Source organism: Pituophis catenifer, unplaced genomic scaffold, assembly GCF_029215685.1.
Source record: "Pituophis catenifer annectens isolate HBS135680 unplaced genomic scaffold, rPitCat1.0.hap2 SCAF_2, whole genome shotgun sequence".
Lineage (NCBI taxonomy): Eukaryota > Metazoa > Chordata > Lepidosauria > Squamata > Colubridae > Pituophis > Pituophis catenifer.
This window is the reverse complement of record NW_027256882.1, coordinates 213,866,215-213,927,162: the sequence shown is the minus strand read 5'-3', so window position 1 is coordinate 213,927,162 and position 60,948 is coordinate 213,866,215. Positions and strand designations below refer to the sequence as shown.

Sequence of the window (60,948 nt, the reverse complement as noted above, 5' to 3'; positions counted from 1 at the left end):
CAGGATCTCAGTGGCTGTTCAGAAGACAGCTGAGTACTGGCCAATGTCTTTTAGAACTAACATTTAAAACAAGGGGAGATTGTAATGGGTTGTATTCCTTAAGTTCAAATGCCAATACCTTTGGTACATCAACTCCTCTAAAAAGAAACAGATGTCACAAAATATAAACATCCACATATGGACAGTAATCAATCTTAGTCCCTGCCAGTGATATTTTGTTTGCTATATAAGACTAGAACAAGACAAAATATTTCTTATGCTGTTCGTATCATGCTGTTTTTAAGGGCTAAGGACTATAAGTAGTGGCCTTATAGCCCAATGTATTTAGTTCGGTACCAAAACACACAATAATATTTGCACAGGGATGCAGCAAAAGTCATTTATAGTCCAAGTGTTATGCCACTTCAGACTTTTGCAAAAACAAGGCCTTCTTTGTACACACTGCTGCCTACCCCGTTCCTAGCAAAGTATTTCTAAAATGTCTATATCAGCTTGTTGATGAAATAATTCTTTAGTGCAAAAAACATCTGAAAAAAAGTCCCTCTTTCAGAATAAAGTGCAGACTTTACTAAAAGGAAAATACAGTCCAATTCAAAGTCCAGAATGATGGATGGGGATCGTCAGGCAATTTCAACTTCATCCTTGAAATATATAAATAGAAGCTTTTTCAGACTTTGGGGGATTTTTACCTAGGCAATAGTTACATTTAAATCAGAATAGCCATAATCTTGCAGACATTTCGTTAAGCAAGCTTTATCAGCCAAGATCTCTGGATTCTGGCTTGTTAGCATGTTAATTTTGCCACTAGAAAATATGAAACAAATGGCAGAGTAACAGGCTGAATGCAAATCTTAATTTTATCAAGCTACACAAAGTTGTGGTGCATCTTGGTATGGATTGCAAAATCCAAATGTCCTTCTGTTCTGCTGGAATGTTTCAATTCTTTAGGTGTTCCACACAAGGCAAGTAGGGAACTTGATTAAGAGAGAGTTGTGTTAACTTTCTCATCAAAATCCTTTTTTAAAACACACTAGGTGATTAGGCATATGCTTTAGTCACATGTGGAAAATATTAGAAGGACACAAACAATCCCAGTAAGCTTGTGGAAAAGATTTTAGAAATAGCAAACTTGAAATATTCAAGAATTGTATTGTTCAAGAACTAGGTTGAAGCCCCCTTGGCTTGAAAGAAGAACATTGTTCTCTGGAATCCTAACCTCACTAATGTATTTCATTGCACTGCCATTTAAAATGGATATTCACAGCAACCTATTGAGGGAAAAGAGCTAACCTTAGCTTTGCAGTACAGTGTTCTGGGTTATTTTATAAGCTAATTTATCGCGCACACTTTTGCACATAAGCCACTTTATCAGCTGCCCACAGAGTCTCAAGAATACCTGCATAATAAAGCGATCAATCTTTAAAAGGCCATAATGTTCTGCTACCCTTGCTACAAGATAGCAGGACAACTGCAAACACTACTGCACACCTACGACGTTTTATGATTCATAGGTCCTGCAGGTTATACTTCCAAATTCTGAAGTTTTGGTTGCTGGAAATACCTACACAGCTTTTCTTAAGTACTGACGCTACTGTAAATATATTTTAGACTATAACATTCTATAGGAGAAACTACATCCCTCATCATCAGAAGGTAAATTCATCCTTTCATATGATAGAAACCTGGTCTTTGGCTTTTGACTCTAAAATATTTGCCTCATGCGTAACAATTCTTTATTAATTCCTATAACAGTACCTAAAAAGGCACCATAGCCTATCCTTATACACCTGGATACAGCCAACTATCATTTTACAGAAGGCTACTAGATTAGGGCTTCAGAACATTACAAACCTTATCTTGAGGGTGTTTTGCATTGTCTAAAGGCCAGCTGAAAATGCTGTAGCATCTAAACCAGCATTCCTCAATTCAGATCACCTACTTGGAATGTTTGACTGGATTCCCATCTCCCAAACTAGCATGTCGTTGCACCCAAGAGAATGAGTATTGCTGGACCAAGTATAAACTATAATTCAGTAATATTTCCACTTCTTTATTTCCTTTAAAACTTTCAGCTTGCCTCATATATAAAATGTTTCTGGTGGGCTCAGAAATGCTTTAGGAAATGTTAAGTGGAAAAACTTCCCGCATCCCATATGCATGGTAGGAATGCAATACATCAAGGGTGTCAAACTGGTGGCCCGCGGGCCGGATACCTCACATGCAGGCCACACTCACTCCAGCTCCATGAAGGGGAGGAACGTCATGTGACAGCAACGTGATGCTGCACGTTTGACACCTGTGCAATACATAGTAAAAGCTGTAAAATGTTTGCTCTTGCATCGTGTGGCAACAATCCACAGGCATATACTGTTCAAATTCAACCCTATCAATAATATGCTGGTATTAACACAGAAGTGATAGCAAAATGGATTCCAGAATGTTGTATTGAATCAATTTGATGGCCCATGGGCCAGTTTAGTTCCCTAATGCTGTTAAAATTTGGGTTGTCCAGAGTATTATAAAACCACCCAGTACTCAGCTTCTGAAAAATGTTAAAAATAACAAGTGAGGAAGATTCAATAAGCAGATTCAGATTCAGTAATCACTACCATTTCCAAATTCTGCTTTTTTTTATATTTACTATTACATGACAAGAGATGTGAGGTGCTAATGCTCATATAGCTAGCAACCACTGAGATATCTGACGATGCTTGCTTGGATATTTTATACTGGAAAGTATTTCTGTATATTCAAAGTTCCTGGGTAAAGACATGAGGTCGAAGTAAATCAGAGAAACAGATGCTGGTCACAGAAAAGCCACACGAGATGTTCATCCAATGCAGCAGCCAAGCTGGATTTCAGATCTGAAGACTGAAATTCCTTGCAAATCAACATCTCACATAACACAAGGTGCATTTCATCAACAACCCTTAATTCCAGTTCTAACAGTTGTTGCTTCTGGTTATGCTGGGGCCCTGACAGTCAAAAACGTGCAAAGTGTATAGTGTTCTCCACCTGTTTGGTTCACTAATGAAGTCATGATCTCTCTCTAACCAACCAGTTATTATAGTACTATTGAAGGGACTAAAGACCTTCTCCAGGAGATCTTTCTCTAGTGAACCAAGTGATTCCTTGGATGAGATGATTCTTCCTGTCACTTTGCTCCAATGTAATGAGACTTTTTCACCAATACCAGGCAGTGGGATAGCTTGAAACAGAGGGCAGCACCCAATTTTGAGAGAGAAAGATTCCTTTTGCAAGTGATGATTATCCATATGAGAGCTCTTCACTAAAGAAAGGACCCTTAGAAAGTGAAGGATCTCCTTATGCTGATTTAGGTTAGTCCTTTGCTGCAGGTGATGGTGTCCCAAATCTTCTTCCGGGGCCATATAGGTAAAAGAGAAAGGCATCATTTCCCTGTCCTCAAAGCTCTGCATTGTAGTAATCCAAAGCAAATGGTGGAATGTTTTCTGGTTGCAACATAAGACATGATTTAATGAATCTCAATATGAACCTGCGAGAAAATAAAAACACAGGTAAGTAAACTTTTATCATTAAAATCATAAAATTAATTCTGATAGCTTTATCTGTAACTGAACTGACCAGTTAACCATTTTAAGGGATCTGTTTAGATTACAGAAACTTTGACGTGGGATAGGACGATAAAGTGTAATTTGCAATAATGAAAATAAGCAGGAATCACCCCTGGGATCTCATGTTGCCTATCTGAGGAATCAAATACGTTTGTTATTACTTTGAACTGTGGATAGATTAAACTAACATTTGATGAAAGAATCCAAGGCCATAAAATATTATTTAATCTGCATTTGATTCAACAAATGCAATCATGATTTTTATAATCCTGTTTCAGCACAGTATGGTTTAAATATTTTTTAATTAACTTTTTTGTTTGTTGATGTTTTCCTATCTGTATATTATTTTGATACTATTCATGATTAAGGGCATTCCCATTTTAGAGAAAAAAGTAAAATATACATTTTGGTTATAATCAATTTGCAAATGTATAGATAATACAGTATGCAGATTTAAAGTAAACCCAAATCATTATCTCATAGAACTGCTTTAAGCAAATAAAAACCCATCAACTACACGAGAACACCACCATAGCCCCCTTTTTAAATTTTACGGCTCAATAAAACAAGACACTCCAATTGATCTAACCCAGGGGTAAGCAACCTGCGGCTCTGGAGCCGCATGTGGCTCTTTCACCCCTCTGCTGCGGCTCCCTGTCACTCAAAATATGCATCACAGCTGCCAATGTGCGACACCCGCTGGCACACGATTTATTGAGCTTTTCAACCCCTGGTAGGCCAACCATGGATAAATCCAAGAAAAGTTTCAGAAGAAAACAGAACATTTAATTCAACTACATATGCTAGTTTTGTGGCCGCTCAAGAAATAGGCACGGGAAGGGTTTTGTGGCTCCCGGTGTTTTCTGTGGGAAACGGGTCCAAATGGCTCTTTGAGTGTTTAAGGTTGCAGACCCCTGATCTAACCTATTCTGAAATCTGTTCAATTTTAGCTTACTCTGGTATGTAAACCAAGCTGCTTATTCAATGTGATTAAAACAAATCAGAATCTAAAGAAATACAGCAACATATACAAATAGTCCTTACTTCACTGGGTAACTCCATTGCTAAGCAATACTGTTGCAAGGCACATCACATGACTGTGCCAACTTACAATTATTCCAACAGTTCCAGTTGTTGCTTGGCAAATCCTATGCAGCTGCATTGTCCCATGGTCACATGACCTTTTGCAATCTCCTGCTGGCTTTTCCTTTGAAAGGAGGCTTGTCAGAAACTGGCAGTGAAGGTTGCTAATGGCAATCATGACTGCAGGATGTTGTGATGTTAATAGCAAGCCTTGCTGCCAATGTTTGAATCACAATAACATCATAGTGAAAACACTGTGACAGTTTCAAGTATGAGAACCTAGTGCGAGTACTCCTTGATCAGCATTGTCATAACTTTGGTCACTAAACAATGGTACATTAAGCGAGGACCGGCAGTACTAATAAACTGAAGCGTGAGCCTTATTTTATACAGAATATTCTACGGCATTAATAAGCATGCACTATTCAACTTTTTATAAAACAAGGTAACTGTACTTCAAAAACTTAATTTTCTCTCTTCTAGTACTCTTTATCTTTGATGCTACAATTAGAGTGTTGCAATTTAAAATCTTTTGCCCTTTGTTGAATGCTGCATTTGTCACTATCCAATAAACTAACTACCAGAATATTGTCTTCCAACAATTGCTTGTTTAGACTCCATAGGGATCTGTGGTGTCACACTTCAGAATTATTCTGGAACATCTTTTCTTAAACACATTAAATGAAATATTAAAAATATCCAGATTTAAGGGACTTGTTTTCAGACCAAAAAAATCGGTTACAATTTTCATCACAGGAAGAATACATTATGGAAAAATATATGAAGAAAAATCAATTTTAAGAAACTGAGTTCTATCTGCAGTGTAACAAGTTTCATATCTCCAAATAAAATATCACCTGTTGCCTTCAATTGTTAACAAATATGCAGAAAATAGTAGTGCAGCAACTTTGGGAAGATCAGTAAGATATACAGAACTGCCTTTTACCAACTGACAGTATATGACCATCTACTGTAGGGCAATCTACAGGAATCCATATGTTTATGAATTACAAGTACTTCTAGTACAGGGGTATCAAACTCGCGTCGTCACATTGTCATCACGTGATGCATCACAACTTTTCCCCTTTGCTAAAATGGGAGTGGGCATGGCCAGTGCATGATGCATCTGGCCTGTGGGCCAAGAGTTTGACACCCCTGTTCTAGAAGCATGGCCAAAGCATGTGTGTAATTATATAACATCTAAAGGCCACAGATTGCCTATTAAGCTAGAGTAACATTGTCTGCTGATTTGCTGGTTAATCAATCCTTTCATAGGATTACATCCGAGATATTTAGTATTCACAGCATTTAAATCCTGTTCTAAAAGATCATCTAAGGATCACCCAACTGGGAACAAATCAGTGTAACCTGGAAAGTTCAACCAAAATGTGTTTTGCACAAATGATAATTAAGAGTTCAGAAAATGTATTTATTGGGAAGGAGAGGAGAGTTCACTATTAACTCATCTATGTTATTAATTTTGGGTAAGCCACAGTTCAAATTCAAGAACAGAGATGAGTGACATTTGCTTTTCTCACTTTAAAATTGGCAATAGAAAACAAAACTGCATTATTCATATCCATTTACTCAATCCAATTTTCTAGAACTACACAATACAATTACTCATAAAACTAATTGGCCAGCCAAGGGTTGGCTGTTTTTTGGCTCAGTGTACTGGTGAACACAACTCCAAAGGCCTCAGAGAGGGAGGGCTCTTATTTTCCAAAAAAGCTTAATCTGAACCCCAATTTTGTCTTAAGATCTGTTCTTAGTCTTTGGACTAAACCAAGAAATTTATAAACCTAATTCTGAGAACTTAAATGAGTGTGTAACTGAGTGCATACATCTTTATTTATATTTACTACCTCAGCCAGTTTTTTTAAAAAAATTAAATTCATGTTTCTTCTGTTCTCAGTGTAGCCAATATGTTTCCCCCCATTTAGTTGTTTTTCCCTCACCACAACCACCTTATGAGGTACACTGGACTGAGAAAGAATACCTGGTTCACAGCTATCCAAAGAGTATTTGTGGCTGAGAATAGATTTAAACCCCCAGTCCTCCCCATTTGGAAATTAAAAGAGGGTTGTAATATATCCCTTTGTCACATCCTGCTTTTATATTACTGTTATTTCTCTGTGTGATAATTATAGAAAGAATACAACTTCTGGAGGCAAGTTGTTCCACTGATTGTTCTGTCAGGAAATTCCTTCTTAGTTCTAGGTTGCTTCTCTCCTTGATTAGTTTCCATCCATTGCTTCTTGTCCTGCCTTCTGGTGCTTTGGAGAATAGGTTGACACCCTCTTCTTTGTGGCAGCCTCTGAGATATTGGAACACTGCTATCATATCACCCCTACTCCTTTTTTTCATTAAACTAGATTTACCCAATTCCAGCAACTGTTCTTCATATGTTTTAGCCTCCAATCCCCTAATCATCTTTGTTGCTCTTCTCTGCACTCTTTCTAGAGTCTCAATAACTTTTTTACATCATGGCGACCAAAACTGAATGCAGTATTCCAAGTGTGGCCTTACCAAGGCATTATAAAGTGATATTAACACTTCACGTGATCTTGATTCTATCCCTTTGTTTATGCACCCTAGCATTATAGTCTTAAGTGCTTTGATTTGGTTGTTAGTCACTGAATCTCTAAGGTTGGGCAGAATACACGTTAATAATATTTTTTTTTTAAAAAAATCTAATTCCACTTCAGGATGTAGCAGGAAATTCTCCAAGGGAACTTACCTGTTGGTTTGGTACATCATGAAAATCTGCAATACAGAGTTAATTCAGAAAACCTTTGAGGTAGGTACAGGTAAGTATTACACGCAACATTTGCCACATTCTAATTTAGGCCAGGCCATTTTAACCCTCAGCAGCTACCATTCACATCGCATTCATGTTATCTTTGATGAGATTTATCCTTGGGTTTGTTTTTGGGTGGGCTTCGCCTGGTATGCAAGCTCCTTTCAATTGGTTAATAAATCAGTCCGCTGGATGAACTCACAAGGTAAGGTCAACTCAGTAAATCGAGTTAAAAAGGCAGCACAAACCCAGAAAGCAGGGTTATTTCAGTTAAAAGTCATGATTTCATGTCTCTATGGTTACCTTTGCTTGGGATAGGAGCCCAGGAATGTCTCAGCTTGCTGATAAACCCGTTTGGGCAAGGTTTAAAAATTTATAAAATTTATAAAAATAAAATTTAAAGCTGGCAGAGGCTGACCCATGTGGGGAGCCCTTATTCTTCTGGTGATGCTTTCTCTCCCCCCCTCCCCAAAGAAAAGCTCACCTGTAACCTGACGTTGAACATCATCGAAGCCACGAGGTACAGGTAAGGGAAATTGATGCGGAGCTTCCAAGCCAAGTCGAAGAAGATGAGGAGGGTCCGCGTCAGCCCTTTGCAAAAGATCCCGTAGGTGCGGGCGGTAGCCGACTGGGAAAGCCGAGTAGCCAAGGAGGACAGGAACACCGACGTCGCCGCCGCCGCCGCCATCGACGCCCTCCCCCCCCCTCTCTTACTCCGCATACACAGACGCGCACACCTGCCGAGCCAGGCCTCGTAGGCTCCGCCTTCTCCGCACGCACTCGCAGAGACCCGGATGTCCATGGAACGAAGCCGCGCGGCCGGACGGCTAATCAAGTCCCTAGCACTGTCGCTAACCATGACGTCAAGACGCAGAGCGTCACCTCGTCCAATCCAAGGCTTCCTATAATGATATCATCATCTCTTCCTCCCCCTCCCCCCCCCGGCTTTTCCACTCTGCTTAATAAGGAACTTTCCGCTTTGCTGGGATTGGGTGTTTTGTCTTTCAATCTTAGGGCGGGCTTAAAACCACCTTGTTTTGGTTTGTTGTTTTATATTCCATCTGTTTCTTTGCTCACCATGACAGACCATGACAGCCAAAACTTTTTTCCCCCAATGCCATCCTCTTGCAACAGGCAATTGACTAATCAAGGGAGTCCATGGAATGGTGACTGACTTCATAAATTGCATAATTTGTGTTGCAACATCATTACACGCATGACATTTCTCATGGCTTATATTAGATCTCTAAGACTGCAACTCTGATCTGGAACAAACACAGCTGGCAGCCATCGTCCTATTTATCTTGAATCAAAGTGAATGAACAACAGCAGCAATAATATAAACGAATTAAGGGACCAGTCAGCAGGTCTCTGTCACATTACTGCCTTCTGGAATGATGCATCCCCAGAGATTCAGATGGTTCTCTACCTATTCACACAATCAATTACTAACTTTATGCTGCTTTTGGGAATCATGCCAGGGTGTGTGTGTGTGTGTCCCCTTTATTTTTTGTGCACAACACTGGCTGCAAACAAGGGCAAGGGATTGTGGATGATTTGAGTTTGCCACCCTCTGGTCCTTTACTGTAGGTTGGGAGGGAGCAGAGTGGCCGTTTTTCATTGACGCTGATGGGACATCCCTTGCTATAGATCATTTTCTCAATCTTAGCAATCAGAATTTAACATCATTCAATAAACTTCGCATGTAGATTTTCATGCCCCAAATACATACAGGAATATGTATTTGTTTCCAACAATATGAGTTCCCATTTTTCATCATACCTTTCAGTAGGCACGTCAAGATTAGAGAGGGGCAAAATTCTCCACCCAATTCTAGATAATAGTAGGCATAGCATACAGTGTGAATCTTGGGACGATGGCTTCAGAATCCAAGTTATTTAATACAAAGCAGAATTGATTTGCAGAAGCTGGTCTTTCCTGAGGTTTTTATGCATATCATCATGTGAAAAAGTCTTATAGTGGACGACCTTCCTCCAACAGGTACTACATGTTTTTACAATGATACTAATAGATAATGCATGTATTTAACAAAGCATATATAACTGCAGCGGTAACTTTTGGTAATAAAGGTATGAACCAGTCTCCATTAGTGGAATTAATGATAAGATGTCCGTTATTATCTCTTATTGCAAGTATTATAAAAGGTATAGTATAGCAACTTTCTTGCTGTCATAAGATCCAGGTATCTGCATTCTCAAATAACCAGATGATTATGATTATTCTGTTTGCAATGGGTAGGATTGTGGTGATTTAAGAAACCGGACCTGAATTTTACAGCCTGGAAGACTTGTTAGAATTTTGCAATGTAAACAGTCCAGTTAGCCAGTTTTAACCAGCATGACACCTACCCTAAACTAAACACTGCTTCTTTTTAAATGGAACTCTTAAACTTTCTATTGTAAAATGTAAGCTTAGTTCCTTAGAAAACTGATTAACCAATAGTACAGTTAAATAGGGAAGCAGTTAACAAAAGAACTGTCTTGTCATTATGAATCATGGGTAATGGCTGTTTCATAGTGTAGCACGTGTCCTTGTTCCTTGCTACAAGAGAATACATCGGGTTCCTTGCTACCAGTTACTAAATATAAATCATATTAAAGGTGTCAATTTAATAAAATGTTACAATATCGACCTAAAACACATGCACAGACTAATTAAGGAAGACTGGTCTCCACTGGACCTTTTGGCCTGTACAGTAGATCAGCTCCAAGGAGTGTGATCTATAAGCAAAGCCTCAAGTGAGAATGCCTCAAAACCTGCAGGAGGTCATAAGTTCTTAGGCAGTTTGAACTATCAAAGCATGATTTGATTTTTTTTTTTTAAAAAAAAAAACAGACTAAAAATCTAGCAACCATGGCAAGATCAGAAAGGAATAGTAATGAAGTACAATTGAATTGAAAATAAGGAAAAAAGCAAATTATGAGGTAAGCAAATAGTAAAATTAAAAAAGAAGTGATAAAAAGCAGTGCTTAAATGGGCCACAATTTGAAGAATTTGGTGGAAAGCCAATTACTGCTATTTAATGGCCATGTTTCCAGGGGACTTCTAGCTAATCCATCTGGAGGAACATCTTGAGGGCTCCCTCAACATTTAAAGTTGATGGCACCATTTTAAAAGCCCAGGGGGCCCTTGTCCATTCACAGACCATACCATCCAAGTAGTATTTAGCTTCCAGCTGCCTGCAATTACTGCGAGTTCAATTCTCACCAGGCTCAAGGTTGACTCAGCCTTCTATCCTTTCTAAGGTAGGTAAAATGAGGACCCGATTTGTGGGGGCATAAGCTGACTTTGTATAAAATATACAAAAGTATGAAGGCTATTGCTTAACGCCTTGTAAGCCGCCCTGAGTCTCCGGAGAATGGCAGCATATAAATAAATAATAAAAAGTTATAATTATCACTGATTTATTAGCCTCTTCATTATCTTCTACACTACCTGGGTGTTTTTTCTCCCTATGCAAATGGAAGCACATCTCTGGAGCTACTCATTGACTTCATGGAATCCACCTGTGTCCAACGGGCATTTCTGGAAATGAAAGTAGTGCTGGATGCTTGGGCTTTGCCAGCTTTTGATTTTTTTGAAACCTAATATGCAAATACAGAGTTCTGGTCACTCTCTTGAGTAAAATCTCCAGAAGGTACACTTGTAGGATTTAAGCTATTTTTTCTTTTCTATATGAGGACTGCTTGGAGTATTTTGAACATTTTTCTCTATTTTACAGGATTTCCAGAAACAAATTCATCAAGGTGAATGAGCTGTTATTAGATATGTGTACCATATGTCTCTCCTACCTTTTTGACAATTCCAGATTTTTTTTTAAAGTGCTCTTGAAGCAAACAAGGCTAGTTACTTTGCCCAGTTGAGATAGCACCAAATGCATATATTTTCATTAAAGAAAACAAAGCTGGTTGATTTAGAGTTTATGAGAACCATAAATTGGGGGAACTTTGTCATTTATAGAAGGCAAACTGTTACATCACATTTGATTTGTTTATGGGATTTTTTATAAACCACATAAAGGGCTTTTTTTCCCCTTTATTTGGTGCATAGATTAAAATCATGAATCAGGATCAACACAATATTACAAACAATGTTATTAACCCATTTGAAAACTCATTTTATTTCACTGACACCACAAAACTCATCAAACAGTTGATTTTTAAATTTAAATCACATACACATAACTTGTTCTATAAATGTATTGGCTTTGACATTTCTAAGGCCTGTATTTTTGAATTCAATGTATGTGGCCAAAGTAAAAAGTTTAATTATGCAATACTGAAAACAAAAGTTTACATTAAACACTTGGAAATAAATTCACAGGTTCTCTCCAAACTAGCTGGGAAATCTTCCTCCCAACCCCCACACCATCCCAGATCAGACAAAAAGCATAACTGCATTTAAAAAAAAACCTCTTGCAGTATAAAATTGGGTTTCTCTCAAAATAGAAATATTTGAACCGCAGAAAAAACTGTATTTTTGGTTTTGTTGAGCTAGACTTACAGGTAGTTAAGCCTACACATACTACATTTTTGTCTGTGTTTGATATTTCAAAATAGCTTCATGATTTACTTGTCATCAGCTAATTTTGAGGAAACACTTTCCTCTTTAATACTATATGTGGAAAATATAACTTTTGCTGGAAATGTCAATGTTAGGCTGTTCCCAAATGTGTGTGATTCACTACAGATTCCTATATATATAATAAATCCAGCCCATTGTCCATGTTCACACCTTTCACTGACTATGATAACTCTTAACTAGTTTTCATTTAATTATGCCATCTGCTGGATTGTTTTCTTCCATACTAGCTGTGCCCACATCTGGTACTGTCAAGTGTTTGGATTGCAACTCCCAAAAATATGGTTCTTTTGATTAACTGTAATGCAACATTGTCTGAGGGACACCTCAGGATGACAGAGCTTAAATTTATCTTAGTTTAGATCTCTCAGATGAGATTCATCAGTTTTATCTCATTCTATGTAAGATAGGCAAAGCTCTGAACTATGGCTTGGTGAGTGGCTTGAACCCTGATTTTTGTTTTATTTGAAAATACATTTCCAGTTTCAAACACACATATTTCTCTGTCTCTTCAAATTACAGAAGTCAAACTGTGTTCTTTGCATCTTCTGAGTAAGGATTTAGAGTTTGGTCAATCTGTGATTAACACAGATCCGCTGGTTATTGCTTCATTTAACTGTAATCGCCCTATTCCTCCATCAAACAGAATGTGGTTCTGATCTCTATATTAGCTCCTCTTGTTTAATTTCTTCAAAATAATCTACTGAAACTATTATTAAGTTACTGTTAAGTCCCAGATAAGGAGAAGCAATCCCCAAGGTATTTAACTTAAAGGTTCTTGATATAGCAAAAAAACCAAACAAAACACAACCAAACATTAAAAAGACTGGATATATTGGTCTCCATGTTTTATAAAAACTACGTATAGAATAATAGTGGAAGCACCTTTGCTATAAATTTCTTTTGAACTCAACCCAGGGAAACTGATTCTGTGATATTACAGCAAAGAGCAGAAGGATTCTGTAACTTCAGAATTTGAAACAAAAAATGGATAGACATGAAGAAAGTAAAACATAACAAACAAGCAAAAAAGAACCAATTTAGACTAGCATCTATTTCAGAAGGCAGTATATTTATTCTTTGCTGCTGAGCACACGTGTGGCACTCAAGAAAAAATTTCCCTGACTTTAAGGTAGCTTATTTTGTATCTTAATTTAGGACACATCACTAAAACAAACCAATCCTGGATGCTAGAATTTGTAATTCGATATAAATTACCTTGAAGTCCTGGTTCAGATTCGTGCTAAAGTTGGTGTTAAATTCTTGTAAGAACATATCAATATTAAAAAAAAAAAAATCTTACAAATTCTTGTAAATCAATCACCAGCATCATTCAGTTATATTATTATTTGTAGCTAATACACTCAAATAATTTACCTACATTTATAAATCTTATTTATTATTATGTTCTAATATTGATTTTGGAACAGCTCAGGAAGAACAGATTGCATAGGGTCAGCAAAAATGTCGAGGCCTGAAAGAAGACATATAAACTCTAAATTCTAGAACCAATTCTAAAATTATAACATTAAATTAGAGAAAATGTACCACACAAATACACTATTGTTCCCCTTATCTTCTTATCTTCTTAAAGAAGATAAAACTTCATCAGTAAAAGCTCTTTAATGATTTAGTTATAGATATTTTTTGGCAGTTCATTGAAATCACCAATATTAATTTTGGAATATCCTATTGGACAATTTGCTATTTATTAAGTTGTGGAAGAATTTTTATCACATATTGAAAGAAATAAAACTAGAATTTCTAATTCCATTTTCATCCTAATAATCATTTTTGCTTAACAATATGTTTGTTTTTTAAATTAAGAGAAAAACAAAAAATGACTAGGAAGCAATGAGAAGCACTTACTGTGTATGTGTGTGTATTCCAATTATCTGTATGTACAATTCATAGACTACAGATCTCTCACAAGTGCATTGATTATGAATAATCTCCAAGAAAGTGTTTTACAGTTCCAATGTTTTAAAAACGATCTTAATTGTACATGTTTATACCAGCTCTGGATTTACACCATTTATAATCACACCAGTTCATCAATTTCTGGATAGGTACAAAAATTGTCAAAAAGAAAAGCAATTAAGTAAAAGACATATTAATTGAGGCACAGTGGTAGTTCAGTGTATTTACCAGGAAATGTGGAAAAACATAAAAAGACAGTCTAGAAAGCTGCATAGATATGATCACAATATGAAATACAAAGTCTAGTGGTTTTACTTGCTCTGTGTATTTGCACGTTGAACTTAGCACTTTGAAGAGCCCTGCAGTCACTCTAGTTTCAATAAGTCTAGGAAATGAATCTAAGTAAATGCTTTTTGGGTCAATAGATGGGACTTTTTATTTCTTGTACTACCTGGCCTTTTTCCATTACATGGAGGTTTTTCTCTTCCGGATTCTCCCTGAGCCATCTTCCTCTTGTTTTTGTGCACACAAATATATTTGGGCAGAGATGCAAATCACTCCTTTTTTCCAAATAAGAATACAAATTGTTTGGCCTGCACATCAATGGATTTTTGTCTCGGTCATCATTCACGCAAATGCAAAGATGGAACATGACTTTTTATATTGCGTGTGCCTGGAAAACAGATGTGTCCTTCGCATGAGCAGTCAGTTATGTTAGAACTCACTGTCAAAGGGACTGCTTTTATTAGTGATCCCAAGGATTTGGGCATTGTGGTTCTTGCTGCTAAGATGCAAACTGGTAACCTCATATGGCAGTCCATGTAGACAGCTGTAAAGAAAACCAATGAGATGCATATGGACAGTTGGAAGTGTTTCAAAAGCCACTATCTGGGTAAGCAGCCATGCCAGTTATAAATGGGAAAAAAACATTTTGTCCATTCAACTGGGTCATTAACTTCTTTCCTGCCTATATTCTAAAATAGATGTTTCAGGCCTTGGTCAAATACACATTCAACATTTTTAAGCGCCAAGTGACTTATTTCCTATCCCTATTTGAAGAAATGAAAAGGAACACGCTATCTCTAAGGCTTATCATATAGGCTGCCTGTGCAATAATACCATCACAGTTTAGTGACTTAAGGTCAGTATCAAAATGAAGGTTAGAAAGCACAACTGTAGTAAAGTTGTAAGAACAGGAAGTTGGGATTGATTTGGAACTCCTTCTCAATCACTCAGGGTCTATGCAAATAATAATTTTAAAAAAGCTTTTTTTTTTCTTCCTTTCTTCCTTTACAGGTTATCGACAATGTTCCAGGGGAGTACTTAGCAACGTGGTTAATGTACTTATTGGTGCCATGTGTGAATTGTGAAAGCAATAATCTTCTGTTTCTAACTTTCCTGCTGTTTAAGAATAAGAAGGCAAGCCCTGGCCTACACAGGACTGATATATCTTCTAGCTTTTCTTCAGTTAGCAGGATATTGCTTCTTCTTTTCTTTTCCTCTCCTCCATACAGCTACAGTTCTTCAGTGACACATCCGGGTTGTCATCTCTTTCTGGAAAGTAAAGGAAGGCATGAAAGATCAATAACCACCAATGTAGTAGACTATAAATCAACACACTCTTCTACTTTTCAAATTCCACAGCAGGCTTGTTTGTGTAAATTTCCAAAATTTTTACACCTGTTTATTCTCTCTAATGTTCAAGACCAATATGCATGGATGGCAATCATTTATTCTGGAAGATACCTCGCCTAAAAAGCTCTGGAAAATGCAAAATCCTCCTTCCATTTTGTCTAGAAGAACATATAAATACTTGGGAACGAGAAAATCTCTCCCCCACCCCACTTGTTTGTTTGCTTGTTTGAAGCCAATAGGCGAAGCTGATAGAAAGGGTAAACTGGAGGGAATTACAGACAGAACAGGAATTTCTGGATTTTGTTTGCCTTCCTGCTAAGTAGTTAACTGATATGTTCCATCAAAAGAAAAAGAAGTGCACACTAGAATAGGTGTGTTCATGTGTCTCTAGGGCAGGGTTCCCCAATCCCTAGCTCGCTACTGGGTCATGGCCGGTTGGAAACCAGCATGCAAAGCTTCATTTGTGTATGCGCAGGATTTAGACTGCACATGCAAAATCATTCCATACCCGCCATTGAAATCGCCAAAGCCACCACCTCTGGTCTGCAGAACCAAAAGATTGAGGATCCTGTTTTGGAGTATCTAAACTGAAACATTAGGATTACAGTGTAAGCCTTGATCCTTCAAGGCGGATTACAATTTATTTTTAGGATAATTGTGATTTGGAGGGAAGGTATCAGTAGGAGGAAGGGTTTAACCCCATCTTTTGGATTGCAATTTCTTTCCAAGCTGGTCTTCCCCTCCACCCCCATTCCCAGCAGATGGGCATTTTGAGACCTATTTTTTGTCAAGAGAAAAAAATTGGGGAATTTCAGAAGGGGGAAAAAATACAGATGGATGATTAAGACTGAATGTCTGTACATATAGTTACTTCTTCTATGCTATAGATTTTGCATACTGACATATGCAAAGATACAGCATAGAAGACCCTTTATTTTTGCCACAGAACGGCCTGCTAATGTATCACACATTTGAAAGCTTTGTTGTAATATGGTATATATCCATATGTATTCAGTTGTGTCATCACTCAAGTGCTTGGCCTTCAAATTAAATGTTTATCATAAAATCTGGCCCTTTTGATTTCTAACCCAATTTTACTTCATCCAAAATTAGGACTACCCTGTTTTCCCGAAAATAAGACATCCCCTGATAATAAGCCCAATCGGGCTTTTGAGCGCATGCGCTAAAATAAGCCTCCCCTCGAAAATAAGTCCTCCCCGAAAATATTTAAACGCAGAGCTGGAAATCAGGTAAGACGGCAAGAGGAGCCCCACCTTGCTCCACACGCCCCAAAATAATAAGACCTCCCCACAAATAAGGTCAAGTGCTTATTTTGGGGTTCAAAAAATATAAGACAGGGTCTTATTTTTGGGGAAACACTGTATATCTGAATGGCAAACATGGAAAAGAGGGAGAATGTAATAGTTTGAGCTACAGAGGCCAAAATGAAAAGATTGCGTAGGCTTGCAAATGTTTGCAATTCCAAAACCGAAGCAAATTTTTCCCCCTCCTTCTTTAAACAATTTAGTGCCTATAAAGGCACTAACAGCAGATTAATTTCTTGGCTATAGACACAAAGCTATTTATTAAGTGTGAAACAAGCCCGCCCACCCTTACATTTCAAGGTCTAGTACTGTACTGCAAAACGTCAACTTAATAGTTAGCCCATTTATTATGAAATCTACACTGCTGGCTTTTTCATAACAGTAAGTCTGAGCTTTTAACCATGCAGAGACATGAACAGATGGTTAAGTAAACATTAATGGAGAAATGCTAAATGTTTCACTTTAGTCAGATACTGCCTGGAAATTGAACTGAAGCTTATTTTTAATCCATGGAATGCTACAACTGAGGCTTCATGGAGAATTGAGGCAAGTCTCCATACAAACCGTAGGACAAGGTAGCTCCAACCCAGGGGTGAAATTCACTTACCTTCCCTACCGGTTCGCAAATGTGCGCATCATCCGTGCATGTTCAAAGCCTTCTGTGCATGCACAGAGACTGAAAATTGTTGCAAAAAAGGATCACGATGTCCGTGTGATGTCCAACCCCTTATACTCTTTGTTGAAAAGATAATCAACTTAGAATATATGTAGCAGAGTACAGAGTTGTAAATCTTTTTGCCATGGTCAAAAACATATAGCAGGAATGGGAAATATTATCTCTCGTGGCCAAAAGAGAAGGATGTTTGAAATTATAGTTTACCGACCATCTCTTTCAGTTACAAATCATACAGTAACAAATTCTCTGTCTATAAACCTTCTTCTAAAATCTTCAAAGCATTTGGAAGATATCCTATATCAACTGAAAGATAAAGAATTTGCTCATATCTATTTCAGAATTACTTTCACAATCATTACAGCTCTATCACTGTAGCGCTAAAGTGATTACGGTACTTGCCAGCCAACAAACGAAATTCTCAGGCCTAATTATTACAGACATTACGGCCAAGCTAAAATTTGAGTCAGGGACTTTCTCCCAATACAACTAATGTTCTTTAATTACAACACTATGTAGGCTGCCTTGGAGAACTGCTTAGTGATCCTGAAGATTATGTTTTCAATTTCACATACCATGTCATGGAAAGCCTTCTCCATGCCTTGGTTTTCCCTATAATCACAAAATATTTCATATCCTTTATTGTTAAGAGTTTTCATTCTAGCAATACATGATACGAAATATTTTAATGTAATTATGTAATGGCAACTCTAAGCCAATCAAATGTCACATATCTACAGTAAGTTTTGAAATATGGTAATTAGCATAAAAACTACAAAGAAAGAAACATACAATCTGATCTTCAACATCTTAATTCAACACCCGTGGCAAATTTTCTTCCTTTTGTTTTCTTTCATAGAAAATCACCCCCTGAAATGCTAGAGAATCTGCCTGCCCATAGTTTCAAAGCCACTGCATTCCTCGCACAACAGTTATGGAGAGAAGAGGAACGTGTGCCTGTGGGTCCTAAATACCTTCTGCTACTAACTAGTATACAGGTAGTCCTTGACTTACAACCCCAACTGAGCCCAAAATTTCTTAAGACAGCTCTTAAGTGAATTTTGTCCCGTTTTACAACCGTCCTTCCCACAGTTGTTAAGTGAACCACTGCAGTTATTAAGTTAGTAACACGGTTGTTAAGTGAATCTGGCTTCCCCATTGACTTTGCTTGTCAGAAGGTTGCAAAAGGGGAACATGTGACCTTGGGACACCTCATCACCGCACGACTCCAGAACGCTGCAACTGTCATAAATACATGCAACAGTTGTAAGCATAAAAAAATTATCATGTCACTTTTTTCAAGGCTGTTGTAACTTCGGTCATTAAACAAATTGTTGTTAAGTCAAGGACTACCTTTATGTGCACACTCTAAACATGATCAGAAGTGTGGTGAGATGGAATCAGGGGTGGGTTCTAAATTTTTTTACTACCGGTTATGTGGGCGTGGCTTATTTTGTGGGCGTGGCTTGGTGGGGGTAATGTGACTGGGTGGGCATGGCCAACTTTTTTTTTTTACTTTTTAAAGCATTTTTTCTACATCCTTGAGAGGTTGTAAAAAAAAATGCTTTTAAAAGACTCTGACGATCCCAGCTGAGCCGCATGATCATCAGAAATTTTTTTTTTACTTTTAGAAGCATTTTTTTCGGCCGAAGAGGTTGTAGAAAAAATGCTTTTAAAAGTTAAAAAAAAAAAAAAGCCTCTGATGAGGTGGGCGGGATAAGTGAGCGGCGACCAGGCCGGGGACCGGTTCGGGGGCGTGGCCAGCCAATGTTATTACCAGTTCTCCGAACTACTACAAATTTTTACTACCGGTTCTTGCGAACTGGTGCGAACCGGGAGCAACCCACCACTGCATGGAATGTCTATAAGTGAAGAGCAGGCTCTCATAAAGATTTATTTTCCTGCAAGAAGCACTACAAGAAGACACTAATGACAGTAGGCCAACAACTCAGCAGTGAGTAGGAAATAATATCCGATCAAATCTCAAGGCCAGATGGAGTACCCAACGTATTACTAAAATGGCAGCTCTATCTTTAATTACTTGCCAGGCAACAAAAGTAGGCTATAAATAAAATAAACCCTGAAATTCTCAGGCCCAAATGTTTGCCTGGGCCTGAGAATTTAACAGATTGCCTGAACTTTCAGATTCAAATATAAAGTTTCAAAGTACGGACCGAGCATACACATTCAGTTTACATTCTCAGGCTTTCTGGAATGATAAAATGTCCACAAACAAGGGGATATTGTTTAAAGTTTTTCTTTCATCAAATATATGAAGTTAACTGCTCAAATAGTTTGGCAACAAAGTAAATATGACTTAAATTACTGTAATTACAGATAACCAAGCAACCTTTAATCTAATACAATCTGCAGAATGCAACATGCAATTTAAAGCTGATTGAGTTAAAACCTAAAATACTCACACGAGGGGAATTTCTTCTGTTTTCGCCATATTTCATTTAAGATGATATGTAGATTTTTTTTTTTACACTGATATATAAGAAATTCTGATTCTTCTTGAGTTTGAAAATAAAATAAATTATTTGACTTTAATACAATCAGTTCAGTTCTGGAATGACTACCTATTCCACGGCTAATTAAATTTAGTCACAGAGAGGTAAAAAGGATCCTAAGAATATTAACAGAAAGTATCCAAAGTTAACAAAGGGAAGTGATAAGATCACATTAATTTTATCACTTGATGCAAAACGCCTGTACAGGCCCAGTACAGGTAGTCCTCAATTTACAACAGTTCATTTAGTGACCGTTCAAAGTTACAACGGCACTGAAAAAAGTGGCTTATGACCATTTTTCATATTTATGACTGTTGCAGCATCCCCATGGTCATGTGATCAAAATTCAGTTGCTTGGCAACTGATTCATATTTATGACGGGTGCACTGCTCCAGGGTCATCTGATCACCTTTTGCGATCTTCTGACAAGCAAAGTCAATGGAGACACCAGATTCATTTAATAACCGTGTTACCAACTTAACATCTGCAGAAATTCACTTAACAATTGTGGCAAGAATGGTCATAAAATGGGATAAAACTCACTTAACAAATAGCAGAAATTTGGGCTCAAAGACTATCTGTAAATTCTGCTAAACAGAAATGAGGCAACAGAACACAACAGCCAAACAAATATAATTACAGAAACTTAAAATACTTTAGCATGTTATGTTATGCAAGATAGCAGATTTGTATAAGCTCTATAAGGTAGAAAATTACTTTATACTGTACTATGAAAGACAATTGATCTGTCTTGTCCAGGATCTTGTTCTCACTACAAAGCTCTCTACTAGCTGGAAGTCCTATCAATTTTGCTATCCAGGATCCTTTAAGGATGATAATTTGCTGCATTCTAGATAATTGTCTTAGTTGTGAATTCGTAGCATCAGAGACCATCCTTAGCTGTAAAGAATTATATCACAATGGGGTAGGCCAGGATGAGTTTGGTAAAACCAAATGAAAAAAATATAAATAAATATTGCAAAAATTACTTACACACACAAACACAGTTTTTTTTAAAAGACAGCCAGTAATTAATCTGACTTTCTTCATATTATGAAAACTTGCAAGACAGTTTTAAAATCTTTCCAAAATGTGTGATTTTTTTTTCTTATTAGAGAGTGCGTGAACATATAGAGACACAATTTAAGCAGAAGAATCAGATAAATATAAGGGGAAAAAAATCTGAGGGTTTTTTTAAAAATGCCTGAACAGAGATAAAATACTTACCAAAGGTTCTAGTTCCTTACGGTCTATGAGGTTGAGCTCTGTGACAAAATAATAAAAGTGCTTGTAACAGGTATTGACGTGGGCCTCAGCCCCCATGATTATGATGCGGTCAAAGTGATGAATGTAAACGTGTACAAACACCCGAAATAGCCTGCACAGGATCTTTTTGCAGATCTGGAGGAAGTTTTTGGGGAATGGTACACCTGTGAATAGAGATGATTGACATTTTGTTAGCTGAAAGTATAATATTTTTCAGGATGTTTCTACTAAATGAACTTGAACCTATTATATGTATCCAAGTTTTTTCCAAGTGAATATACTGGCTCTGAATTGTTTCCAAACGAAAGCTGAAAAATATTTACAACATGATATTTTCAGTGCTAGGGGAATATTGATTTATTCTTGCAGGAATCAAATTAATTTCCTCTCTTCCTTCTTCCCTTCCTCCCACCCTCTCTCTATTATGGTCACCCATGTCATACAATATTGTATACCTTTTAATGCATAAGAATAGATTTTGTTGGTGGTTGTTGTTTTAAATCAGTCTTTTTCCCAGAATGGTAGCTTTTCTGTTGGCTTTCTGAGTATTGGTTATTTCTCTCTGTGATTTTAATTTCATGATAGTAACAACATTCACCACTAACAAACACAACAAAAATCTGCAACAATCCAAAAGAGTTTACTGCAACAGCATAGCATAAGCATAAAACAGAATTTTTGAAAATCACATTTATCTGACAATATTTATAGACCATCCCAAATTGACTAACTCTGGGTAATAACATGAGTAAATCAACATCTCTATAATTAAATTTATCACCATATTTTCCATCATACTGCTTGGTAAACACGCAGAGGAGATGGACCTTACTTCCTCTTTCAGCAAATATTTTATTTTATTTCATATTTTTTATCCCACCTTTATTATTTATACAAATAATTCAAGATGGTAAAGATATCCAGCACACACACCTCCTATTTTCCCCACGACAATCACCCTATGAGGTGGGTTGGGCTGAGAGTGACTGGCCCAAAGTCACCCGGCTGGCTGTCATGGCTAAGGTGCGACTTGAACTCATGGTCTCTGGCCTTCTAGCCTAATCACTAGATTAAACTCACTCTCATATGCTACAGCACTGGATAGAAGTGGTTCAGAACTGATCAAACTGGGATTGAGGCAAAGTGAGTACCGTATTTTTCGGAGTATAAGATGCACCGGAATATAAAATGCACTTTAGTTATTGGGGAGGAAAATAAGAAAAAAGCTGATTGGCAGGTGGATCAGCCTCCCGAAATACGCCCAATCAGCTGTTCCCAGAGGTGAATTTTAGCAACAGGTTCCTTGGTTGTGAGCTCTGTGCCTTGCTGTTTTTTCTGTCTCTGAAACTTCTGAAACTCTGTTTCAGAAAAAACTTTTTTTTCCTGCCTCTAAAAGCCTCCGAAACAGAGCTTCAGAAAAAAAGCCTCTGAAGTTCTGTTTGGGGGCTTCTTTTCTGAACCTCTGTTTCTGATGCTTTTTTTCAGCCTCTGAAATCTCAGTTTGAGAAGCTGGGCAGGGCTACATTCAGAGTATAAGACGCACCCAGATTTTCACCCCCTTTTTTTGGGGGGGAAAGGTGTGTCTTATATTCCGAAAAATACGGTAAGTGCTTTACTTCTGCTAACTAAATCACATTGCTTCCGCAGCGCTAATCCCTTCACTTTCCATTCACACGGGCTTAATATGGAGGTAGGGGGAAGTTACATGGCCAATGATTTTTATCTTGTTTCCCTGATGGATAAAAATAATCTGTTTGGCACTGCTTCAATAGCTTTTCCTCCAGTATAAATAAAAGGTAAGATACTGAAACATGCTGAGGTAAATATTAATTTTGAGCAATCAACATATAGGAGCAGGATCTCTTCTAGCTCCCTGAGCACTGAGTGAGCAGTGGTCTGATCTTTTCTAATTTAATTTGCCTATCAGATACTGTATAGAAAAGCATAAAAAATAAATCATAGAATATAAAATATAGTTAAAAACCAGAAAGCACAATATAAGATCCATAAATAAGAATATCATATAATACATCAATAAATTGTTTTAGTAATTCAAATTCCAAAAGCCATTCATAATATTATTATCAGTGCCTGACTTATACATATGGGAGAGATTGTTCCTTCAGGTTAGTAATGTTGAATCTGTTTTTCAGATTTATGTCAGAGCACACAGGTGTTTTGCTAAGACTGCAATGGTAGCCTGAAGAATTTTAGATTACATTTAGGGTGCTCTGACATATAAATTTGAAAAAGAGATTGAACATTACCTTGAAGGCTCAGGAAGGAATCATACAGCCACATTCTGAATGCAATGAACAGTAATCTTTGTTTTTTTCTAATGGGTAGTTCCACCAAAATATAATAATCTAGGAAGGAAGTAACCACTACATAGGTAATGTAACCAGAATTGGCTTTTCTGGAAAGTGACACTGATGGCAAGTAATTCATAATTGCAAATATGCACTCTGTGTTGATTTGACATTTGAAGAACAGCGCTGGATCAAAGAAAATCCACCAAACTAAGTAGGTTTCTTCAAGAGAAGAGAAGCTGCATTAAGTGCAGATGTAGTCCCATTCATATGAATAAAGTTTCCCCCAACTACCAAAGTCATAGTATCTTGTCTGGATTCAGTTTAAGCCTGTTACATTTCATCCAGTCTGCAATATGGCCCTAGTAGCAGTCCACCAAAGAACCAACAGACATGATAAACATGGAAAAGAGAAACATGTCATCCACACAGAGGTGGCATCCAGCCTGACATCCCCTGATGACTTTTCCCAGTGGCTTCATATTGACATGCAGAGAGGACTATCATTTGATATCTGCCCTAAATGTAGGAGTGGAATTATGACAAAGTTATGCCTTCAGGCTCAATTCTCTTAAGTGGACAGAAGGATATTGTAATTGATTGTAAAAACGTTGCCGGAAGATCCCAGGGGCTTCTTTTGCCTTTCTGATAATTAAAAATAAAAATATAGGTTGGATATTTCAGCAAGATAGTGATTCAAAACCTCCAAAATGAAGTTTTTAACCCAAAAGGCTATGTTGGACTAATGCACATACATTATGTCTCGTCTCATATAGGCAAAAGCCAAGAAAGAATGACCCACAGACCTTAGAACGAAAGCAATTAAGCAAATTTTTATTTATAAAAATAATACTAATAAAAGCAATACAGGTAGTCACAGATTACAACCACAATTGAGCCCAAAATTTATGTTGCTAAGTGAAACATTTGTTAAGTGAGTTTGCCCCGTTTTGCGACCTTTCTTGCCAAAGTTCTTAAGTGACTCATTGAATTTGTCAAGTTAGTAACATGGTTGTTAAGTGAATCTGGCTTCCCCCACTGACTGTTGCTTGTCAGAAGGTCGTAAAAGCTAATCACATGACTCCAGGACACTGCAACCATCATAAATATGAGTCAGTTGCAAAGCATCTGAATTTTGATCATGTAACCATGGGGATGCTGCAGTGGTCATAAATGTGAAAAATGGTCATAGGTCATTTTGTTTCAGTGCTGTCGTAACTTTGAAGGGTCACTAAATGAACTGTTGTAAATCAAGGACTACCTGTATACTTAGACAGGGGAGCTGTGGCATGACTTATATTCAACTTTAGGGGTTCTTAGTATACATATAAATAGCCCTGGGGATCCCCATCCCATCTGACACAGAGAACGAACCTCTGGATTATCGATCACAATGCTGACATTTGGCTTTTTATATCAGCAAAAACATGTGGGAACGAGGAAATAATACTTGCTCCCTATTTTGACTGAGGAAATTGATTAGGGGGAACAGGAAGATGGTTACATAACTAGCCAGAGGAAGAGGTCAATTAAGTTGTTAGAAGGAGAGTGGTGATCTAGTTAGTAAGTGGAAAGGCTAAAAGGGACTAGCCACAAGCTCATTATTGGTACTTTGCAGCACGGGTCAAAGAGTCAGCATGGGTTCCTTGGGGAAAACAGGAAAGCAGCAAGAAGAGGTTAGGCTGGCCATGCAAGAGTTCACGTGCAGAATTGTGTATCGGAGTTGTAATCCAATACATTTAGAAAGCTACCATTTAGAAAGCTACCTTGAATGCATACTCCATGGAAGGTAGATAACAAAATTTTTTTAACATGGTCTTCTTACTGTAGGGTTATTACTGTAGGGTAAGATTATTTCAGATACCGTGTTTCCCCGAAAATAAGACTGGGTCTTATATTAATTTTTGCTCCAAAAGATGCATTAGAGCTTATTTTCCAGCTAGGTCTTATTTTCAGGGGAATATGGTACTAAATGTGTTGTCTGGCTCAGGATCTTAACTAGGTTTGAAGTCTATAGATACCCTGAGGATACAGATAAACCTCCAAGTGTTTCAACGACCCTCTAAAAGGATGCAAATGAACAGCTGTCTGCAAGGAATATAAATCCTTCCATTCCCCTCTATCTTGTCAGAGCTGAAAAAGCTTCTTGGATGAAAAGCAAAACATCTTCAAAGACAAAACAAGAAAGTCCAGTTGCCTCCTGAAAAAGCAGCTTTGGGTTAACTGGATTTGATTTTGGGGGACAGGGCTTATATTACAAGCATCCTGAAAAATCAAGCTAGGTCTTATTTTCTGGTTGGGTATTTAAATGATTTGACTTATAAAGACAGAAACACCTAACATATTGTAAAAGAAGAAATAATTTTACAGGCAGACGATTAAAGCATTAAATTAGCTCTCAAAGCAGTAATTATTAAAGAAGAAATAAAAAGAGGATTTGGGGAAAAAATTGTACTAGTAGCTACTTGCTTAAATAGAGCAAAGGAATGTATTACTAGATGAATGATTTGGCTCTGGTTCAAGCAGTGTTACCGATTCATCTCCTGAATAAAGGAGTATAATAGAACAAACTCTGTAAATTGGCTCTAAGTTGGGTTCTTTTAGATTGCCATTTATATTTACAAGTAGCCCACCATTACAGTAGTGGCCAAAATTGTGGAAACCTTTTGGGAAAAGTGTATTTTCCAAAACTAGCTAATAACATCACTTTTTTTTTTTTTTTGGAATAGTACATAAAATTATATATCAATGGAAAGATAATTTAATCAAAAACGTAATGCAATAACTTTTATGAAGGATTTGTTATTAGAATAGCAGTTGCAGAATAAAGAAGAAAAGTGAAACACGTAGAAAAAAATGAGATATAAAAAATTATCACGTCAGTTAATACTTAGTTAGGTAACTTTTAGCATGAGTTACGGCCTTACAACGGCCATGGAGTGAACCAAGTCTTTTAGTTCTGCAGCTGTTATAATGTGAAACCAAGACTGAATGATTGCTTCTATTAACTGGGTTTTATTGCTGGGTTGCTTCTGACTAACAAGTTTCTTTAGTCGGCTCTATAGATTTTCAATTGGGTTAAGGTCTGGGCTATTCCCGGACCATTACAGCAGTCTTACAACTCTAACCTTGCAAAAATAATGGGTGGACCTGGAAGGATCCTTAAGGTCATCTTCATCTGAAGAACACAATAATCCTTATAAAACATTTGTATAACTAAGGCAGGTTGTTCCATAAACAGCTTTCTGTTGTGCGGGACTGGACTGTAATTCCCGCTATTCTATTCATTACTGTAGCATCTGGAAATCATGGGCAAAAATTACTTATTTTCATGAAGGAAGACTGAACTAAGCTATATGGCCACTTAATTTCAGTTATGTTTATGTTTATGTTTATTGTATTTGTATACCACCCTTCTCCCGAAGGACTCCGGGCGGTGAACAGCCAGCAGATAAAATAAAGAAAATACAAAATTTAAAACAATATTAAAATCCAATTAAATTAATTTGGCCCACAGTTAAAACACCCCTATATTAAAACCCATAATTTAACAATTTAAAATTAAAGCAATTTAAAAAGTTAGGTCAGGTCAGCCCAGCTTGATGAAGCAGAAACATTTTTAAGGCACGGTGGAAAGTGCGCAGATCCTGGATCTGCCGTATCTCCGGGGGCAACTCGTTCCAGAGGGTAGGTGCCCCCACAGAGAAGGTTCTCCCCCTGGGGGCTGCCAGCTGACATTGTTTGGCCGATGGCACCCTAAGGAGCCCCTCTCTGTGGGAGCATACTGGTCGGTGGGAGGCTACCGGTGGCAGAAGGCGGTCTTATAAATACCTGGGTCCTAAGCCATGGAGCGCTATAAAGGTGGTAACCAATACCTTGAAGCGCACCTGGAAGACCACTGGGAGCCAGTGCAGCTCACGCAGGAGAGGTGTTACATGGGAGCGCTGAGTCGCCCCCATCACCACCTACGCGGCCGCATTCTGGACCAGTTGGAGCCTCCGGGTGCTCCTCAAGGGGAGCCTCATGTAGAGAACATTACAGTAGTCCAAGCGGGACGTGACGAGGGCATGAGTGACCGTGCGTAAGGCATCCCGATCCAGAAAGGGACGCAACTGGTGGATCAGGCGAACCTGATAAAAAGCCCCCCTGGCCACAGCCGTCATATGCTCTTCGAAAGACAGCCGTGTATCCAGGAGGACACCCAAGTTGCGAGCCCTCTCTGTGGGGGCCAACGACTCGCCCCCAAAAGTCAGTGATGGTACCAACTGACTATATCGGGATGCCGGAAGCCACAGCCACTCAGTCTTGGACGGGTTGAGCCTGAGCCTGTTTCTCCCCATCCAGATCCGCACAGCCTCCAGGCACCGGGACATCACATCAAGGGCATCGTTGGGGTGGTCCGGGGTGGGGATGTACAGCTGAGTATCATCAGCGTACAGGTGACACTTCACCCCGAAACCACAGATGATCTCACCCAGCGGCTTCACATAAATGTTGAACAGAAGGGGCGAGAGAACCGACCCTTGCGGCACCCCACACAAAATTATCATATGGAGTGCTCAACAATCCAGAAAGTAAGCAGAAAACAAGTTGAAGTGTTTCATAAGTGTCTGAAGTTTGAGAGATGATATATACTGTGGAAGCCGAATTAATCATTTCCATCAAGGAAATACTGAATTACCTCAGGATCTATGTAAAAGCAGCTATCATGGGAAGCACACATCCTGATAGTCACAATGCCTTGTTTGCAGGGCATATTGTGAGATGTGTTTCTAATATAGCCGAGTTTTACAACTGCAGTTGGCTTGGACCTCATTAGGTTTTGAGCTATATATTGAAGGCTGCTGGGATTTTTAAGGTTTATGGCACAGATTTTTAAGACAAAAATCTGTGCCTTAAGCATTTGCAAGGCTTTAGTTATCCATTTGGCTTCTTAAAACCTCTAAGCACTATAAATCTACCAATAGGCCAAAATGATTGGCTCTTAGGGAGGTACTACAGTTCACAAGAGTCTGATGAGTTGCATTTTTGCATTTTTCATTCAGTGATTTTCAAACTGGGCTCTGTGGAACTCCAATAGATAATCTGTCACACAGCCTTTGCAAATTTGTCCAGTAGAGATCACTAACTACCTCTAATTCACCAGTGGACCCTGATAATAATTAATAAATGTTTATTTAGTGGTCCACAATTGGAAAAGTTTGAGAAAACACTCATCAAGAAGCAATCAGATTGGGGAAAACTGTTTTATACATATATTAGTTTTATGCACAGAGACATAAAGCTCTGTGCTTAGCACTTTATTCAATAATCAACACAGGAGAGCATTTCTATTTTTTTTTCTCTTCAAAGCAAGAGTTCAAGGAGAAAAGTAGAGAAGAGAAAGGAAAACAGACTCCCTTGATGAGAGATTATACCACTGCAGAATTAGTTTGGAAACAAATTTAAGCTTACATTGCAATGTTGAATACGCAAGCTTGAAGAAAATTCCAAACACAATTGGTGAATTTCAAGAATGGAAGCTAACACATTCTCTTCCCTTTTTCATAAGCCACAGTTTGAAAAGGACTCCTTATAGTTGCCCCTTGGGAACCTTCTGCCCCGAAAAACAGAGCAAGCTTCCAAACCAGATGTTTCGATTTATCTCAGCAAGTTAATAAAGGAAGTATCTGTCCTGAATGCCAAAACAAACAACTCCAGTGATGCAGGACTCAGTTTCTCCTAAAATAATGCAACAGCTGCAAATGGTTAGGTAAAGTGGACTACCTATTAATTATCTGCAACTTTCCAGATGCTGAAGCTTCTGCAATGGTCCAATTGAAAAAAAAAATGGAAAACAGGCTAGTGTTGTAATATAATCTGCGTACACACACCAATCTGTTTTATATGAAAATTATTATGACTAGCAGAATGCTGCCTCAATACTATTCAAATTAATCTAGCTGCTAGCCCATTAGCAATAGCAATAGCACTTAGACTTATGTACTGCTTCACAGTGCTTTACAGCCCTCTCTAAGCGGTTTACAGAGTCAGCATATTTCCCCCAACAATTTGGGTCCTCATTTTACCCACCTCGAAAGGATGGAAGCTGAGTCAACCTTGAACCTGGTGAGATTTGAACTGCCAAATTGCAGTCAGCTGGCAATCAGCAGAAGTAGCCTGCAGTATTGCACTCTAAAGGTAAAGGTTTCCCCTATCCAGTTGTGTCTGACTCTAGGGGGCAGTGCTGATCTCCATTTCTTAGCTGTGGGAGCCAGCTAAGAATGTCTTATCTGAAGACATTTCTGTGGTCATGTGGCCAGCATGACTATATGCTGAAGTGCACAGAATGCTACATACTCAAATAGAATTGTGGACTAACAAGATAGCAAGTTGAAAAAGGCCATTTTACCAAATTTCAGAATATCTGAAGGGAACTAAATTCAGATTTCTTGTACCATAGCCTAAACAGAAAGAAATGGTATACAAAATATAACACAAGACATGTTTTATTTCATAACCATAGGACCATATTAAGGTTGCCCAGGCATTGCTGCCGAAACATATTTGTTAAGTTGCACTCAGGGAACAATAGATGATTAGACTCAGAAATTGTTCTGAGAGCAAGTTTAATCTAGTGGTTAAGGTATCAGGCTAGAAACCAGGATACTGAGTTCTAGTCTCACCTTAGGCATGAAAACCAGCTTGGTGACTTTGGGCCAATCACTGTCTCTCAGTCCAATGTATCAGACAGGGTTGCTGTTATGGATAAAATATCTTGAGAGCCAAACATCTTGCTCTCATGAGGACTTCGAATTTGAGGTTTGAATTTGACACGTGGCCCCGTTGTGAACCGGTAGTAAAGGTAAGTAGAACCCACCCCTGAAACACTTCTTCCATTACCAGTTAACCTCTGAAAAATGCTACCGAGAATATTATACCTTCACAAAATGCAAGCTTCGTGTCCCTGATATACATGAATAGCTGTAGTTTACCTCACAGGAACCCATAATTTCACTTTTGCCTATTACAACATGTGATGTGGTTACCTTGCCCATTACATAACTTGATCCTACCGTTTTAGGTTTTACTAATAACATCACCTTAAAATGCTAAGTCCTGACAACAAGAAAAATTGAGGGAATTAAGGTGGTACAGATCTACAGGGATACTGTGGCCTTCTAATTTCCTAGCAAAAAATGCCACACATTTTTTCTTAAAAATGTCTTATTTGCTTTGCAAATCTGTTAACTAAAACATGTAATTGCCTTTTGTGGACAAGTGTTACACCGTTAGTTGTAATACATACCACTGTTGCAAAGGACAGACTAGGAAACAACACAACTTTGAAGCAAGGCAGCAAAATCTTTCATTTTACTTATATATGTTTATTGCTTTAAATCAGATGTTCAGGGGGTATTTTGGTTATGGCCTATATTAAGCCAGATGCATGGCAGGTTTTGACACCTGGAATGGAGTTACAGCACTACAGGACAAGTGGCTTAATTAATTTTTTGGCAGTTGGGTTGATAGAAGAAGGCAGAATGGAATAAGTCATATCTAGAAGGCTACATGCGATAAGGCAAACTAATAAGCAGGCAATCATGAACAAAACCTCTCAAATTTTACATAAAGAAATCAGATCCCCAGCATAGCCTAAAAATGGGAGGGGGGGGATTAGGCACTCTGACTGTGCAATGCCTTTAGATTCAAAAAAGGTACTTCAGAGTACCGGGGAATAACCAACAGGGACTCTTGAAAGTTGCCACTCTGAGCCATCTTTTTGGAATTTAATCTGAAGCATTGCACAGACTGATTTAGCATATTTATAAGCTATTAGCAAAAACAAGTGGATCATTCAGTTAGCAGGCATTCCAGAGAGAATATGTTCCTCAGTGGCTTACTTAAGGATCTCCTTAAATGAGATTTGTGCAGCCTAGCCAATCAGATTTCAAAACTGACAGGCGAAATACACTTACTTGTAAGATGCTGATCCCTTGGATTTTACATCTGTAAGCAAATGTTCTATAAGGTAGTATTCAAAATCATCTACTTATAGTACACAATACCAGTGTATTACAATTACACAATTACCTGTGGAGGCATAAAGGGCTCTCAGTACATGATACATTCTTCATGAACAATAGACTGTTGTTGCAAATAATTTTGTAACCAGTTGCTTTGTTTAACACAAAAGGTACAACATTCTTGTGTAGCACAGCTTGCCAAGAGACGTCAGGTCAAACAAACTTGAATGGGTACTCTTATAAAGTTTCCATTGTTCAATTACTACAAAATAGGTTTAGCATTACATTCCTAATGTGCACATTCCATCATTATCCCCAACCACTGACTGAGATATCAAACAATTCTGTTCACATTTATTTTTCATCTAGTTGCAGATATTCATAGATACTAGGACAATACTAAAAGCCACAGTAATATTGATCAGACTGGGCAGATGGAAATGAAGAGTTTGGAATGAATTCTGGGCCGATATCGGAATTCAAAATTGTCCTTCTCCACACTACAGCTGTGTGTGTGTGTGTGTGTGTGTGTGTGTACCATAGTGTACCAAAAGTCAAGCCCCACATACAATTTAAATTATGGTACATTAAATGTTCAAATTGGTTGCCATTTTCTTCCAAACACTTCCTTACTCATTTGATGATGATCTTTGAACATTCCTAAGGGCAATAAGGTTTTATCTGAAGTGAATGAATGAATGAATGAATGAATGAATGAATGAATAAATAAATAAATAAATAAATAAATATATAAGATACTGTGGTTGGTACACCCTGAATATATAATTTACAGGTTCCTGAATTGTTTCAGAATCACAATAGCTCAGGCTGACATAGAAAACAAGAATATGCTCACAGTAAGAAATGAAAATTAACCCATCTTCCCACATAATATGAGCAGATTCAGAGCTTCAGTTTTATAGGAGGATATCCAGTGGTGGGATTGAAATAATTTAACAACCGGTTCTCTGCCCTAATGACCAGTTGGGTGGGCGTGGCCATGGTGGGCGTGGCCAGGGGGTGTGACAGGCAGCACTCTGTCTAGGAGTGCTAGGAGGCCTCCCTGCACTTACCTGAAAGCCAAAATGGGGCGCATGGGGATGCCTGGAAGGGGCGGGGCCAGCCAGCAATTTAGCTACTGGTGCACCGAAACCAGCCCGAACCAGTTGAATCCCATCACTGAGGATATCCCACTGAAATATATGCAACTATTCTTAAGTAATAGCCTAGTAAGTAATTTTAGCTTTTATGAAGCGATTTTGTAAAGCTACAATAGAACTTAAAACAGATTTAATTTCCTTAAAATGTTTCTTGGCAGTTTATCCTATTTAAGCAGTTTACTCAATTGAGGCACTTGTTATATGGATTATTTATCATTACATTTTGCTGTTTCTAGAGTTCCTTGTTTATTAATTAACAGAATGCACCAAAAATTCTGTGGAATATGTTGACAAACCACCACAAAATATCATATGCACTGGAAAGAACTTTGAGAAACTGAGGGCATATGACAGCTGTTCTGCATCAACTTGTTAAGATTATCTTATCCATTTGCACAATAAAATGAAAGCTTTTTTCAAGGATTGAGCAAATAGTAATATGTACCAGTAATAAAAGGCAAACATCAACTAGCATCTTATAAATGCTGATTTTTCTTCTCTCACTTTTTAAGTTTAAGTCATAAAATTTAGTCGTATATAAGTATGATTAATAAATAAACAAATTCTGCATTACTATTAATACTTGCCATAGACGCATAGGATTTGCTTTCTTTTTATAGTTAATTTCAGAATAGAAATTCTGCTGTGCCACTAATATTCCTATAGCAAAAACTGAGAGACAAAAAAGAAAAGAGGAAGAAATGGAGGAGCAGGGATCAAGATGGTGAGCTGTGCATACACACACATACCCTAAGTCAGGGGTGTCAAACTGGATTTCCTCGAGGACCAGATCAGCATTGTAGTTCTCCGCCGACAGGTTGGGAAGGGGGGGACAGATGTCTCGTGCGTGCCCCGTTTTGGCCAGCAGAGTGCTGCAGGAGGCCATCCAGGCCGAAAATGAGGCATGGGTGTGTCTGTGACCACCACCCCCACGCCCCATTTTAGCTGCCAGAGGTACTGTGGACCGGTCCTTTACTTTTTCCTGGTGGCCCTGCAGACCAGATTCCAGGCAGCCCTGCAGACCAGATTTAAGTGCCCCGCCGAATCCAGCCCACGGGCCTTGAGTTTGACACCCCTACCCTAAGTGATCCCAGATGTTTTATTTTATCCTATTTTTATTTTGTTTTTATTTATTGTACTTCATTTTCTAACTCCTTCTCAATGAACACAGCTGAACTAACTGTACAGATTAATTTTTAATAGTGAGCATTTCTAACCACCATAGGGCCTATACAAGAGAATGGCTTCTGTTCAACCATCAGTAATTATTGGTCCAAAAATTAATCCCATGGAAACTGACAGGCTCTCAAAATTGTGTCTGATAGAACAGACAAAATCTCAATTAAATGCCTTCTGGATTACACAATTGACAAATTACATTAAGAGCTGTGGCCTCCCTGTATTTTATACAACTGAAGAACAAGTTTAAAAGATGACTGCAAATCCTGGATATATTGTAGCATGCCTGTTCAGAATTCAAAAATCACAAATGATACTTTATTAAAATAAACCAGTTCAGCTGAGATCTAACTATGTGAGTCCGATTGGAGTACTGCAGGAGTGGCACAGGAGGATGACTTCATGTTCCTTATTTTATCCTTTTCATTTCATCTGTCTCTTGTACAGGTAGTTCTCAACTAACAACGGTTCGTTTAATTAACTGTTCAAAGTTACTGAAAAAAGTGAGTTTTTTACACTTACCATTGTTGCAGCATCCTTCCCCCCCCCGGTCACGTGATCAAAATTCAGACACTTGGCAACCGACTCATATTTATGACGGTCGCAGTGTCCCAGGGTCATATGATCACCTTTTGCAATCTTCTGACAAGCAAAGTCAATGGGGAAGCCAGTTTCACTTAACAGCCGTGTTACTAATTTAACAACTGCAGTGATTCACTTAAGAACTCTGGCAAAAAAAAAGGTTGTCAAATGAGGGAAAACTCTTAACAAATGTCTCACTTAGCAACAGAAATTTTGGGATCAATTGTGGTCGTAAGTCGAGGACTATCTGTATTCCACTTTTACATATAGTTTTATTGTGTAATGTTTTGTGTTTTATTCTTTATTTTGATATGACCTAATCAACAATAACGTTCACTAGTATTAACTATCCAACAGCTATTGCTGAGGGTGCTGAGGGATAACAGCAAGAAAAAGGAGAGCCAAATTAAGAGTAAGAGTAGGACAAAAAAATTAAGAACAAACCTTTGGTATATGCACTTTGTCCTGGCAATTACAGGCCTCAACATAGCCAAAAGACACCACTGTCTGAACCTAATTCTGCTCCCACAGCAGAGCAGATCATTACACTGGATCATTAGGACATAACATCACCTGAAATGCAATCCATCTTTGCCATTCTACTTTATCTACACATAAAATGACTGTAAACAACTGTGGAATTTTATTTATTATTTGTATCCCAACTTTATTATTTGTACAAACAACTCAAGGCAGTGAACATATCCAACATATTTTACTCACAACAACCCTGTGTTGGGCTGAGAGAGAGTGACTGGCTCAAAGTCATCCAACTGGCTTTGATAGCCAAGGTGGGACTTGAACTCACAGTCACCTGCTTTCTAGCCTAATGCCCTAACCGCTAGACCAAACTGCCTCTCATAGCTTCTTATGCCAGTATTCTAAAAAAATTTTTTCCTAAGCACAATTAAATATTGGCTCCCTTCACACATCCTGCTCAGCTGTTGCTCATTTTAAGCATGGTTTGTTTAACAAGGTTTGATTTACACATTATGCAACAACAAAAATAAGCAAACCACATTGTAAATAACAGGGAAAGCGAACTCCTTAACATCAGTGTTAACTATCACTTTAGCAAGAAGGCTAGAGAGAAGTGATTCACAACCAGTTTCTACCTCAATCCATGATCAAATGTTTAAGGCACATAAATAGATTTCGAAAGTTAAAAAGTTTTTTGTGGGGGGAAAAAACATGAGCTCCTCCATTGCCATATTATTGATCTGGATACTCTCTTCCTGCAGCTGGTCTTTATAAAGAGAGATGTAATTACAGGAAAACAAAACCAAAACTGTGTTTTTCTAGCGCACAAATGAAATTGGTAAATGTGTAACATTGAGAATTTTGTAGTTAGCATTTTCTATGTCCTACAAGAGAATAACATAATTTATTTCTTTTCAAGCAGCCAATGTGGTATACATGACTAACAGATATATATCGGCAAGCAAGTCTGTAAACATTCTTTGTGGGTTTTTAACTTTTATGGTTAATAGCCGCGGTGGCACAGTGGTTAGAATGCAGTACTGCAGGCTACTTCTGCTGATCACCGGCTGCCAGCTGTTTGGCAGATCGAATCTCACAAGGCTCAAGGTTGCCTCAGCCTTCCATCCTTCCAAGGTGGGTAAAAATGAGGATCCAGATTGTTGGAGGCAATAGGCTGACTCTGTAAACCGCTTAGAGAGGGCTGTAAAGCACTATAAAGCAGCATATAAATCTAAATACTATTGCTATTAATACTGGCCCATATGCATTAGGTTCATTTGCAACAGACTGGCTAAGCTGCATGTCATGCAAACTGCTTGCAAATTATGCATATCATGCACATAGCCTTTGGCTTGCCAAGCATTTGCCAAGCAAAGTATCGAACCAGCACTACAAACATACCTATTTCTCCGTCCAGCTTGCTTGCTCAAGATGGCAAACATGAAAGTATCTCCTCCTGCTGGTTTAGCCTTTAATTGTTGCAGAAGTAAATTAGTTAGCAAACATTCTCCTGTCTAGCCATGCAATTCTATGTCATTAAACACCAATGCAACCTTTCAGATGTGAAGCAACCCTGGGGGAAGCCTGTTGACTGAAGCATGGTATACTTGATAGTTGCAAAAGCAAGTGACACTTATTATAATGAAAGGTTCTCACGCTCAGAGGCACTCAGCAACAAGATACTGCATTTTTGCATCCAGTTTATCCTTTTCTTACTGTGGAATATTAACATAACAAAGTCTAGAGTGCATATACTGGATCTCAAACTCCACAGTAGACCCAGGATAATTAGAGGTGGAGAAAAGGACAAAAATAGTTCCAAAAATTCTTTTTTTGCCAAAACGATGTGATAATCTTGGCAGGCCATCACTAAAAACCTCATTTTTTTCCTGTCCAGCTTGGCACTAGGCAGAAAAGCAGTGATGATCTGCCCTACAGCTGTTCAACACAAAGACTTATCCAACATGTTTGAAATGTAAGCGGAGACCAGTCTCGTATGCTAAAAATGATATTCATAAGAAAAGGAAATGGTAACACATCCAATTCCTCTCCCTGCAGCATAATAAATTGTCAGTCAAGCAGCTCATCCTCACTCACATCACAGAAAGTCAAACAATCTCATAAAATGCTTGCAGAAAAAATAATGCCAACTACTTCAGAAAATGCCTGTTAATAATTTTGAGTGTATGAGAAGGTCTTGCCAATCGAGTAGATTATATCTCCTGCTATATATTTTCCCCTCTATTATTCCAGATAATTAAAAAGAATTGTATCTTGGTTTCTTGGCAGATCAATTTATACATTAATGGCAATGACTGTCTCTTGCTGGCTAAAGCACTAGAAGGCAGCAGAATACTATCTTTTATGGAATAGCTGGGCAGAACATTGCCTGTTTTCTCTAATATATTCAAAAACTGCAAATGTTTCTTTTTAAATGGAAGTCAAGCATGAAAGCTCTATAAAGACATTAACTGATCCCTCTGCAAACTAGTTAGGAACTGGCTGGAGTGGAAACTCTAAAATTATGGAATGTTTTCATTGGTGGATCTTGACCGACAGAGAACAAACAAAAAAATCATGAAAAATTTGAGGGAAAGAAAAAAACCCCCCAAATGATACCCCTTTGCATCTCCTTCTCCCTTTTTAAAATATGTCACACCATTACACTGAATAGTGATCTACAGGAACAATTAAGTTTTCAATTGGCACCCAAAAACATATGCAAAGAAATTCAGTCATGGACACTGAAACATACATTTTGTCATCCACTGTTTTTATGCTCCAACACACATATTTATGAACTTTTAACTGCCCAATTCTGCACAGCAATGAGACACAACAGACTTCCCCAAGTTGGTGCCTAGAAAGTAGAGGTAGCCCTCAGCTTACGACCACAATTGAGCCCAAAATTTCTGTTGCTAAGCAAGGCAGCTATTAAATGAATTTTGCCTCATTTTATGACCTTTGAATCTGGCTTCTCTATTGACTTTGCTTGTCAAAAGGTCACCAAAACTGTTCGCATGATCCTGGGACATTGCAAGTGTCATAAATGCATGTCAATTGCCAAACATGGAGATGTTCTAATGGTCAGAAGTGTGAAAATCAGTCATAAGTCACTTTTTTCAATGCGATTGTAACTTTGAATGGTCACTAAATTAATGGTTTTAAGTCTGAAGATTACCTGTATGTGAGATACAATATCCATGCTCTACAAAAAGTATGGTCATAAAGGTAAGAAAAGTTATAAAGCATTAAGTATGAATGCTGCTTTACTGGCGGAGTTTGATGAAGAAATAATTGGCTTCCGGGTTTGGGATGTCATTGTAAAAGCAATGCAACCATTCAAGAATTACTAATGTTAACCATTTCCTCTTTGAAAACTATCTTTTGTCAGACCCAGAGAACAGTACATCTGCACGATATGTTATAAATACTGAAGTGTATATTTATTACTGGCGTCTGGAGAACTTTCTGTCCTGTCTTTTGTTTGACAGAGGAGAGATGAATATAAACTGCTTTTTCATTGGGACTTTATGAGCAAGCAATGAATATCAGACTTCGACCTTCTGCATCTATCCACCCTGTTACCTTAAACTAGGATTCTTGTCAGAATATAAGTCTCCGTTCCCAACACAAACATGACCCTCTTTCCCCATTGTATTTATCTATTCTGCACATAAATCTAGAATACATGTGAATGCAGAGGAGGCACAAAAAGAGGCATTTCGTACTTAATTCTGGCATTTGCCATATAATGGCAGGTGGATCAAAACAATGCAACAAAGGTTAAAAACTCTATTGAAATTAACTGTTTCTGCTGCACTTCCACTGCATGCATTTTTAACCTCGGGTAACTGCCAAGCTGCAATATCTTGTTTCTTCTTTCAGCAAGCAGTCAATTGTCAGCTGAGACAAGTGCCCATTAAATTTACATAGGTCCAACTATAAGTTATGCTAAGGCAAAAGAAAATAGCACACAAGCTGGTTCGGAGATAACGAACAAGTAATTTGCCTCCCTCCTGGCATTATTACGTCTCACAAATGTCTTCTTCTTTATTCCAAATAAATTAAATTTTGGTTCCATAGTTCAGCAGATATTTTTAATAATTGGGGGTTTTTTTTGCCTTCATACTAATCGTGTATGTAATTTCTGCATCATATTTCTATGCATTCCGGCCTGGTCTTCTCATAATACCATTATGATGACATTTACAAAGAACAATAGAAACTCTAATGTTATTGAATGGTTTTAGTAGCTACTAATGGCATAATTTGAAAGTCATTTTCCATAACAGGGACAAGCACTACGTGTGTAATTTGTTCTGCAGCTGAACAAAACATTTGCAAAATCTAAAGGGAAATTTGTGTAAGAAACTTACACAGGTCGTGTTCACGTAAGCAGATCTGACTGTGCATGGTGGGATAGACGGAAGACAGCTTTGAAATAATATACAAACCACTGGTAACTCTTTGGTGAAAGAGCCAATGTATTTTATATCTAAAAATTTCTGTTCCATGTTTTTGGCACGCCTTAACATGTCAAGTTACCTAAAATTTAAACTCACTAATGTCTTATACCCCCAGGGCTATGCAAAGCAACAAATCAGTATGAATGAAACACATCTCTCTGAATCACTAAAATAGCTGTACCTTTTGCAAACACCATGAAAAAAGAATAATCTGTGGAACATTCACATTTAAGGCAACTGTAAAAATTACATGAATATTTTGAGCATTGGCTTATCCACAGGTGGTACAATTTTCACAGCATTTTGGGTAAAAGCTTGAGAGTCATCTTATCTGTGGATGGGCTTATCAGCAGGGGTGGGTGTCAAAAATTTTAGCAAGGGGTTCTCTGCCCGGTTGCTGGGTGGGCGTGGCCATAGTGTGTGTGGCCTACTCGGCCTCCTGCACCACGGCAGGGGGGCGTTTTTGCCCTCTCTGGGCTCCGGAGGCTTTCCTCGAGCCTCTGGGAGGGCAAAAACAGTCTCCCCAGGTGTTTCCGGCCTTCCCGAACTTCTGGTAGGCCCGTTTTTTACCCTCCCTGAGCCTCCGCGCGAGCCCTGCACTTACCTGCATCCAAAATGGGCCACATGGGGACTTCTGGGAAAGGAGGGGCAGACGGGGCCAGACAGGATTGGGATTTGGGGGCACTCCGAACTGCACAGAATCTTAGCTAGAGGTTCTCTAGAACCCCTGTGAACCCCCAGCAGCCCATCCCTGCTTATCAGTAAATATATGCCATAAATTGTTTGGTGCACATAGCAAAACATCCATTTTGGAATGCTAAAATTAACTATCAACTAGGAAGGAACAGGAAAGGCCTCACCACTGCTGTTGTATAAGCTATACATTCTACTCTGATTTTAATAGTCACATTTCATGTTCCACATTTTGCTTCATTATTGTAGGACACTTTATGTGCTTATATATAAGTGTTTATTTATATAAGCAGAACTCTGGGATAAAGAACATAGTTAAATAAACAAACAATACTCAGTGGCTAGCTGGGTAAGATCAGAAGTGAATCTCCATCTGTATGTATGTCATAGCATTTTAAAGACATGATTGACAGTAACAGCCTAGCAAATAAACTTGTATTCCTAGGTAGAAAACTCTAAACAAGTGATTATTAAAATGGGTCTGCGAAATAATATTTTTTTTTTGGTGGATATTGAAGATATTTGCAAAAATTTAATATCACCTCACATTTTTCATTATTTTTTGTTTAAAAAAACCCTAAACCAAACAAACCAAATCTCACTCCAGTCAATTTTTAAAGTGGAAAGGGGTCCTGGGAGCAAAACATTTAAGAAACACTATTATAAACAATCACGTTTTGCCATGAGAGTGTATTGCCCAAAGTTTATTCCTCATTTATTAACATCACCTTTGGAAAAATGTTCATAAATACAGTGAAAGAGGCTTTCAGGTTTTTCTACAGTATTTCTTATAATACTTCTTATTCAGATCCATAAACTTATTCACAGTTCAGTTCATGTTCTTCGTGGAGAATATTCAGTTATTTTTCTGGCATATGAAGATTATATCGATCTGGTACAGAGAAAATGGCCGGCAACAAGTAGGTATGATTAAAAAAAACCCTGAAACATTACATTTGACAATGCCTTATATCAGGCTTAACTAACAAACTGGCTGTTAGCGAAACCAATTGTACCTATGTGCAAAGATTCATCGCTGGCTAGCATTTTCACTATAGTGTCCAGAATAGCAAGGGGTTTTTCCTTCAACTCAATAAAATGCTCTCTTCCTGTCCTTCAGCTGTCAAAAAAAGCACAGAGATATGGACTTTGCTATTCTCATGTTCAGTACCGGATGTCTCTGCCTCAGCTTACTGCTGATAGTGATACTCTAATTCCTGTGCGCAAGGCACACTAAATAAGATAGTTGGTGAATTCCTCCAGCTTTGCTGGTCCTTCCATTTCTGGGTCCTCCCTGCTGAAGGGAAAAGATGCAACAGTTGTTTCAGTGATGGGATGAAGGCCAAGACCAAAAACGTGATGCGATTTTGTGCTCAAGCTCTATCAAATCAAATTGAACATGTCCACATTTTTGATAGCCCTGGTTTGGCTAGATTGAGAACAAGATTCCTCCCTCACCTTTTGAGGGAGAGACTACAGGAGCTGTGACCTCTGAGCAGAGCTAACTTCAACACTAGATTTATTTGCTTTTGGGCCCGGTGTAGTTTTTGGCAGCTGTTAAAAGCCATTACAATGCTTGGTCTTTCAACAACCCCTCCTACTCCCATTTCATGATCTCTTCCCACCCCAGAAGGATTTGGGAGGTGATTGGGATTTCATGTTGCAAAACTATTTTACAATAACATTCAATACAAAAATTAAAACGATTCTATCCTTCTCTGCTTCCTCTCTCGTCTAAAAAACATTTCTTCAGCCACAGCAAACTTATTTAGGCAGGAGGAAAGGCAAGCATTATGCCTGAAAGTGGGGAAGAGAGAAAGAGAATTTCTAACTTTTAAATTAGGTCTGCATTTTTTATTTACTTTACACAGCTCTGATCCAGAGGCACAACAGACAGCAAACTGTTAATGAGCCGATGATGACTGTCAGGAATGCAAGAACAGAGAAAAAATTAACAGGAATCTGCCGACATAAAAATATATAGGTAACAGAGAGCAACTCTTGCAGTGTCTCTTCGTACATGTACCATAAGTCTTTCACCAAAAGGAAAACTGAAGCTACTCTCTGAATACATCTGAACAGGAAACTTGCAGAAGTAAGTACAGTAATTGGTGTTCCCTTTGGGCAGAACTGGCAGGGAAAAGAAAAATCTTTTCTAGAATCATCCAATAACTTGTTGCTTTATTTATAGTTGCTATGCATCTATTTGAAACACTGCTTCGCCTCCATTATATCTACCTGGCTCACCAGGATAGAAAGGCAGGATATGCCACAGGACCCATCTCTTAGGGATGTACATTTGGTGGGACCATGAAAATGGGCCTTCTATGAGGTGACCCCTTTCCCATGGAAAATCATTCCCCCAGAAGTACAACTTGGTCCCTACCTTGTTGCTATCCTAAAAAGCTCTGAAGATGTGATTCAGTCATCGGGCCTGGGGACCCCAAATGGCGCCAATCAAGGGGTTAGTGTGATTGCATTGCTGAGGCCATAAGAAAAGGGGAGTTGTATGATATTTATGTTGTGAATTTTTAATGTTGTATGCCATCCAGGAGTCACCTGTGAGTTGGACAGCCACATAAATGTATTTAATAATAAATAAATGAAAATCTTCTTTTGACTCAGTGATGCATGTATTGTACATGTACACAGAGCTCTAAGCGGCTTGAAAGCAGGGATGCAAGGATGGGACAGCTGTGTGTGTGTGTGTGGGGGGGCGGGGACAAGCTCAGCCCTCCCATTTGAGGAAATAAACAAGAATGCACCAGAGAGGAATACAGAGAGACTCAAGTGACGGTGATATACCTGCAGCAGCTTCCAATAACCAGTAAATGTTGGGCTATTCAGATCTATTAAGGCCAGCTAACATTACTAGAAACACAATAGTTGTTGAAGCACATTAGATTTTATCCACAGAAAAGCAGCTGCAGAACATGCAAGCATACGGGGCTTCCCCATTTGTTCCCACTACAATATCAACGTCTTCTGGTAACCTCTTTGTGGGGGGAGGAAAGGAGCGAATCTTCATGAGGCGTCTTTATAAGGTAAAGATAAGAAAGACAACCTCACGAAGATATGCTCCTCCTCTTCCCTCCCCAAAAGGTTGCCAAGAGGTGTTCATATTGTAGTGGGAACAAATGGGGAAGCCCCGTATGCTCGCATGTGATGCAGCTGTTTTTCTATGGGTAAAATCTCACCACATGCATTTCAAAAATTACCCTTCTTGTTCCAGTGTAAAAACTATGTTTTCCCTTTCAGTAAGTAGCAAGCCTTTGCAGTGTCCTCGGGAGTCCAATGTGACTGCTACATTAATTCCTTCAAGATGGGATCATGTTTATGCCACGGGCAGGTGCAAGTGAGAAAAGCCGATATACAGTACAAGCCAAATGAAATTAATTTCCTGCTCCAAGGTAAGTTGCTTGGAAACACAGAACCTGGGTACCAGTCAGAGTGGGGAAATAAGATGCTCTGAGATTCTTGGAAATGGGCCTCTTTCACAAACACGAAGTATTTGCAGAAATAACAGGGACATGAGAATATTGCAACCTAGCGCTGCCAAAATCTCAAACTACACAAGGGAAACAGTGCTGACTAGTGACTTAAAAATGACACACAGGAAGAAATTCAATATGATGAAGGTCATCCTGGATCAAAGGAAGAAGAACAGTCAAACAGTGGTAAGGAGGGTAGAAGAAAAACAGCTGAACTGTTTTTTAAAATTTATTCACATCTTTGGGACTAATGGATTTATATCATCCTGACTTCAGGAATAATAAGTTAATTTATTCTTTATGTTCTTATTACTTAAGTTAACTGGTTTTCAGAGAAATGTGAGTAGTGGATTTCTCCACCCCCACCCCTCACTTCTGGCACTGAGAAATCAGTCATCTGGTTCCTATCTGCCATTGATCATGCTGATCAGATGGCTGGTGATCTGGTGTGTGTTCATATATATACAGCAGGAGTGTCAAACTCAAGGCAGGGGACTGGATGCAGCCCATGAGGTGCTTAGATCTGGTCTGCGGGGCCGCCCTGAAAACAACAAAGGATTGGCCCGCAGAGCTTCTGCCAGCTGATCCCCCGAGCTCCGTTTTTGCTGGCAGAGAGTTGCAGGAGGCTGTCACAGAGCTCAGAAGCTCATTTTCACTGGCAGAGTGCTCAGGCCACCACAGGCACCCCCGACACGAGTGATGTCAAGCTGGCCATGCCCATCCTGGCCACGCCCATCCTGGACCCCTGAGGTCAGACACAACCCTGATCCGGCCCTCAATGAAATCGAGTTTAACACCCCGATATACAGCATATGTATATGTACTTGCAAGTATGTGTATGGTTCTATATTTATTTTTCTTTTGAGAGCAGCCATCAAAATTCCATTTTTTAATATGTGCCAGTGAGTTCACAGAAAAAAGTGGCAATAAAGGTTATTTTATTTCAACCCTGAGTCACAAATATTCTCCTTTATTCATATGTGACTCTATTTAACTCTAATTAAGTTGTAAGATAGAAAAATATCTCAGTGCTTTCTCTAGCTGTTGAATAAGAGCAGGGACTGTGTTTCTTAAAAATATTCCAAATATTTTCACTTGAGCATATAATGCTGCTATGATTCGTTCATTCTCTCCCCCTCCCAGTAAGTATTTATTTTGATGTCTTGAGATTAACCCTTATCACAAACCTTGTACAAAACCTTGACTGATGTCAATGGAAGGGAGCCCCAACTAGCTTTCCTTCCTATAATCCCATCTGTACATATGAATCCAGCTTTGCATTTTCTTCTTCCCAACATGGATCAGATTTACTGTTTCCATCTGTAAAATGTCACGCACTTCTCTTAACATAAAAGAAAAAATGCATACATATTAATGCACTGGCAGTGGCAATAATCCTTCCTATAGCACTAATTCTGAAAGGATTTGCAGACTAGCTCTTGGGACACAACGTTTTTAGAAATTTAAACTCTTTGGCTGAGATTGTAGAACATTTTAAAATTCAGAACATAAGGAATCAGATCTCATATTTTTATCATCTGGAGACTATATATTCATTTAGTTTTTCAATTACATGCATGAATTCAAGTTGAAAAGGTTTAGTAAAACACAAAACTGCAACGCAACTCAATAATGAATTTAGCAGGGCTGTTCCGTTTACTAGATTGAGGATTCCCTCCCCCCACACACTATTTTGAACACTTGTGTAATTTAAAGTAATTCTGTCCAAGATTAAACACTAGTGGATATTTCCACTATTTTCACTAGTGGATATTTCCATAAATATGTCTATTAAAGTAGATAGGTTCTGCTCCATTGCAATGGGCAGTGGTGGGATTCAAATAATTTAACAACCAGTTCTCTGCCCTAATGATTTCTTCCAACAACCAGTTTGCCAAACTGTTCAGAAAATTAACAACCGGTTCTCCCGAAGTGGTGCGAACTGGCTGAATCCCACCACTGGCAATGAGCTAAAAAAGGGTCACAGCCTGAATTGGCTGGTTGCTATTTACTGTATTAAAATGGTTATATTCAAAGTCAGTTACAGGTAGTCTTTGACTTAAAACCATTCATTTAATGACTGTTCAAAGTTACAACAGCACTACAAATAGTGACTTATGACTGTTTTTCACACTTAAGATCATTGCAGCAACCCAATAGTCATATGATAGAAATTCAGACATTTGGCAACTGGCTCATTTTTATGACTTTTGCAATAGGTGGGGTCCTATGATCACCTTTTGTGATCTTCTGACATGTAAAGTCAATGGGAAGCCAGATTCATTTTGCAACCACATTACTAACTTAACAACTGCAGTGATTCACTTAACAACTGTGACAAAAAAGTCATAAAAATTGCAAAACTCACTTAATAACTGTCTCATTTAGCAATTTTGGGCTCAACTGTAGATGTAATTTGAGGACTACCTGTACTTCTCTTTATTTATCAGTACGGTTTTACTATTTTATCATATTTGTATGGATGCTTTTTTCAAAATTTGGTCTCAGATCTAAAGTAAGTAAACAAAAAAAGTGTGTAAAGCAAATTAAACTAATACAATGTGAAGAGACACACACTGATTCCTGTAACTAAGATTCTTTGATGCAGCACCCAAAGGGGCAAAATTTAAATGAGAGGAAAACACCCTCCAAATCTCACCCTGTTAGAGATAAACAGCTGCCTTGGTCTTGGATTTATATAAAGAGACATCAATAATAGTTGCTTATTTCATACATGACAATTCGATCCAAACTGCAGAAAGCATGGAGGAGATTTGAAGTATTCAGAGAGACTCTGCCTTAATGAATTTACCAACAAATCAGAACAGATTTCTAATGCTATACTTTAGCTCTAATCCTTGTATTAACATACTTTCCTCTGTATAATTCTAGCTTTCTTTATCATGGCCCACTCTGAAAAGCTTGAGATTAACTTAAACATCTCTCACCAGAACAAGAGGCTGCTTAAAATGATATACACAATTAATGATGCATGAACAATACATTCAAAGAAACTAGATGCTTTGCTAGGCAGATAAAATATTTTGTTGGAAGCTTAAAAACAAGGCAATTCCTGAATAGGCTTCTCTCAGATGATAGCTTCATCACTATGTTCTCCTATTAGCATTCTGTAAAACATTCTTTCTGGATATTTTTCTTCCACTACATTAAATGCGTCTTCATGTTTGTAATATTGTTGGCATACTCCTGCCTACAATACTCCATTGGACAATTTTCTTCTTGGCTTCAGTAACTGTTTCATTATTATATTATAATAGCCACATTATTTTCAGATCTAATATATGTAATCTGATGTACTGTAACGATACGTTATTGTTTTGACTAGTTTTTGCTTAGATTAAATATTGGGACTCACATGAGAAGGATCTAGCAGGCCAACAGAGATGACTAATGGGATGACCGGATCGCACAGTTTACTCTACACGAAGTGTCAAACTCAAGGCCCACAGGTGCTTAGATCTGGTCTGTGAGGACACCCTAGAAACAGCAAAGAACCTGCCCACAGTGCTTCTGCCAGCGAAAACTGAGTTAACGGGGGGTGGGGGGCATGTGTGGCCCTCCCAAACTCCGTTTTTGCTGACAAAGGGCTGCAGGACGCTGTCACAGCTAAAAACAGACGTTGAGCTGGCCATGCCCACCCTGGCCATGCCCCCCAGCCCCCTGAACACAAGGGCCTGATGCGGCCCTCAATGAAATCGAGTTTTACACCCCTACTCTATACTATTCAAAACTGTTTCTGGGTCCTTCCTGTTTGATCCCAACAGGAAGTCATCTGTGTAGCATCATCATTCATCGGTGTACAAGAAACAAGAGACACTTGTCATTCTTATCTGTCTGCAGCTTCTCCTACTACTTTTTTTTCTCCGTTCTTTTAGCTACTGATTTAGAGTAGGAAAGAAGACCATGAATTCCCTGCAACCATCCTACAACTTTGAAACTGCCAAACTTGTCTATGTTGGAAAAAATTTCTATAGCAAATTTGAATTCTGAAAATGTTTTGACTGAATGGCGACATTCAAAAACTTTCTCCGAATATCAAGAAGTGGGCTGAGGATTTAACATCTGCCCCTGCAATTCAGCTACTGATTATCACACATATTGTCACAAATATTTCCTGTATAATCCAAGGAACTCAAAATTCAAATCTTTGAATTCAAAGAATTCAAAACAGAAATCTTCTAACCTACCACACACAGAGGTTTTGAGTTTTCTTTTGGAAAAATAACTCCCCCAAAATGTGGTTTTAGTATAAATTACCAGTACAACATTCATTCCTCTTGTTCCTACTAGTAATGTATTACAATAAATCTCAGTGTTGCTTGAGAGGGGAAAACAAGAGAAAATGTGAAAGGGAAATTGCTTATCTCAAAGTATTCATGTTCTTCCAGAAATTACTTGCTTCCTCTTTAAGAACTAGTTCTTAAACAAACGGCCTACTTAATTGCATTTCTTGAAATCCTTCCCTAAATACTCTATATGGATGCACATAAAATTAAAGGACGATTTACAAGGATTAACCCAGAAAACATACAAATTCTGCAAATAACCATTAGAAATAACATTTAAGCAGTATAAAGCAGTTTAGACAGCAGTGTAAACTAAGACTCACTTCTAATAGAGGCCTAAATCCAGCAATATAAACCATCTGTGAGGTACAGTCTGATGGATAAAGTGTGGGCTGTCCAAAGAACTGCTCTTTGTCTTCACAGAAGCAAATGTATTTTCCTAAAACCATCACTGCCATCACCACAAAAACAGAAAAAATGATTGACGTTGCCACCATCCTTTTTTGCCACATGCCATGAGCTAGGCTTAATCTAATCAGAGTTTTATTCTGATAGAGGAGAATATTTGTAACTCAGGGTTGGAATGAGGGGGTCCTTGGTGCTCTCTGAGTTTTGTTATTTTCTTGCAGACTTTGTTACCCAAACTAGGTAACATCATCAGAGCTGGTAGGGAGCAAAATGAGAGCGAATCCTACTCAATACCAGCACTGATGATGTTATTTAGTTTGGATAATGAAATATCTGAAATAATCAAGCTCAGGGAGCAGAAGGAAGTTTTGTCCATATCTCTCCTCTTTCTCTAAAGCTTATATACTTTTGGACAGCCCAGATCTTTGGAGGGACTCTTTTTGAGTATTCTGAGTGGTTGGGGAGATTTTCCCCAATCCAACACAGGTGGGACATTATTAAGAATGCAACATCATTGAATTCCAACTAATAACTGGTAGAATATCAGCACTGAAAGGTTTTGCCATGGCTGTAGGCTATGTGTGACTTCATATGAGCCATCCTACTGCTAATAATTGGAGAACTCTTTAAAAATATAGGATACTTCTTCACTATGACCCTTTTGCAACGTATATAATAAAAAATTACAATAAACATAAATTTAGGGCATGTTTGTATAGTGCCGTGATTACACGTGTGCCACAGGGGGCACGTGGAGCCATATTGGTGGGCACGCAAGCGTTGCCCTAGCTCAGCTCCAGTGCGCATGCGCACACTGGCCAGCTGATTTTTGGACCTTCTGGGCCCAACGGAAGTTAGTAAATAGGCTGTTTCCGGCCTCCGGAGGGCCTCCGGGGAGGTGGGGAAGGCTGTTTTTGCCCTCCCCAGGCTCCTAGAAAGCCTCTGGACCCTGGGGAGGGCAAAAAAACGGGCCTACCGGGCCCACCATGCCATCACATGCCAAAAGTGGGGGGAGCATGGGGGGGGTCACACACACATGCATGGGAGGGCAGGGTGCATAGAATTATGGGTGTGGGCACATATGCGCGCGACCATCCCACACTCCCCCAGCTTTTGGCACACGATGGCAAAAAGATTAGCCATCACTGGTATAGTGGAAAGCAGGAGATCTACCCCTCCCTTGAGCCCCAGAACATGGTTGAGTGACTTTGGGACAATCACTCTTTTGTAGTCCAACGCACCACAGAGGATTGTTATCATGAGGAAAAAAGGAGGCATGCACATTAGATGTGTTGCTTTGAACTGTACTAAATTTATTTTTATTTTTATTTTTTTATATGCATTGGGGCTGAAAGGCAAAAGTGGAAGCAGTATGCTCCATCCCGTATTTGGGTAGACCAGGTTGCCCTGATAAATAACACCCATCCTTCCATCCATCTATTCATATTTCATGTTTCTGATTGGATCAACATAGGAATAAAGGAAGTCCCTCCACAACTGTTGCAATTACTCAGATAAAAAAGTATAAATTCCAGGAAGGAGTAACTGGCAGAGATACATGTATTAATTCGTTTTTCTTCGCTTAATTTCTATTCTCAAACAGAGAGTAAGAGAAGATGCATGCCAAAAAACTATAGATAGTCCTTGACTTACGCCTACAATTGAACCCAGAATTTCCATTGCTAAGTGACACATTTGTTAAATGAATTTTGCCCCATTTTGCGACCTTTCTTGCTGCAGTTGTTAAATGAAACATTGCAGTTGATAAGTTAGTAACCCAGCTGCTAAGTGAATCTGGTTTCCCCATTGACTTTGCTTGTCAGAAGGTCACAAAAGGTGATCACGTGACTTTGGGACACAGCAGTGATCATAAATATGAGTCATTTGCCAAGCATCTGAATTTTGATCACATGATCATGAGGATGCTGCAAAGGTTGTAACTTTGAACGGTCACTAAACAAACTGTTTGAAGTTGAGGACTACCTGTATTGCTGGAAGAGGAAGCCGACAAACCAACCACCACAAAGATACTGCCAGAACATAACAACAAAATTACTGGCACCACAGATAAATACTATAAATAACATTCTAAAATGTACAATCCTACCATCTGGATCTTTTTAAAATGGCAGCTGTGTTGCCATTGGATTTGGTCCTAAATAAAATAGCAGAATGTAGAAAAACCATATTGTTCTCAGGTCTCATTATAAATCAACATATGTTAAATCAACAATATGTTTCTGTCGCGGTGCCTGCCTTCTGGAATGAGTTTCACGTAAAATTTGCACAGCCCCTCCCAACTTAATAGTATAGGGTAGATTTTAGAGGTGTTTGATATATATATATGTTCTATATGTAGTGATGTGCTCTGGATTGATGATTTGTTATTTTCCTTGTAAACTTTGAATTCTGAAAATGTTTTGACTGAATGGCGACATTCAAAAACTTTCTCCGAATATCAAGAAGTGGGCTGAGGATTTAACATCTGCCCCTGCAATTCAGCTACTGATTATCACACATATTGTCACAAATATTTCCTGTATAATCCAAGGAACTCAAAATTCAAATCTTTGAATTCAAAGAATTCAAAACAGAAATCTTCTAACCTACCACACACAGAGGTTTTGAGTTTTCTTTTGGAAAAATAACTCCCCCAAAATGTGGTTTTAGTATAAATTACCAGTACAACATTCATTCCTCTTGTTCCTACTAGTAATGTATTACAATAAATCTCAGTGTTGCTTGAGAGGGGAAAACAAGAGAAAATGTGAAAGGGAAATTGCTTATCTCAAAGTATTCATGTTCTTCCAGAAATTACTTGCTTCCTCTTTAAGAACTAGTTCTTAAACAAACGGCCTACTTAATTGCATTTCTTGAAATCCTTCCCTAAATACTCTATATGGATGCACATAAAATTAAAGGACGATTTACAAGGATTAACCCAGAAAACATACAAATTCTGCAAATAACCATTAGAAATAACATTTAAGCAGTATAAAGCAGTTTAGACAGCAGTGTAAACTAAGACTCACTTCTAATAGAGGCCTAAATCCAGCAATATAAACCATCTGTGAGGTACAGTCTGATGGATAAAGTGTGGGCTGTCCAAAGAACTGCTCTTTGTCTTCACAGAAGCAAATGTATTTTCCTAAAACCATCACTGCCATCACCACAAAAACAGAAAAAATGATTGACGTTGCCACCATCCTTTTTTGCCACATGCCATGAGCTAGGCTTAATCTAATCAGAGTTTTATTCTGATAGAGGAGAATATTTGTAACTCAGGGTTGGAATGAGGGGGTCCTTGGTGCTCTCTGAGTTTTGTTATTTTCTTGCAGACTTTGTTACCCAAACTAGGTAACATCATCAGAGCTGGTAGGGAGCAAAATGAGAGCGAATCCTACTCAATACCAGCACTGATGATGTTATTTAGTTTGGATAATGAAATATCTGAAATAATCAAGCTCAGGGAGCAGAAGGAAGTTTTGTCCATATCTCTCCTCTTTCTCTAAAGCTTATATACTTTTGGACAGCCCAGATCTTTGGAGGGACTCTTTTTGAGTATTCTGAGTGGTTGGGGAGATTTTCCCCAATCCAACACAGGTGGGACATTATTAAGAATGCAACATCATTGAATTCCAACTAATAACTGGTAGAATATCAGCACTGAAAGGTTTTGCCATGGCTGTAGGCTATGTGTGACTTCATATGAGCCATCCTACTGCTAATAATTGGAGAACTCTTTAAAAATATAGGATACTTCTTCACTATGACCCTTTTGCAACGTATATAATAAAAAATTACAATAAACATAAATTTAGGGCATGTTTGTATAGTGCCGTGATTACACGTGTGCCACAGGGGGCACGTGGAGCCATATTGGTGGGCACGCAAGCGTTGCCCTAGCTCAGCTCCAGTGCGCATGCGCACACTGGCCAGCTGATTTTTGGACCTTCTGGGCCCAACGGAAGTTAGTAAATAGGCTGTTTCCGGCCTCCGGAGGGCCTCCGGGGAGGTGGGGAAGGCTGTTTTTGCCCTCCCCAGGCTCCTAGAAAGCCTCTGGACCCTGGGGAGGGCAAAAAAACGGGCCTACCGGGCCCACCATGCCATCACATGCCAAAAGTGGGGGGAGCATGGGGGGGGTCACACACACATGCATGGGAGGGCAGGGTGCATAGAATTATGGGTGTGGGCACATATGCGCGCGACCATCCCACACTCCCCCAGCTTTTGGCACACGATGGCAAAAAGATTAGCCATCACTGGTATAGTGGAAAGCAGGAGATCTACCCCTCCCTTGAGCCCCAGAACATGGTTGAGTGACTTTGGGACAATCACTCTTTTGTAGTCCAACGCACCACAGAGGATTGTTATCATGAGGAAAAAAGGAGGCATGCACATTAGATGTGTTGCTTTGAACTGTACTAAATTTATTTTTATTTTTATTTTTTTATATGCATTGGGGCTGAAAGGCAAAAGTGGAAGCAGTATGCTCCATCCCGTATTTGGGTAGACCAGGTTGCCCTGATAAATAACACCCATCCTTCCATCCATCTATTCATATTTCATGTTTCTGATTGGATCAACATAGGAATAAAGGAAGTCCCTCCACAACTGTTGCAATTACTCAGATAAAAAAGTATAAATTCCAGGAAGGAGTAACTGGCAGAGATACATGTATTAATTCGTTTTTCTTCGCTTAATTTCTATTCTCAAACAGAGAGTAAGAGAAGATGCATGCCAAAAAACTATAGATAGTCCTTGACTTACGCCTACAATTGAACCCAGAATTTCCATTGCTAAGTGACACATTTGTTAAATGAATTTTGCCCCATTTTGCGACCTTTCTTGCTGCAGTTGTTAAATGAAACATTGCAGTTGATAAGTTAGTAACCCAGCTGCTAAGTGAATCTGGTTTCCCCATTGACTTTGCTTGTCAGAAGGTCACAAAAGGTGATCACGTGACTTTGGGACACAGCAGTGATCATAAATATGAGTCATTTGCCAAGCATCTGAATTTTGATCACATGATCATGAGGATGCTGCAAAGGTTGTAACTTTGAACGGTCACTAAACAAACTGTTTGAAGTTGAGGACTACCTGTATTGCTGGAAGAGGAAGCCGACAAACCAACCACCACAAAGATACTGCCAGAACATAACAACAAAATTACTGGCACCACAGATAAATACTATAAATAACATTCTAAAATGTACAATCCTACCATCTGGATCTTTTTAAAATGGCAGCTGTGTTGCCATTGGATTTGGTCCTAAATAAAATAGCAGAATGTAGAAAAACCATATTGTTCTCAGGTCTCATTATAAATCAACATATGTTAAATCAACAATATGTTTCTGTCGCGGTGCCTGCCTTCTGGAATGAGTTTCACGTAAAATTTGCACAGCCCCTCCCAACTTAATAGTATAGGGTAGATTTTAGAGGTGTTTGATATATATATATGTTCTATATGTAGTGATGTGCTCTGGATTGATGATTTGTTATTTTCCTTGTAAACTTTGAATTCTGAAAATGTTTTGACTGAATGGCGACATTCAAAAACTTTCTCCGAATATCAAGAAGTGGGCTGAGGATTTAACATCTGCCCCTGCAATTCAGCTACTGATTATCACACATATTGTCACAAATAATGAAATATCTGAAATAATCAAGCTCAGGGAGCAGAAGGAAGTTTTGTCCATATCTCTCCTCTTTCTCTAAAGCTTATATACTTTTGGACAGCCCAGATCTTTGGAGGGACTCTTTTTGAGTATTCTGAGTGGTTGGGGAGATTTTCCCCAATCCAACACAGGTGGGACATTATTAAGAATGCAACATCATTGAATTCCAACTAATAACTGGTAGAATATCAGCACTGAAAGGTTTTGCCATGGCTGTAGGCTATGTGTGACTTCATATGAGCCATCCTACTGCTAATAATTGGAGAACTCTTTAAAAATATAGGATACTTCTTCACTATGACCCTTTTGCAACGTATATAATAAAAAATTACAATAAACATAAATTTAGGGCATGTTTGTATAGTGCCGTGATTACACGTGTGCCACAGGGGGCACGTGGAGCCATATTGGTGGGCACGCAAGCGTTGCCCTAGCTCAGCTCCAGTGCGCATGCGCACACTGGCCAGCTGATTTTTGGACCTTCTGGGCCCAACGGAAGTTAGTAAATAGGCTGTTTCCGGCCTCCGGAGGGCCTCCGGGGAGGTGGGGAAGGCTGTTTTTGCCCTCCCCAGGCTCCTAGAAAGCCTCTGGACCCTGGGGAGGGCAAAAAACGGGCCTACCGGGCCCACCATGCCATCACATGCCAAAAGTGGGGGGAGCATGGGGGGGGTCACACACACATGCATGGGAGGGCAGGGTGCATAGAATTATGGGTGTGGGCACATATGCGCGCGACCATCCCACACTCCCCCAGCTTTTGGCACACGATGGCAAAAAGATTAGCCATCACTGGTATAGTGGAAAGCAGGAGATCTACCCCTCCCTTGAGCCCCAGAACATGGTTGAGTGACTTTGGGACAATCACTCTTTTGTAGTCCAACGCACCACAGAGGATTGTTATCATGAGGAAAAAAGGAGGCATGCACATTAGATGTGTTGCTTTGAACTGTACTAAATTTATTTTTATTTTTATTTTTTTATATGCATTGGGGCTGAAAGGCAAAAGTGGAAGCAGTATGCTCCATCCCGTATTTGGGTAGACCAGGTTGCCCTGATAAATAACACCCATCCTTCCATCCATCTATTCATATTTCATGTTTCTGATTGGATCAACATAGGAATAAAGGAAGTCCCTCCACAACTGTTGCAATTACTCAGATAAAAAAGTATAAATTCCAGGAAGGAGTAACTGGCAGAGATACATGTATTAATTCGTTTTTCTTCGCTTAATTTCTATTCTCAAACAGAGAGTAAGAGAAGATGCATGCCAAAAAACTATAGATAGTCCTTGACTTACGCCTACAATTGAACCCAGAATTTCCATTGCTAAGTGACACATTTGTTAAATGAATTTTGCCCCATTTTGCGACCTTTCTTGCTGCAGTTGTTAAATGAAACATTGCAGTTGATAAGTTAGTAACCCAGCTGCTAAGTGAATCTGGTTTCCCCATTGACTTTGCTTGTCAGAAGGTCACAAAAGGTGATCACGTGACTTTGGGACACAGCAGTGATCATAAATATGAGTCATTTGCCAAGCATCTGAATTTTGATCACATGATCATGAGGATGCTGCAAAGGTTGTAACTTTGAACGGTCACTAAACAAACTGTTTGAAGTTGAGGACTACCTGTATTGCTGGAAGAGGAAGCCGACAAACCAACCACCACAAAGATACTGCCAGAACATAACAACAAAATTACTGGCACCACAGATAAATACTATAAATAACATTCTAAAATGTACAATCCTACCATCTGGATCTTTTTAAAATGGCAGCTGTGTTGCCATTGGATTTGGTCCTAAATAAAATAGCAGAATGTAGAAAAACCATATTGTTCTCAGGTCTCATTATAAATCAACATATGTTAAATCAACAATATGTTTCTGTCGCGGTGCCTGCCTTCTGGAATGAGTTTCACGTAAAATTTGCACAGCCCCTCCCAACTTAATAGTATAGGGTAGATTTTAGAGGTGTTTGATATATATATATGTTCTATATGTAGTGATGTGCTCTGGATTGATGATTTGTTATTTTCCTTGTAAACTTTATTTACATTATTGTATTTGTATTCTGTTTTTATATTTGAGCTCTGTCAGTTGCTCTGTCACTGAATTGAAGAAATAAAGAAATATACATATAACAGGAATAAGCTGAAATTCAACTATATACATTCAATACCCACTTTACATGACAGAATGGAAGGGCCAAGTCCTGATGACAGAACTGGTGACTTAATTACTTCCCTTTTTTTGCTACTCTGGAACTCTTCCTCTGCAACAAATACAAACCAATGTCTCTTTGCAATTCATTTGTTCATATATGCCCGTGATGGTGAACCTATGGCATGCGTGCCAGAGATGGCACGCACAGCTCTCTCTGCTGGCACGTGCGCCGTCAGATCTCTGTGGCGTTTCTTTCATGAGCTTGTTTCCCTGCAAACAACGAAACAGAAGCTCATGAAAGAAAAAGATCTTACCTCTTGCCACGCTGCCGGTGTTGGGATGTTCCGCCTCCCACCAGCCAGCTGGTCTTTGGGCCTCTGCTGCACATATCCATGCATGTCCACATGCATGTTCGTGCATGCACACATGTTCACGTACACACGCACCATCCAGTTTGGGCATACACGCGCACAGTCTGGGCACTTGGTGTCTTAATGGTTTGCCATTACTGATATATGCTATACAACGGACAAAAATTGAATCTTTAATAAAAAGTACTGGAATTTCTATTGTTAATGTTTCCATTTTTAAAATACCATCAACAGATTTTAGGAGAAAACTATTGAAAGGGTACGATTCTTAGACATGGAACTTACCTACACTAGTTGGAAATATGTCCTCGTTGTTGATCTGCACCTCAATCCAGTCCATCAAAAGATTCATATACTGGGGTGCTGGTAATGCTGTAGGTTTCTTGTACTTCAGATCATCCTGCCACCGGTATTCATACTTAGGCCCACCTGACATCATAGGACAGGTTCTCTCTGTGCAAAACTCACAGATAGTTCCATAAATCAGGTTGATCCTATTGAAAAAGTCAACTACGTGAACAGCAACCCAATCATTTAGATCTTCTCCAGTGGGCAACTGCACAGCTGCCTTCAGGTCCACTCCAGAATTGAGTGAGGCTTGTGCTCGTTTGTGAAGCTCAAACCTCTGGGTCCCAGGTTCAAATTTCCGTTTGGGACGGAACGTCTTGTCCTTATTAAAAACTTGCTTGAGTGCAATGGACATGTCTTCCAATTGCCAAATTCCAACAACAGCGAGGCACTAGAACAATGGTATTCTTATATATGTATTTCCAGAGGGGGGGAAAAAGATTTCTCCAACAGAAATCCTTAGTCCGCTAGGTGTCCTGGTTTGACGTTTTCTTAGATAATGTCATATTCCTAAAAATTCAAAGAAGAAAAAAATAACAACTACAGGTCAGTGCTAAAAATGACTCCTGACAATTCATTAGAATTTGCTTTATTTGAAAGCCAAAGTAGTTAAGTGCTATTAATTAACTCATGATTGTAAAGTTCTAAACAAGTCACAATTTTATTTATCAATAAAGTTGCCTTGCATACATCGAAATATACAGTTTTATGAGAATTTATATTGTTAAGCGAGAATACCATTTAATGCTAAGTTGGTAAGAAAATGGCTCCTATGTTTAATTTTCCCCATTAAAAACACATTCCCACTGATGCAAACATAAGCACTTTGAAAATTTCACAAGAGACACATTTTTATTCCATTCCATCTTCAGTTAGTAAAGTAGTTAAAACATTCAACATCCAGTTACTACTAATCTTAATTTCTGAAAGAGAAAGTTGGGGAGTTTAAAAAGGAACATGGCAAAATGCCTGAGGAAATGGACTCCCGTCCTCAGTGGTTTATCACATTGAAGCATGAAAAGAAAGGTGAAAAAAGAAGAGACAGCTTTATCTATTTCAGCCCCATCTGCTCCTCCAATAATTCTTGAAAGGGTGACAAACTCTTTGATGGTTCTTGTTCTTGTTCTATCTACGGTTACAGGTAGTCCTTGACTTACAAACATTCGTTCGAAGTTACACGGACCCTGAAAAAAGTGACTTAGGAGTAGGACCAGTTTTCAAACTTACGGCCGTTGAAGCATCCCCATGGTCACGTGATCAAAATTTGGGTGCTTGGCAAGTATTTGCAACAGTTGTACTGTCCCAGGGTCATGTGATCACCATTTCTAATCTTTCCAGCCAGCATCTGACTAGCAAAGTTAATGACGTAAGCCAGATTCGCTCAATGACCGCATGATTCGCTTAACAAATGCAGTGATTTGCTTAAGTGTGGCAAAAAAGGCTGTAAAATCGGGCAAAACTCACTTAACAACTGTCACGCTCAGCAACATAAATTTTGGGCACAATTGTGATGGTAAGTCAAGGAATACCTGCATTATTTTTTGTTGGTTCAAGCTTTCTCAATTCATTTTGGAATTGGATAGCCTAAAACTTTAATAAGAGATCCGTCCAAATCAGTCTTCACTTATGCTGTCAACTCTGAAGCGAGCCTGACCGAAGCCATCTTTTCTGGTTTCATAGTTGCCATGAACTTTGGAAGGGGGAAGGGAGGGGGGAAGTAGATAGACCGGCTACCAGTCAAAACAAAAAGTTTTCTTGTGGGAACCAAGGTCATCCCAACAGATGACACGTGAAGGAGGAGAGGAGTGACCAAGCAGCCTCCCAGCTACTTTCATTGGACAATGTGACCGGTGACCATCTGGGGAGGGAAATATTTGCTCTTTTAATTAGGGGAAAACCGTGGGATCTTTTAGAGTTGGTTTTCACTAGCTGTGCCAATATGATATATCCAATAAACATGTTCTTTGAGGAATGTGACTGCCTCGGAGTTCTGCTTTTGGCTGATGCATTACTCGGAACGCTGACATATGCTTTGTTGAAACATTTTTTTAAAGGGAGGAAGAACGGTTCCCCTTTAAAGGGAGGAAGAACAGTTTTTCACTTCAATAGTTTCCAATCATGTTTTGAAACTTTGGGTATTCCCCTCCTGGAGAACAATGTAAGAAGGGAAAAATAAATACCCAGCAACCTTTAAACTGTACCATGGAAACACTTCAATATGAAGATTGAGAAACAAGTGGTAATGCAAGGAAATACTCTGACATCATCACATTCTTGGTGATTCACTTACTATGACTTAGTAATTTCACTTGTGGCACTTTATTATTATTTATCAAATTATGCCTGATCTGTGGTTTGGTTTCAGAAAGGACACCAAGATAGTTTTGTGTGTAGCTATTGTTTTATATTGTCATTATGTATAACTTATAGATTTGCTTCATTGAAATATTATGTTAATTGTGGTTTAAATCGATTGGTTGTTTACTTTGCATGGTATTCCTTATTGTATTCTCTTGGAAAGAGAAGGACGGTCAAAAAGGACAGTTTAATAATAATAGCAACCACATTTTAATGCATAATTCTGGAGACATCGTTCTGACATTTTTTGCTGTCCCTTAGGATATATAAATCTGCTGACTCATCAAAATGTATAGTTCACCAACCACAAGGAATATACGGTAATTGAAGACAGAACTGTGAAAATGGCAGATGACAATTAGTAAATGAGAAAAAGTATGTTTTTCCTCTCCCTTTCCATTTAAGGAAACTGAATGAAAAGTATGCACACACTCACACATACACAAATCATTTGACTTTCATGGGATTCTGAGATCATTCCAAGCCTCTTTCTAATATGATAGTATTTTTTTTTAAAAAAAGAGAGACAATTCTGTTTTGTAAATATCACTATTTTTTCTTCCTCTTTTCTCTGTATAAACCGAGATCCTGCCATTTTCTATAAATTTGCCCCTTATAATGTATAGAATTTAATAGGAAATTGATGCTACTGCAACCCAAATTCTAGATGTATTGCAATCAACTAGATCTATACACTTTAGCTTACACATACAGACTTCCTCTTGGGCTGTGTTAGTACATAAAGTGCCTTATACATATTTAGCATTAGAAAAGATATAGTATGTGGTAACACAGTTATACCTGGGGGTCAGTTATACCAGCAATTAAGTAATAAGTTTTGTTGATTTTGATTCTCACCTCAAGATGTTGTCTTGTTTCTCCCCTCCTACTGATCATAGTATCATTATTTAGCCTAGTCTCCAAGGAAGAGAGCAGCAAAATGCCAACAACAGATCCTAGCAAAATTGGAGAATCTGTTTTAAGTTCAGGAAAATAAGTTACTTATTAGTTCAAAAGTCCAATGCAATTGAAGCTCACTGGTGTGTTCAGTTTTATGGAGACTAAAAGGACTTGAATGCAAAATTAGCGTTAGATCCCTAACAGAATGTTCAATTCATGTGAAATGAGATGTTGACATTTTAAAAAAAAATCAGTTGAGAAAGGATGTATGTAGATCTGTTTTCTACCACTGTTAAAATACTGGCCATCAAATATTGATCATCTAGAGCAGTGATGACTAACCTTTTTGCCATCGCGTGCCAGGAAGGGGGGTGGGTGGGGGAGGTTTGCATGTGTGTGTGCCCACACCCATAATTCTATGTGCCCCGCCACACGAATGCGAGCGCAACCCCCCCCCTTCCCCCCCACTCCTGGCACGTGATGGCCCGGTAGGCCCATTTTTCTTTCTCACCTGGCTCCAGATCCTCTCTATGCATCTGGGGAGGGCAAAAACAGCCTTCCCCACCCCCTCGGAGGTCGGAAGTTGAGAAACGGGCCGTTTCAGGCTTCCGAGGGGGTGGGGAAGGCTGTTTT

General features: G+C 38.7%; 2 protein-coding genes across 3 annotated transcripts; both read right to left on the bottom strand.

Moving 5' to 3' along the window:
* Positions 1 to 2,029: 2,029 nt before the first annotated feature.
* LOC139311155 (small integral membrane protein 10-like protein 3) lies at positions 2,030 to 8,218 on the bottom strand. Of its 2 annotated transcripts, XM_070935510.1 has the most exons (3): positions 7,961 to 8,218; positions 7,417 to 7,442; positions 2,030 to 3,514 (listed from the first exon to the last, which is right to left on the bottom strand). In XM_070935510.1, the coding sequence occupies exons 1-3, from the start codon at positions 8,195 to 8,197 to the stop codon at positions 3,424 to 3,426; spliced, it is 354 nt and encodes a 117-aa protein (XP_070791611.1). In that variant the 5' UTR covers positions 8,198 to 8,218; the 3' UTR covers positions 2,030 to 3,423. The 2 variants fall into 2 exon arrangements, with proteins under 2 accessions (XP_070791611.1, XP_070791612.1); XM_070935511.1 differs by lacking the exon at positions 7,417 to 7,442.
* Positions 8,219 to 14,213: 5,995 nt separating this feature from the next.
* MOB3B (MOB kinase activator 3B) lies at positions 14,214 to 57,475 on the bottom strand. Its single transcript, XM_070935509.1, has 3 exons — positions 56,995 to 57,475; positions 21,372 to 21,574; positions 14,214 to 15,552 (listed from the first exon to the last, which is right to left on the bottom strand). The coding sequence occupies exons 1-3, from the start codon at positions 57,410 to 57,412 to the stop codon at positions 15,523 to 15,525; spliced, it is 651 nt and encodes a 216-aa protein (XP_070791610.1). The 5' UTR covers positions 57,413 to 57,475; the 3' UTR covers positions 14,214 to 15,522.
* Between the last annotated feature and the right edge of the window lie 3,473 nt (positions 57,476 to 60,948).

Bases quoted from the DNA above. Each gene is read 5' to 3' on its own strand.
- LOC139311155 (XM_070935510.1), bottom strand. From the start codon at position 8,197: ATGCGGAGTAAGAGAGGGGGGGGGAGGGCGTCGATGGCGGCGGCGGCG. The intron at 7,443-7,960 runs GTGAGCTTTTCT...TCTGTATTGCAG, and splicing joins TGTTCAACGTCAGGTTACAG to ATTTTCATGATGTACCAAAC. The intron at 3,515-7,416 runs GTAAGTTCCCTT...ATTTTCTCGCAG, and splicing joins ATGATGTACCAAACCAACAG to GTTCATATTGAGATTCATTA.
- MOB3B (XM_070935509.1), bottom strand. From the start codon at position 57,412: ATGTCCATTGCACTCAAGCAAGTTTTTAATAAGGACAAGACGTTCCGT. The intron at 21,575-56,994 runs GTAAGTTCCATG...CTCTATTCACAG, and splicing joins CATATTTCCAACTAGTGTAG to GTGTACCATTCCCCAAAAAC. The intron at 15,553-21,371 runs GTAAGTATTTTA...TTTACTTTCCAG, and splicing joins GTAAGGAACTAGAACCTTTG to AAAGAGATGACAACCCGGAT.